The sequence below is a fragment of the Pholcus phalangioides genome, unplaced genomic scaffold, assembly GCF_987345545.1.
Source record: "Pholcus phalangioides strain wild (caught in Gottingen) unplaced genomic scaffold, Ppha-v1.0 ptg000041l_1, whole genome shotgun sequence".
NCBI lineage: Eukaryota > Metazoa > Arthropoda > Arachnida > Araneae > Pholcidae > Pholcus > Pholcus phalangioides.
The window spans coordinates 4,060,147-4,132,235 of NW_028301627.1; the positions used below are offsets into that span (position 1 = coordinate 4,060,147).

At 38.4% G+C, this 72,089-nt stretch overlaps 3 protein-coding genes across 3 annotated transcripts; 1 reads left to right on the forward strand and 2 right to left on the reverse strand.

Moving 5' to 3' along the window:
* Positions 1–7,984: 7,984 nt before the first annotated feature.
* LOC149065096 (uncharacterized) lies at positions 7,985–13,026 on the reverse strand. Its single transcript, XM_089254288.1, has 4 exons — positions 12,941–13,026; positions 8,723–9,469; positions 8,378–8,645; positions 7,985–7,990 (listed from the first exon to the last, which is right to left on the reverse strand). The coding sequence occupies exons 1-4, from the start codon at positions 13,024–13,026 to the stop codon at positions 7,985–7,987; spliced, it is 1,107 nt and encodes a 368-aa protein (XP_089110414.1).
* Positions 13,027–25,988: 12,962 nt separating this feature from the next.
* Positions 25,989–29,101, reverse strand: LOC149065097 (uncharacterized protein F54H12.2-like). Its single transcript, XM_089254289.1, has 2 exons — positions 28,618–29,101; positions 25,989–27,250 (listed from the first exon to the last, which is right to left on the reverse strand). Exons 1-2 carry the CDS (start codon positions 29,099–29,101, stop codon positions 25,989–25,991), a joined length of 1,746 nt encoding a protein of 581 aa, XP_089110415.1.
* A 5,994-nt stretch (positions 29,102–35,095) lies between these two features.
* Positions 35,096–36,232, forward strand: LOC149065098 (uncharacterized). Its single transcript, XM_089254290.1, has 3 exons — positions 35,096–35,174; positions 35,391–35,678; positions 35,769–36,232. Exons 1-3 carry the CDS (start codon positions 35,096–35,098, stop codon positions 36,230–36,232), a joined length of 831 nt encoding a protein of 276 aa, XP_089110416.1.
* The last annotated feature ends 35,857 nt before the right edge of the window (positions 36,233–72,089 follow it).

A 72,089-nucleotide genomic window follows, 5' to 3' on the forward strand; every position in this document is an offset into this window, starting at 1 on the left:
CCTGTGACCAAAGAATACATTCAAGTAGGTGTCACTTCATTCCATTTATTAAAGCCTTGTGGAGAAAGAACTGCAGTGTACGTCAATGTGGCAGCATATTCGGATTGGATCTACTCCCAAACCGAGAGTGCCTCCTGCACACCTTGTTTTATGGATGCAAATTGAAAGTGTCTGTCTGTCTGTGTGTGTGTGTGTGTGTGTTCTCTATACAAATGTACAAATTTAGATCGATCGTCACCAAATTTTGCATATATACCAAATGGGACCCGACTTGAACGATAGGCTAATTTAAAATTTCGTCAGAGCAGGGCAGATGTCCCAAATGGGCAAAACATCTGTCGGGCAACAATGACTTTGGGCCTCAACAATCACTTTCCGACCATTTACTTTGGTTACCGTGGTTCCCTAGCAATGCGTTTCAGACGTCTTTTATGCCTTTAAGCCGGGTTTTCCTAGGAGCAGGTTTCCTGTGCCTCGCGCAACGTGATTCGTCTAGCGCGACAAGCCGTCCACTCACCATCGCCGGTGTGAAGGACGACGTCGCCACTGCCATAGCTGGGGTGAAGGGGGACATCGCCGCTGTTGAAATTAGAGTGGATGGAATGGTCGACGCCGTGAAGAAGGAACTCTCCCAAGAAATGAATGCAGTTGACGAGAAGGAAGAAAAAAAAAAGCAACAATGGAAGTTTTAAGTGATGGACGTGTTTGCAAGATGCTCCGATTGAATTGCGGATTTCGGCGCGGCACCACATGGTACAGCGAGGACGTTAGCGACGCCTAATATATCTTTGTTCGAGCTATACGTGGATGTCAAGATCAAGATTGTATGACGTGTGGAAGCTGAATTATCATCGCTCTCTAGATCGCAAAATGTCCAATGTGACATGGTGGCCATCTTCAAGTTGGCCCATTGTGAACTTTTACGATTGTGCTTAGGCAATTACCGATTGGACTATAATTACTGTGGTTTTTATAGTGATCGTCGATCTACATTTTTTATATATATTTTTTGTGTATAATTATATTTACGCAAATTGCGTTGATTAATCTTATATCTGTGTGAAATTCTGCCATCATTCAAATTTCAATTTATTTGGTGCTAATCAGGGACTTCCTCGTCTTTGGAGCCATATTATTATTAATCAAAAGGCCTCCTCTTATTCTTCGCGTTCTAATTAATGGATTTCAAGGCTCGAGCTAGGAAACATCGAGTATTACTTACAGTCTCTTCACAGAAGTGCCTCAGCCTCGGAACAATTAACCAAGAATAAGATATCATTGAACATATCATATAAGAACTTCAGGGGGGGGGGAGGGGAAATCGAAATACTTGGCACCCATTGAAAAAGAAAAAATATATATATTCATTTCTACGTTTCTTTAAATCTAGATTTGTTTATTTCATGTGTCACGCAGTAAGTCGCCATTTTGGTTCAACTTGAACACGGTTTGTTTGTCCTTCAAAGAAAGAGGGAAGATATCACGTGATCCAAAAAGCTTCATTGAAGAAAACCCGGGCAACGCCGGGTATTATAACTAGCTATATATATAAAATTAATTTTCTGTGTGTGTGTATGTTCTCTATACAAATATACAATTTTCGATCGATTGCCGCCAAATTTTGCATATATACCAAATGGGACCCGACTTGAACGATAGGCTACTTTATAATTTCGTCAGAGCAGGGCAAATGCTCCAGATGGGCAAAAAACTGTCGGACAACAATGACTTTGGGCCTCAACAATCACTTCCCGAGCGTTTACTTTGGTTACCGTGGTTCCCTAGCAATGCGTTTTATACATGTAGCCTTTGCAATGGTTTGTCACTTCTTCAATGTTTACGTATTGTTACGAACTTTCGACGATAGATGGCGCGATTTGTTCGATAGAAATTTCGATGATACCGGTTTCGGTCTTAGCGCAGAGACATGTGATTGGCGGAGAACTGGCAGGGCGTGTAGAGAAAAATCTAGAAAGTCCCGCTCCTCCATACGGTAGCGCCGACGACTAGGAAACTGTGAAATAGAATTTTGTGGAATGTTCTTTTTCTCGAAGTTTCTATCCGGGTTATAAATACCGTGGCGATCACAAGATGGCAGACTCAGAGGCTAGACAGGCTAAAAGAGACTCGAATAGACAGACTCTATTGCTGAAGTCAGTTGCGTTTAAACTTTGTCAGAAAGTTGTTAGCTCTCTGATTACGTTGTAAATACGTGTAAATTGCTGTTCTGTAAATAAATCTGTGTAAATGTAATTTTGGGAAACCCCATATGACCAAAAAAAAAGTCAAGGAAAAAATTATTTTCTCCTATTTAAAAAAATATATATTTCTTTTGATGGTCAGGAAAAAAAAATTCAGATAGGAAATCGGGATGAAATTTCTGAAAATTTCATGTTTTAAAAACTATAAAAAATCAAATTTTAAAAAACATTATGAAGGTTCGTCTTAAGAGTATTATGGGCCCCCCGGGCCAAGTGGTTTTTAGGAGGCCCTACATGGTAAATCCTTTAAAATTTCAATCGGATCTCATTTTTGGGAGGCCCCTCTTCTCTTGAGGCACCCGGGCCGTGCTCGGGTGGGCCCATGCGTTAAGACGGCACTGGCTGATGCCCCGAACTCCGAGCCACACAGGAGCTCAAATGTTAACCTTTCATCTCTCCTTCAATATTAAAAGGGGGCGCCAAAATGCGTGCTTGCCCCGGCTGACCACGCATGTTGTTGTGGCCGTGTACATCAGTATGTATGTTGCAGGGTTTAAGGTACATACAGGGCCGCAGCTGGATACTTTTTTAACTGGAGCTAGCAAGCTTTTGGCGTCCCCGTATAAGGAAAGGTTAGAAGGAGTGGTGTTAAAGGGGCAATTCGGTGCCCCGTCTAGTTCAGCACTCGATACAGTGGACCCGCTCTCCCTAGTTGCGGCTTTGTAAACCTAGTTTCCCTAGTTGTTGCTTTACCGTCGAACCGCTTCTTGTTTTGCGACCCCGAAGTCTTGTGGAAAATTATCCGGAACAATTTGGTGTCAGAAGTGGGATAATTCAAGACTTGCATGAAGACAAGGAAGATGGACATGGACGAGATGCGAGAACAGCTGAATCAACCGATGTCTGTGATGGGCCAGATGAAAACAGGCATTGCAGAGAATACGAGCAGAGCCATGAGAGACGTCAACACATCCATTGCAGCCGTGAATCTCTCCATCACTGACGTCAGAGAGGATGTCACCGCCGTAAACACCTCCATCGCCGGTGTGAAGGACGACGTCGCCACTGCCATAGCTGGGGTGAAGGGGGACATAAACGCTGCCGTCACAGAGGTGAAAGAAGACATCGCCCGATTGAAGGGAGACATCGCCGCTGTTGAAATTAGAGTGGATGGAATGGTCAACGCCGTGAAGAAGGAACTCTCCCAAGAAATGAATGCAGTTGACGAGAAGGAAGAAAAAAAAAAGCAACAATGGAAGTTTTAAGTGATGGACGTGTTTGCAAGATGCTCCGATTGAATTGCGGATTTCGGCGCGGCACCACATGGTACAGCGAGGACGTTAGCGACGCCTAATATATCTTTGTTCGAGCTATACGTGGATGTCAAGATCAAGATTGTATGACGTGTGGAAGCTGAATTATCATCGCTCTCTAGATCGCAAAATGTCCAATGTGACATGGTGGCCATCTTCAAGTTGGCCCATTGTGAACTTTTACGATTGTGCTTAGGCAATTACCGATTGGACTATAATTACTGTGGTTTTTATAGTGATCGTCGATCTACATTTTTTATATATATTTTTTGTGTATAATTATATTTACGCAAATTGCGTTGATTAATCTTATATCTGTGTGAAATTCTGCCATCATTCAAATTTCAATTTATTTGGTGCTAATCAGGGACTTCCTCGTCTTTGGAGCCATATTATTATTAATCAAAAGGCCTCCTCTTATTCTTCGCGTTCTAATTAATGGATTTCAAGGCTCGAGCTAGGAAACACCGAGTATTACTTACAGTCTCTTCACAGAAGTGCCTCAGCCTCGGAACCATTAATCAAGAATAAGATATCATTGTATTGGCTTGATACGTAAGAGCCTATTGAAATATTGTTAATTATTGAATCGATTTTCTTAAATCAATGTCAACTCCGATCATATATTCAGAAATTTGCTGCAAGGGACCAGCGGAGTCAAATTAGTCATTTCAATATACAGTGCTGGACTAAAGTATTCGTGACATGTGTGTTACCAGTGATGCGTTTTAGAAAACTGCGTAAAATGATGCAAGGCAAAACGATTAGGACAGCATACAAAATATCAATTTATGATCTTAAACTATTTAAATAACATATTAAAAAACTATTTAAATAACATATTAAAAAACTATTTAAATAACATATTTTTGAAGTTTAAAAAAATTGGTCATGAATTAAGCACGTTTTTATTCGTAATTAAAGTGAATTTCCAATTAATTAAATTTCTAATTAATAGAAATTAAGCATAATAATTGTAATTTTGGGAAACCCCATATGACCAAAAAAAAGTCAAGGAAAAAATTATTTGTTTTTATGGTCAGGAAAAAAAATTCAGATAGGAAATCGGAATGAAATTTCTGAAAATTTCATGTTTTAAAACCTGTAAAAAATCAAATTTTAAAAAACATTATGATACTCATTAGACCTTTTAGTTCCCAAAAATGTTCATTTGGGGATTAGCGCATGAAAATCTGAAGCATTAAAATTACGCACTGGCAAAATGTATACTACATCTTTATACATTTTGAGGTAAAACTAATTTTCATGAATGCATAGGCTGGTGTAGCCACTGCAGTAGAATTATACGCCCTGCCAACTACGTTACCACCTTTGTAGTCAAAATAACTTTTTATATGGATTTCATATACAATCAAAGATACAGTTTTATCGGCTTCTCCCAAAGAGGCAACTTTTCTCTAATGTATCGCAGATAATGAAGCCCAAACACGTCCTTCCCAGGATTCAGTTCACCACAAACTTTTTCCATCGTGGAGGGGTGAGGCATGATAAAAAAAACAACAATGAGCTCGCATGAAACTTTAGGCCTTGAGATGGAATGTAAGCGACTAAAAAACACAAGATAATGTGATTTGTGTTTTTTTCGCCGCTGGCAGCAGAAAATTATTCATCTGATTAATGCGAAACGCCAGTATTTCTTTCTGATCAGAGTGAACTCTCGAATACAATAGCTCAATACAATCAATAATGTGAGAGAGTAATGTGTCATTAGTATCGGTATGTCCTTGCGCCAGTGATTCCAAACAGTCAACTATGTCGCAAAAGAATTTCAAACTTTTGCTCTTCGTTGGTCTGGAGCAGGGCCTCCAGACCAGACTTTTCATGGGCCCCTTTATAGTGAATTTATGGCGTGAAAAAACCAAAAAATTAGGAAAATCGTCCCGGACACTGTCAGCCTCCCCCTTGTGGGGGCCATGAAGGGGGCAGTTGGGCAAAAAAGTTCAGAAAACTAAGGCCTATACTAATACACAGTTTTTGTTTGTGAACCTAATGTCGTAGTCTACACCTTTATATTCTATCTAGATACCTAGGTCTGTACGGCAGCTGTACTCCGTACGAGAACCTTTCGCGGCCAAAAAGAATGGCTGTTGTGCGGGAGAAAATAAAACGGTGATTGTTTATTTATGTGATATGTCTCGGAAAACTACGTATTGCTGAAATAAGATGACACAGAAGATCGTTTACACAAATCGTGAATTGTGAGCGGTTCTATCTATCTACACAAATCGTTTATTACGCAAATGAGCGAAAAAAAAACATGGTATTCATATGGTGCAAATACAGTAATTATGGAAAGATTCATTTCCTCGTCATCTTTATGTGTCTGTATACGAGATCCATCTTCTATAAGGAAAAAAGTTTTTTATTATTATTATTATTTTTGGAATGAAAAGCTTGATTTTTGCATATTTCTCTAGTTGAGTTTTTAATTGAAACGTAACGTGTGTCCATCAACTAAATCGTAAACGCAGTGCTGTAATTTGGAAAGAAAATGCAGATTTTGTTTGTGGGGTAAACAACAAGAATTTATATAATCCATCGATAGATGGCGCTTTCGATCAACTCTTCAAAAGAGCGGCGGTTCCGAACCGTTTCTCCCATCTCTAGTTTAAACCACCACAGTTGGTTTAAATTAAAGACTTTAACCAGCGTCGCTAACAACTCACGAGTAATGGATCACGATAAAATTGTGTCCACTACATCCAAAAAACCTTCTACTTTAAAACACAACACAGACAAGGATTTTCCTTTAAAAAAATTGATCATACTTACTTGCCTTTCACAGATATCACCCGGCATATAACAATAAGGTAAATGATGAGCTTGAACGTATTTAATTATTAAATGTATATATCTTTTACATTACAAGTCCGTTGGAACAATGCTTGACAGTGAAATAAATACTATATCGTATTGTATAAAGATCTATGTCCACATAGTGGAAGGTTATAAAACTAATCAACAGATGACAGGAGTAAATAATTTTTTTTCGGATAATATGGATCGCCATCTATTGACACGAATACTGAGCAATCAAGGCTGCTCGTCTTTTGAGACACTTCCAAAACACTAAAAAAAGAACCTCTGATCACAGAAAGTAGGTATAGAAGCCTATACCTCTTCTAAGATCAGAATGAGTTGAAAATTTGCATGAAGATTCTTCAACTAGTTTTCAACGCATTACCCGCGTTTGTTGACGTGGCCCGCCGACAATTTTTAGAAAATAGCTACTTTGCAGAGAAAACGATTAAATTCCAAAAAAGCAATTCGTTAAACAGCTCTGTCCACTGGATTCTGTACTACCGTATTTAGAACTGTGAGATACTTTCCGGATTCAACAAAAACGCGTGCATTAACCTTTAACCGGTGCCGAAACTTTTTTTGAGGCCTACGATTTCATAAAGGCCAAAAGGTATATATACAGATACAGAATTTACAAGAATACTAAAACGAAAAGTTAATGAAAGAAATAATGGTCTAATGAAAAAATAATTACAAAATTACTGTTAGAAATACTTCCAAAATTATTGAGCGTAATTGTTATACACTTATGGAAAAAATTAAGATTTTTTTTAAATAAATAATTTCATAATTGATAAAAATTTTAAATTAATTTCCGAAAATATAATTTCAAAATTATCGGGCAAATTTCAGATTTAATGAAATAAGTGATTAATTAAGAAGATTTAATTAATGAAAGGAAGTTCTTTGAAAACAGATAAAAATTTAAATTTAATGAAAGAAATAAACTCACAGTAAATGAATTTTTCCATAATTTGCGGAATCCTGTAAAACCAAATTTCTTCCCACTTCCCAAAATTTTCATGCACAAGAGTAATAATGATATCTAGATATATAACATTGTAATCTAATTACATAGTGTAGTTCTGTTTAAAAAAATGTGATTACTTTCAGAATAAAGCCCATTGAGTCAAGTCCGTCTTGTCATATCTGCCCACTCGGACACAGCCAACACCCCCTATAGATAAGAAAGCCTCCACACTGATGTCGTGACGTCACGGAGTGGAGGCTGATCGCGAAAGTGACCGTTTTTCTTCCTTCGCAATATTTATGCCTTACAGTTCTATCGAACCTAATTTTTTTTTACAGATTTCTGAAGTTTATTTCGTAAACAATGAATTCGGTTGTTTCAGCGCTAAAATTCCTTTCATTAATTTATTTTGAAAATAGTATCTGCTCTTAATTTCAACTTATTACCTTATGAAAACAAATCGAGTTCAAAACTTTCGCATTTCACTGAAAATACAACCTTCTTCCTCTCTCGTTCCGAATGGTTCAGAAAAATATTCCATAAATATAAAAAAGTTTTTAAAAGTAGACAGAAATCAATTTTTTTTATCTGAATAAAGATGAAACATAAACACCTTTTCTATAGCTTTTAACAGTTGAACTTCTAATTTCGAAATAACACAAGGAAACGAAAAAAAGTCACAACTGCAAATAATAAACATTTTATACATTTATTCCAAAAAAAATTTAAAATTTTTACAGAAAAATTTTTTACTGCTTATTTTCTCAAAGTGTCAAGTTTTCTTCTCCTACTTTCATCTACTTTTTGCATAACCAAATCATCATTAACTTTTTTACAGTAATTTTCATAAAGAAGTTATTAGATGAACGAATTATCATTTTCATTACGTCATCTTGTGTGTGCCCATTGCCACAAACATCAAATTCAAGGCAATTTTCGGAAAGAATCAAATTATGAATAGTGATTTCAGAAACAACAGATCTCTGATTCATCACTTTAAGAAAAGTACTTTCATATTCATTTGACAACAATTTGCAAACAATTAGGTAATTATATTTTATAATAGTAACAATTTCTTCACGGGGATACTTCAAACCTCCCCGGTCCATACTTTTTATCAGAATGTGAGCATCAATGCATGGCATGTTATCATTCAATAACATATGGAATTTACAAAATTCACATTTAATACGTGTCAAAACTGAATGTGCACAATATCCTCCAATATACACTAAAATCGGCAATAATTTCTTTAGATCAGCTACCTCTTCATCTTTTACAACTATATGAAAATTATCAGATGCATTTTCAATAGGGATTTCATCAAAAATGTCAACACTATGCAATTCATCCAGCTTAATTTGCATACTTCCGTGTTTATTAGATTTTATTAGTAATGGGAGAAAGCTACGAACTTGAGTTTAGTTTCTGTCTCAAAAACTTGTGTCACTGAAATATTGTATTGCGAACCAGAAAGTTGTCTATAATGACCAAACCGATCTTCCAAAGAATCTGGTTGGAATTTTCCAGTTAAAATATATTCCATACCTAACTCATTTCTGCAATAAGAAACTATTTCGAGAATGACATGAGCAGAATGTGTCAGAGCAGCGTGTGTTTTTTTTGTGAGACGGCCAGTGTCAGAGTGAAATTTGTCCCACGTGTCCAACCAATTCAGAAAATTATTCAAGAATAAAACCTTCTCGTCCTCAGACGAATCAGTTAAGGGTTCTTGAAAAACCTTACGTTTTAACTTTCCTTTGAACACAGACCGAACATTGACTATATCCCACCACTTACATATGATATTGATAAATTCTGATGTTGTTCCATAGTTTAATAATCCATAAATTGGACCAGCAATGCTAAGCCCTTCAGTGACGACATGGTTGAAAATTTGTAAGACTAACTTAACATTCTGACGTTCCAAATTTGAAGGCCAAAGCGATTTTGCAGTTAGTGTATGACAATATTTAATAGTGTTGCTAGATTCTTCTCCAAACAATTTTCTCAATGTTGCAAATGAAGCACATTTTAGACTCCCTAATGCCCCCTTCTCAAAATATGAATAATATAAAGCAATTTCATCAGTTTTCTGATTGATCCAGTTATTTCGAATACATTTAAAAATGTGCACAACATCTACAATAAAAAACAATGGTCTGGAGATATCAATCCTATTATTAATTTATGAATGAATGAGTGAAGCAACTCTGCAGATATTTTTTTGAGGGGCAATACACGTACAACATCTTTATAAATAGAAGTGACACTTTGAACTATAAATACGTAAGCTGTAACAGAGCTACTACTTCTTTATTATGCGACATTCCCATAACATTTCCCCCTTTAAAGTCAAGATACGGTTTGAGATGAATTTCATCCATTAGCAGCACAACTTTTTTGCCTGCGTCATTCAAGTAATGAACTTTACTTTTCATATACAGGAGCAATTGGTCATCAGATTGCTCTACACCGAGACTGACAATATAATTAGAACTTAATCGTTGAATTGTTTGCGGATGAGCAACTACTAAAAATGAACTACTATATAGAAATCTGTATGCACGGGGAGATATCGAGTGCAAAAGTGAACACAAAATTATAAAATCTGTAGAATACCTACGACGATTTTTAGTACACTTGATCAAATTGATCTGTTCTTTAACAAAAGATATTATTTGTTTGTCTTTGACATACTCCTGCAGTTCATTCAAGATATCCTCGCACTCACTGAATAAGTGATTAAGTCTGTCACCATCAAAGTCGTTTATATTTATAGGGCATTTCAAAACATCTTCAAGCAGTAGTAGTCTAACTACTACTGAAAATTTTATACTGGGATAGGGCTCCTCAGCAACATAAATGAATATTATCAAATTATCCTTGGTGATTTGTGTCCATGTTGCTTCCATTTTTTTTTTATATTCCTTTTCAGATATCAAACTTTTTGCAATGACTGAAGATAGAATATGATTTTCGATCCTCATCTTTTTTGACGCAGGATCCTCTCGTTGGTTTGTCTCTGTTGACAGGTATTTTGGCAGCCCAGGAAATATATGCGGTATCGCTCCATCTTTCAAATTTGGATGAGGCAACTTGGCGACATTTTTGCGTCCTGTCTTTTCATCGTAAGCCTCAGTAGTATAGATTAACTCAATGGAATCAAAATGCAATTCACAAACCTGCAAAAAAAAAATTTAGCCTACTAGAAAAAACAATTTCTCATTGTTGTTCTCTGTACAATTCAAAGCATACAGCTTCCACTCACAGACACAATTCAACTTTTTTTTATTTTTTAAATTTCACAATTTAACTGACATCTTGACAGTTTTTTAAAAAAATTTATCATTCATGGAACACTTTTTTTGAAACACATTTTTCATATACGTCATGAAATGTCATTAATTTATTTAGATAAAAAACAGATTAGATTAAGCTGATTATTATATTAAATTATTAATTATTATTATAGATAAGTTATTATTACAGCTTAATTATTATTATAGTTTAATTATTATTAATTACCAAGCCTTGTACCAAAGCTTAGACGCTAATGAAAACTATGTGTAATAAGTACACCAGCCTTGTACCAAAAGCTTAGACGCTAATGAAAACTATGTGAAAATATTCAAACAAGCCAGCCAAAGATATGCGACTGATTATAAACATGAGATTAATGGTTATATTGTATCTATGCGACTGACCCATAGTCATCTTTCTTATTGGTGATTACATTGCCTTTGTCGGTGCTCATCCTGTGGGCATTATGACTTCATGGAATCGTCGTCATTCATAAGCACTGTACATTTCCATCCTTGATCTGCGCCCAACTCCCTTCGCTGTGAGAAATAGAAATCCCAACAAAAGCGGGAAGTGCGGCTTATACGGTGAAAATTGAATATTTATTTAATTGAATTATTAATTAATTAAATATTTCAGGTTCTTATGGAGATACTGTAATGGGGCAGATAAAAATTTACCGTTAAAGATAGGCTCACTGTAATTTGGGGAATATCATACAAACCGAAATTTTTCCACATGATGTTGAAATTTTATCACAGCAAAAATCAATTATTTAACATTTCAAATTTTTATAACCGAATTTTCAAATATAATTAAACTTTTATATGCAGTTAAATTTTTAAATGTAATTGATATTGTAATTTTAATTTCGAGTGTCATGTACATGAAGTTACATACAATGGGCCAATTAAGTCTGATTTCATTCTTTTCACTCGAGAGTTGTTACTTTAGAGTTGAAAAAAAATCAAAAATCGATTGACATTTGCAGTGGTGTCAGAGACAGAGATGCTGTTGGTGCCCAGGGTACTTTATGGAATGGGTATGAGCACCCAGAGAAATGATTCAGAAATCAATCAAAATTTCCTACTTCAAGATCAAGACAAGAACCCACAAGTTCCAAACACTTCCGGCATCCTTGGCTAGTCAAAGGTGCCGACATGAAGGAAACATTAAGGAGGTGGGGGGGGGGGCTGAAAATCGCCATTCATTCCGTTTAAGAGATACTAACCCCGGCCCGGCAAACATAGTTCGCCATACGGGGTTCCCCGAAGGGAGCATTTATTTTCTCCACAAAAAAAAAAAAAAAAAAAAAAAAATCAACTTTACATCTTGGCCCAGGGAGCAACCATTAACAACTCGCGAGCAGCAATTTAGTGTCCCTGGGGTTTATAATAATTGCTTCACTTAAGTATTATATTTTACATTGTAATTATCACACTGTAGATACACATTCACATATCACACATGAGTCCGACAATCACTTGATCTTCCAACATAAAAAAAGAGAAAAAGAAAGAAAGAAAAAAAAAAAAAAACCTATACACACATCAGATCAGCTGAAATACACGAAGCAAATCAGTCCGTCAATCAGCTAATTTTGCACGAGATCGAAGAACACTGTACTACAAGTTATATTTCAGTCGATTTTATGCATTGTAACCATGTATTAGATATTAACATATATTTTATGTGCACTGCTCCACACATGCTATCACGAACAAAAGTTTACATATTTTCGTAAAAAATCAGTATATGACATAAATTTAAAAAAAAAATTGTAGTACGTATAATTAAAATTTACAGTATAACTCAGCAACAAAAAAGATCAAAGTGAGAACCTTACATTGAAAAAATGGTATACGCTAATCCAGTCTAAATCAGAAAATCCTTTTCGTATTCATCAAAATTCATCCTTTTCGTATTCATCAAAATTCATCCTTTTCGTATTCATTCCGTTTGTAGTGCGTTCTTATCTGTATAGATGGCGCACCCTCCTCACGCTCCTGGTGATTGTAAAAAAAAGAAAAAATGTCAGTTGGAATTGTACCACCGATTTGTATACACGTGTCATCCTTCTCGTTATGTTTCTTTTGTATATTAAATCGTTAAGTTTTCATTACGTTTTATGTCGTCACTACAAGCATCGGATCACTGGTGACCTATAGGACGCATCTGATTTTGGACATTGAAGTTAATTTCTCCATCGTTTAAATTTCGGTTTCGCGCCTTGTGCTTTCCGTTCGTACGCTCTTCAAAGATGAAACTTCTAATCTAGTCTTTTGGATATATTATTTTTTTTTTTTCAAGCCAAGTCTACTCGTTTCTACCCAATATAGAGACGTTCCTGGAAATTCAAGGTGAGGAATAAACTTTCTACTCTCGATTTGCCGGTCTCCATACTCGCATTTGTCATGGCTCAACCTATTGCATCAGCTGAAATTTCACGTGTTGCCTTTCGAGCCCCTCCGTTCTGGGAAGCAAATCCAGAGATTTGGTTTCTTCAAATTGAGTCACAATTCAAAACGGCAGGCATAACCGCCGATGAAACTAAATTTCACGCCGTTGTAGGAGCTCTTGATTGCAAAGTTTTGAACTATGTTTCTAATATCGTTCGCAATCCTCCCCAACAGCACATGTACGAGACTCTCAAAACTCGCGTGCTGGAGCAGTTTCAACAATCAGAATCTTCCAAATTGCGAATGTTACTCCAGGAGCTTCAACTAGGCGACAAACGCCCGTCCCAGCTTTTGCACGAAATACAAACGTTAGCTGAGGGTAAAATGGAAAGTGACATTTTGAGAAATCTCTGGATGCAGAGATTACCTTTGCACTCCCAACAAATATTACAAGCTTCTAGTGAACCGTTAATTGGGTTAGCGAAAATAGCCGACAAAATATGTGAGGTTTCTAATGTGTCATCTAATACTTCAGCTGTGTCTCACACTTCAGAGTTTGATGATTTGAAAAACGAAATTGCTTCGCTACGACAATCATTTGAAAGGCTTTCGCGATCTCCTAGACCATCTCGCGGTTATCGCAAACGATCTCAATCTCGTAGCCGAAATAAATTCGGCGATGCTTTGAAAAACGGAAGGCTTTGCTGGTACCATGAGCAGTTTGGAGAAAAAGCTCATAAATGTATTCCTCCATGTCAGTTTCAGGAAAACTAGTGGGCTCGTCTGTTTCGGCGACAGCTGACGAAAGCCTTCTCCATAGTCGCCTATTTGTCATCGACGTTAATACGGGTTTCCGATTTCTAATTGACACTGGCGCATCAATCAGTTGTTTTCCGAAACGCCTGACTAACTTGACAAAACCTCACAAACTCTCACTGTATGCTGCAAATGGATCCGAAATCCACGTTTGGCAACAAAAATCTAGTTCTGAATCTTGGACTAAGGAGGGACTTTCCTTTCGTTTTCACTGTGGCAGATGTTTCACATCCCATTATTGGAGCCGACTTTTTGGAAAGATTTGGTTTGCTTATAGATGTTAAAAATTCTCGTTTGATCGATAACGAAACATCGCTATCAGTGAATGGTTTAGAATCCCAAAACGGCTCTTTTGGTTTAACGCCGATCTCTGGTGATTCTCCATACCACCGCATATTAGCCAAATTTCCTCAGCTTACCAGCTCAGTTCTAAATGCAGTTCCAAAGAAACACTCTGTCATGCACTTCATCGAAACTACGGGACCACCGGTTTTCGCAAAAGCTAGAAGATTGTCTTCTGAAAAACTTGCAGCTGTTAAAAAACAATTCAATGAACTGTTGCAACAAGGTATAATTCGGCCCTCAAAAAGCCCTTGGTCGAGTCCCATCCATCTTGTACCCAAAAAAAGCAACGAATGGAGAATTTGTGGGGACTTCCGCGGACTCAATGCAATAACCATCCCAGATAGATACCCGCTTCCAAATATACAGGATTTTTCCATCAACTTGAGTGGTAAAAAGATTTTTTCAAAAATCGATTTAATAAAAGCATATCACCAAATACCAATCAATCCTAAAGACATTCCCAAAACCGCCATAATTACGCCCATTGGGCTATACGAATATGTTTATATGTGCTTCGGCCTGAAAAATGCAGCTCAAACGTTTCAGCGTTTCATTGACGAAACATTTCGTGACTTGGATTGTTGTTACGCATATCTCGATGATTTGTTAAACGCTTCCATTGACGAAAAATCTCATGAAGCTGACTTAAAACGTGTTTTTCAAAGACTAAATGACTATGGTATCGTGATCAATCCATCTAAATGTGTATTCGGTCAACGTCAAATTAATTTTCTGGGTTTTCTTGTTTCTCCCGATGGGATTGCACCTTTACCAGATCGAGTACAAACATTGCTCGATTATCCATTGCCATCAACAGTGACTGAATTGAAGCGTTTTTTGGCAATTGTAAATTTCTATCACAGATTCCTTAAAGATGCCGCCAGGGTGCAAGCTCCTTTGCATGAATTAGCAAAAAGCAAGATAAAAAAAGATAAAACTGAAATAGTTTGGTCTGAGGAGGCCAAATCCGCTTTTTTGTCTTGCAAGCAATCAATTGCCAACGCCGCACTTCTGGCCCATCCTGTTCCGAATGCAAAATTGTTTTTGACTGCCGATGCTTCCGACACTTCATTGGGTGCAGTCCTTCAACAGCAAATAGGAAACGAAACCCAACCATTGTCATTTTTTTCACGCAAGCTCAGTTCGACTGAAAAAAAGTACAGTACATATGACAGAGAGCTCTTAGCAATATATTCAGCTGTTAAGCATTTCAAGCACATTTTGGAGGGACGCAACTTCATAATTTTCAGTGATCATCGTCCTCTCACGTATGCCTTCAAACAACGTAACGATAAATGTTCTCCCCGGCAACTTAGACATCTTGAATATATTAGTCAGTTTTCGACAGATTTACGATATTTGCCTGGGGATAGTAACGTCATAGCTGATGCTTTCTCAAGAATTTATGAAATCCACACTCCTTGTACAATCGATTATGCAGAATTGGCACGGGCGCAGGCAGATGATGATGAATTGCATACCTTGCTTCAAAGTGAAACTGGGCTTCAGCTAAAACGCTTCGATATCTCCGGTGTTAATATCTACTGCGATGTGTCTACTGACGATATACGCCCGTATGTACCCGTTTCAATGCGACGTCTAGCGTTCGACTCTGTGCATAATCTGTCCCATCCTGGGATAAAAGCCACTCTAGGTATGGTACGCAAACGATTTATTTGGAAATCGATTGCGAGAGACTGCAAAGATTGGTGTCGTACTTGCATCGCTTGCCAGAAATCGAAGGTTATCAAACATACCAAGTCTCCTTTAGGCTCTTTCCAGGTTCCTGATTCTCGTTTTGCACACGTTCATCTGGACATTGTCGGACCCTTGCCTCCCTCTAAAGGATACACGTATCTCTTGACATGCGTTGATCGGTACACACGGTGGCCCGAAGCGGTACCAATGTCTAACCAAACCGCTGAAACTACAGCTGAGACATTCTTTTCTACCTGGGTGTGTCGGTTTGGCGTTCCTGAAAAGTTGACCACAGATCAAGGTCGTCAGTTTGAGAGTGATCTATTTCGCTCTCTTGCACGGCTGTGCGGCATCGAAAAATCCCGCACCACTGCCTACAATCCAAAGTGTAACGGCCAGGTTGAGAGATTCCACCGCGATCTCAAAGCCTCTCTGATGTGTGTCCTCAAAGGTAACGAGCACTGGACAGACGTTCTACCTACAGTCCTGTTGGGGTTACGTTCCAGCATCAAAGAAGACCTCCAAGTATCAACCGCTGAGTTGGTATACGGCACAGCCCTACGCCTTCCTGGTGAACTCTTCCGGCACTCGGATGAGCGAGACGTCCTACCTCGATATGACTTCTTGCAGAGACTGAGAGACCATTTCTCCCGTGTGAGACCAGTACCAACCTCTCATCACAATTCGTCTAAGCCCTTCGTCTCGACAGACTTGCTAACTTCTCCATCAGTATTCGTCCGACAAGACTGTGTACGCAAACCTCTACAACAACCATATACCGGACCATTTGAAGTTATTTCAAGAACTGATAAGTATTTTATGTTGAACATTAATGGCAATCATAAAAATGTATCCATAGATCGCCTTAAGCCATGTTTTATGTTAAATAATAATTTATGTGACACGTTCAAAAATCAGTATATTTCCAGGTCTGGCCGAAGAGTGCGATTTCGTATTGACCCTTCGAAGTTAGCTATATGATTCGTAATTATGTATGGTATATATATATATATTGCAATTTTTTTTTATTATTTGTATGATTATTATTCAAATTTTCTTCTCTTAAATGTTTCGTCTTCGACTGGAGGGGGAGTGCTGTAGTGCGTTCTTATCTGTATAGATGGCGCACCCTCCTCACGCTCCTGGTGATTGTAAAAAAAAGAAAAAATGTCAGTTGGAATTGTACCACCGATTTGTATACACGTGTCATCCTTCTCGTTATGTTTCTTTCGTATATTAAATCGTTAAGTTTTCATTACGTTTTATGTCGTCACTACAAGCATCGGATCACGTTTATAAGGGACTCAAACCCGTACTCAGGGACTCAAATCCCGACAAAAAGTGGGAAATGCGGCTTATACGGTGGAAATTAAAATTTAAAAATTTATTTGATCTCAATTTTTTATTTGGGTTAGCTCTTCAACATCCCTCACTGCGAGAAATGGAAATCCCGACAGAAATGCGGCTTATATGGTAAAAATTAAATTTTAAAAATTTAATGACTTCAATGAATACTTTCCTTCATTTGTTAAAAATTAAAACAGGGATGGGAAGGGGGAACATTTCCAATAAATGAGAAAAAAAATTAGTTCCATTTTTTACGCCTAAAGCAACTACCCTATTTATAAGATCACAACAAACATATGAATTTTAAAGCAATTCAAATTTGTCGCGATGAAATGAGCTTGCGACAAATTTGTACTGCGACGAAATGAGCCTGCGACAAATTTGTACCGCGACGAAATGAGCCTGCGACAAATTTGTACCGCGACGAGTTTGTAGCACGACGAATTGACGCTGCGACAAATTGACTGCGACGAATTGTCCCGCGACAAGTTGAGCGCGACGAATTGACCTAGACCCAGTCGACTAATCTAATGTATATATGGATTGACATCATCATCGCGCCCCTCCCCCCAACACCTGCGTTCTTCCAATTTAAACATGATCAAGAAATGGTGTCTCTTCATAGCTCAATTCGTGGCTTTGTGTGCCAAAAAGAGCGCGCGTAGCTCTTCTCTGCAACCCCCTCCCCGCTCAAACAAAGTCTCTGTCCCTCTGTAGGTATGGTCTCCATAATTATGATAAAGATAATAAGGCTACCTGTTTCTCCAAGGAACGAAACTTCTGGCAACGGGCTTGAATTGGAAGTATGTATGAAATCAACAGTTGGAGATATCCGCGAGCAAACATTTTGCGAAAGAAGTTAAGGCTCAATTTTTTATGTTTATGTGGTAAAATGGTATTAGGAGATGGCGTTCAAAACAAGCTATCTCCATGTTTGTCCTGCCATCTCTGGAGTAAAATTGTGCACATTGAATTTTTATTCTTTTCTTTAAAGACAATTCATTTCTTCGACATGGGCACTGAAATACAATAAACTAAAAACGACTGTACGTATAAAATGAAATTAATGACTCACACAAGCAGCATTCTTTAGTTTTTGGTATGATTCAAGTTCGGTTGATTATTTCTTAAAGTAAAAGTGTATGAATAATAATATCAAGCTGAATTGTTAGTCTCGCCACAGAGAGCTACTTGTAAACTCGCTATAGGTTCTGCTGTAGTGGGTAAGTATGAAATAGGAGCCAGATATTGTAAGCAATTCCTGACCTTCACGATAACGTAGTGTAGGCTGGTTCGACTCTGGACCACCATCGACATTAGGGAAATATATTTCGCGTTTTGATATTCTATAAATTCTTCATCCGACTCCAATGTCGACGACTTTGTTTTCGAGTGAAGCAAGTAGACTCTCATCACAAGTTTGAGTACATTAAGTGCTAATGCCAAGAAGTATAATATTTTCTCTACATGAAGTTCATAGCGAAAGAAGATGATGTTAAATTTAAACATTCATCTATGGTTCTTTGTTATTGTTCACAATTTGTAAAACAACTCTATCATGATATTATAAGAATTGATAAAAGTATTCAAAAAATAATTTATACCTGCAATTATGTTTTATTCAAATGATGACTGCATTTTATCCAATAAAAAATTAATTGTTCTGTATTATTATTAGTTATAACATTTTATATATATTTCTTGAATACATATATTTATTATTATTTTATTATTAATATATATTTTTTACTTACCATTCGCCAAGAATAGTCAAAATCCATTAGCTTCGTAATCATGAGGATATGGAAAAGTCAATATGCATCACCAGGCTTACAAAATTGATTATAGTCACATTTTGCAAACTTAGTGACACAAATTTTTTTCCCTACAACTCCCATTTTCGAATTAGGCCTTCAAATGTATTTTATTTCAAATACAAACATGAAAAGCGCATACATTCAATCGTTTTTTTTTTCTTTTTGAGTGACACAATCGGTTGAAAAATTATCACAGGCTTTTCGTATACATAAAATCATAACAGAAAGTAATTTCAGATACAACTGATGTTAAAATACCAAAAATAGTAATATATTATATAAGAAAATGCAAGTTCCTGTGATTATATACCTCATTATTTTTATTTCATATACAGTTTTACGTAAGTTCTATGCAAGTTTCACATGCGTGCAATCGAAGTTTGTGAAAATCTTAAAAAATTACAAATTTCATGTCTAAACTGATTTTTTTGAAAATATCAAAATGTGAAAAATAGCAATGTGAATGATACTCCGTGATAAAAATCAAAATATAAAAAAGAACAGAGCAAAAATGACAGTCCATGATTATATACCTCTTCCTTTTCATTATTATATACAAAAATGTGTTAAGCAGAATGACAAATGTTCCAATAATGTATAATATGCATACAATATATATATATATAACTTTCTCATCAATTCATATATAAAAACTAAATCTCAGTGTGTTTGAACTCTATTATAATGTTTCATACTTTTCATTTAATTTTGCTGAAAAACATTTTATAAAATATTCAAATTAAAATATAAACGTCACTTTTGGACACATTTTTTCAGAAATTTAATCTATACATCAATGAGCATTTGCTACGCTATGAGCTGCATTCAAAAAAAAATATATCATTTGAAATTGTTTTTATCGCGGATCGCGCAATTCTTCGAAAACCCACACTGAACATAGTTGATTGGGAAACTTTTGTTATATTTAAATTGAATATGGTATTCAATACTTCTTCAAGTGATAATTTCGTTGACAACATTACTTCATAAGATTTAGTCAAATTGTTATCAAATATCAAAAAATGTTCAAATGATTTACAGGTTCTACATATTCTATCTACATTTTCCTTACATTCAAAAATGTACCAAGACATTTCAGAAGCGTTTCTCAAGATTGAATTTACTTCACGCTCACCCAATGGACCAGGGAAATTTAGTTCTTCGAGTGTGTAGCTATCATTGAACTGAGTGAGGTAGATGAATGCTGTCGTAAGAGATGAAGTTTGAAATTATTTATTTCGGAAATGTCCTAAAGAGCTGACATCGATACCATTGACATGTATATATTTTTTATCATAAAACCAACTCAGACTTAACTTATTTTGTTCTTGTGTAAAAACATTATGATTTTTGGAAATGATAGAATGCTGAATATCTCTTCGTATATTTTGATTCAAAAGAATCTGTTTGTAATCATTTATAGTGTATTTAGCAATTACTTCTTTCTTTATCCCTTTTGCACGTTTTTTGTCATTTTCACCAGGACAAGATAAACTGTACATTTTAGGCTTGAGCCCTACAAATTCGTCAATCGGTTTACCACAAGTCTCATCTTTTAGGAGACCCGGTTGGTTTTTTTTTGCTTCGTTGTGCAGAGAATTTGTTATTTCATAATTACTAAAATCAATTATATCTGAAAAATATGTTTTCAGATCTTTATATACATCAGCTGTATGGACCTCCAGTACAAATGAGTCAGTATCCGTGTATAAAAGTTTCACTTTATCTTTATAAAAATTCACAAATTTATCATAAAACAATGTATACATCCAAAGCTTACTAAGTTCTAAAACCGAGAAACCAACATGGATTGGTTTGTTCAGTAACAGCGTGTTTTTTCTAATTTTGAATAAGGCTAAGTTTTCATTCAGGCATAAAAAATTTTCAAGATTAGGGCTTCCCAAATATCTTTTGCATTCTTCGCTATTCGCACATTTATTTTTTTTCGAGGGTTTTCACAAGTTTTACCAAAAAAACTATTATTCATTAGTTTATATAAATTCTTTTCACATTCACTGCTAGCATTTCGACGATAGCGGTTATTCAGTTCAATGTAACTTTTTATCCAGGCTTCTTGTTTGAAAGATAATATTTTGTGGATTTTTTTTTATCACTAGACCATGGCATAAGTAAAATTTGAGATTCCTATAGTGTACTACATAGTTATTTTTGTCATAGAAATTAGGAATGAGTTTTGTTGTAGAGCTTAATTTTATATTACATTTTTTCATAAGATTAATCTGATAATCCGACATGTCTTCTGAAAGTTTCAAATGTTCCACTGCAAGTGGATATTCATTATGACAATCATGAAGCTTAGATGGATAATGTAGATCCACCTCTAATATATATCCTTCATCCGAATCGTCTGAGATATCCATCAGATTGAAATTCTCTATTTCATAATCAGAGAGAAAGCGAAAGTTCGATATCGGTAGTTTTTCCATCAATGCTTTACTATAAAGTCCATTTACATCTAACATAATTATGTAGACATTTGGTTTGTTTGAATCATAAGTGTTGGGAATATATTTATTGTTGGCCTTTACATATCTACGTCCGTTAAAACAAACACCACCTCGTATCCCTCGTTCTGTAAACGAATACATTTAATAGTCTGTAAAGAGTTCTAAATTAACTTTTGAATGCTTCAGTCCCGCTGTCCAGGAGAGTTGGGGGGATGATAGAAAGCTAACAACTTCGAGCTCGAATACGTCATAAACAGATTTCCTATAATTCTGAAATACTTCAGCTAAAAGGACAACATCAGTAATTTGGTATAATAACAAGTAGTCATAAAAACTTTTACAAGAGAATGACGTCCACACGAGTTTGGCGTGATCGTATTCATCGTTTGTGATAGTTTCTCCAGAAAGTATATTATAAAAACATTCTTTAGGAGGTAAGTTTTTCTCTTTTAATACCGACAGGTCAGAAAAATATGAGTATGGGAATATACCTTTCCTTTTTAAGAGCTCTTTCTTTTCAAAACTTCCGAAAACTTTGTTGAATATTTTAAATTTATGTCCATCGTTAATTAGATTTCTAGTTAGAGCATCCAATGAAGCGTTTGAAAATGAATAAGAATCTATAAACTTTACCTCATCCAAAGTAAAGGATGAAAATTTTTCAAATGTGCTAGGAATTATTGTGATATTTTTGAACAAGTTAGAGGGAATTTCTTTTAAGATGAAATGAGAGTCATAGTTTTTTAAATTATGGATTATTACTGGAATTGTGTAGTTGTTTGATAAGCAAGGTTACAGCTTTGATGGGCATAACCAATTATACCAAGAGGGAGAGTGTGATGGTGATTACGAACGCGAATGTCACTGTGTTGAAATTTTTTTTTACAAATATGACACATATTTTTATTAATGGCTTCACTTATTTTATCTTCAAGCGGTAGTATGATTTTCATTCTTTCTATTAGTTTTTTAGAAATGTTTCTTATTGTATGGATGAAGTTGCTCACTGCGTCAACATCACAATAAAACTTTTGGTAAATTATCTTATCATCGTTTTCTAGAACTAAAATAAAATATGATATTACTTGGTGAAACTCTAGAGGTGTATTGTAAGATTTTTCAGGTGAGGGGATAACCGTTTTAAGTTTCGTTGTTAAACTTTCGAAATCAGCATAAATTACAAACGGATGCTTCACCATTAACTTGAATTCTTTAAAATTTAACTGCGGATTGGCAGGAATTTTTATTGCTTGAAGTTTTTGGTTCATACAAAAAAATTCATGCCTGTCAAGGCTATGTTTTCGGTGAAATCCGAGAAGGCAGTTCCTACAGTAATGATGTACGCCTGGCTTTGAATATAAAAATCGATTTATGTTGAGAATTAAAAAGAAGTGATCTTTGAAAAGCAACAAATCTACAAACTTTTTAAATTTGTATTTGCATATATATAAAGGATAAACATTACTTTCAAATCCGAAAACATTTATAGAGATTTTGTTTAATTTTTGAAAGGTTGGGATGTTAGACATCGTCATAGGAAATTCAAGTTGTTTCATATTGAAATATTTCACATATTTTGTGTACTTTGTAACTCGTTGCTTGTGAGACCGGGAAGGAAAAAATTTTGCAATTACACAATAAATGAAACATAAATTATCACTACATTGAATATTTAGTACAGCTTTTTTGTTATTTAATTTCTCAGGTAGATTTGTATGACACCCACCTCTCCATTGATGATACACACCAATATGGATATTAATTTTTTCTTCTCTATATATTTTCCAACCGGAACCTTGAAATATATAAGATTCAATTGAGTTTAGAACCTTAGAAAATGCATCCTTCAATTTTGTATTTATTAGATTCACAGTTAGAACTATTTGCGTAGATGAATTGAAATATGCATACCTGAAGTTAGTGTCGGTATCTAAATTCTTAATGAAAATTATAGTCAGAATGATAAAAAATTTTATGCTTTGTTGCCTTAAATGAGACTTGATTATTTTCTTGATTTCGCTCTTATTGTCAATTAATGCCCCGAGCGGATCTACTGCATTTTGTAACAATTTTGTGTAGTTTACTATGTAGCCATTGAAGGATGATTTTTCGGTTGCAAACATTTTTTGGAAAGGGGACAGCTGTGACATGTAAATTCAAAATTTTACTTCCAAAAACTAGACTTTATAAGCTAGCAAATAAATGAATCGAGTATATAATAAAATCACACTACAAATCACAATTACAATAGTAAATATTATAACGTCCATACCATGTTTCCCATTAATAAGCATTACGTAAAAATAATGCCAAGTTCTATAATACACCACTCCCTGTAAATCAATATCAAATAGACATCATTCTATAAGCTCTCCCCGTCTAAATAACACAAATCATTCGTATAGTTTCACGAAGTCGGAGACACTTTGTAACCCCTTCATTAGGTTATCCAACATTTCCAGATTCACATTGAACCGATTTTTTATCAGGCCGTTTTCGAGTCTGTAGAAATTGAGATAATTTGCCTTTTTATACTCAGTAGTTTCGAGGCAAATTCCTTTCCCAACATAAATTTTATAGTTGGGGATGTCCTTTGGTTTGTTGACGAAATCGTTCAACAAAATTAGGTCAAAGTTCATCTCATTATTAGATTTTTTTTGCAGTAGATGATTCCCGATCGGAGGAGATGAGATATTCTCTTCAATGTCAAAATCTCTTCTCTTCTGTTTTTCCTTCAACAGAGAGCTAGCTAAGAAAATGAAATTTTTTGAATAAACAGGTCTGAAATATGATAAGAATCACCATTATTTTATATTTAAATTCCAAGATTAGTTAGAATTAAAATTCAAATTTTTTTCCACTTACTACTCAAGTTTTTATTTCTCCTTTTCAATTTCTTTTCGATTTGGGATATGGTATCTGAACCAGTCTCTAAAAATTTATTGAAAAATTAAATTTATTTTTAAATTCAAGATATATGTCTTTGTTTAAACCTAGAATATCAACTCTATGTACTCTGGTACGTATACCAAGAAGAATCGATAGTTTAAGTACCATGCAGTTTTTATTTTAGTTAGTATTCTAGGGTAAAAAAGTAATAATGAAAATAATAAATAGCCAATAAGTTAAGTACACTTACCCGATTCGCTCATGATGATGACTTGTAGATGCTTAAGATGCAGAGATCCAAGAGCTCTGAAGTGAATGTGAGTTAGCTCTGAGACTGGATGAGTTTAAATACTTTTTCAAGAAATGACCTATACTTTTTAAAGGTTATCTTAAACGTTTAACAACCCCTTGGTCTCACTTTGACAACGACCCTCATCATGAAAGTTTAATAACCCACAGCACTGGAGTGCATGTGTGTGTGTGTGTGTAGTCTCTTATCCCACATACCAGAAATTCCCAATTAAGCAAACAAGATGCTAAATAACCGAACGGAGACAGGAGATTGATTGTACGACTATTTTTATTTTTTCTATACATTTGCCTACATGGCTTACATATTAAAATCATGAAAGTTACAACATACTGGTACAAAAAGTTTCTTTCAGTTTTATCAGATGGTGATCAAACACTCGTTATCGTAGTCCATCATCTTCTTGCTTTGTTTGTTGAATTGAGGAGCACCAAGATTCAAATCTTTCACAATCTCAGAGTTGCTGAGAATTTTGAAATATCCTAGCATTAATGGTAGCGTTTCAGGAACGTCAATTGCACTCGTAGTTGCAGCTTGAATGCATTCTAGTATTGTAGAATACAACTTTTCACTGTAGAAATATGGTTTGTATTCCTTATCGCTTTCATTTGCTCTATACAAGAATATGAATCCGTATCGCTCCATCACTTGAGTTATTATGAAATCGACTTGGTTATTTTTTTTTCAATTTATAGAGAAAGCACCTGTCACAGACTTTGATTAGTTCAAACAGAATATATTATATACCAGAAAACCGGTTTCTTACCAATAAATTTATGGAATTTCATTCTTTGATAAAAAATCATGCTAGAGCATGTTTGACATATATCTGAGAGCGAATCAGCGCTAATTAACTCAAAATTATTTTTCACAAATTCTTCAACCACATTCTCACCGTATTCGGTGTTTCTAGATAATCCATGCAAAGGCTTTTTTCTAGCTATATGCCATAAAAAATACAAACAGAAATGTCCACAACTTTTTGAATACGGTCCTTGGTATGTGATTTCATTCCACTCTAAAAATCTAGCGTTGTCATAAATAAATTTGCGTATTTTCAAAATCTTAGGTCTCGTACCATAACTACAGAAATAATAACATTTTCCGTTTTCAAAATAAATAGCAACCCAATGACTTCCAGGTTCGCTAGCAGGGTCTAAATTCACAATGAATGCTTTGAAATGTTTAGTTTTTCCAGGGAGTCTATCACACGCATAAACTCCACCAAAAATGTCTTTCAGAACAGGATCGTTCAGAGCCAACGTCCATAGCGTTACAGTGTCCATTTTTTAATAATCAATATAAATGTTTCTAGCCTTGTCGATTTCAATAACGTTATGGAATTCTGCATACACTATCAAATTCACCGTTTCTGATAAGGGCTCAGCAAATTTGAGATCGATGCTTAGAGAAGAGTTGCTTACCGGCGAGCTATGGCTTTCGTCTGCATTATAATCCACGCTTAAATCGAAGGCGTATAAACATAGATTATCTTTGAAGTTTGTATAAGCTGTGTTTATGTCTTGATTGTGTAGATCGTTAAATAAGCTAATATAGCTTCTTGCATACAAGTTCAAATCATATTGAGGGGTGTATGGTTTTGAAGGTATCATCTGATTATCTTTTAGAATGCAGATGTAATTCACTCCATAGTTTTTAAAGTTGAATGGATTCTTTTTGAAATTACCATTGAATGCTGCATTCGATACCAATCCAACGATGATTCGAGTGGGATTAGGTCCTATATATACATTGTTAACAGTATTAGACTGAACACCAGAACCGAGCGTAAAACTTTTCACATCAACCCTCCTGATAAGTAACTTAACTACTGCGTGTTCCAAAGCCTTTTGTTGAGCTAGAAATATGCTAGGTGACACTGAAACTTTTAGAATGAGTAAAGCTGCATGTTGTATGAGGAGTTTATAATTTTCACTAGTCCCTATCAAAACAAATGCTTCTTTGCTGCGTTCAAATTTTAATCGAAGTGAGACATTTGGAATTATAAGTTTACTTTGATGAGTCAAATCTAAATGAAGAGGGGAGACTAGGTCAACTGTAGCGCTGTTTTTCGTAAACGCATATCGTTTAGCTAAACCAATGTTGAAAGGTCTTACTACTTTTGTGGGATCTGGCTCATCTGCAGAGCTTGGTGTATCATGAGAAAAAAGTCCTGCAGTAAGGTAGGTGTTTTGAGCTTTTTCGGGATAGAACAATAAGGCTTCCAAAATGCTTCGATAACCATAATTTGGATTAGATGATATTAATTTATCATTGAGGTACACAGACACTTGAGAAGCCCATGTATTACCGATATAATTAATCACACTAACTTTATCACTTGCTTCATCAGTATTTGATCCATCAGCTTTCACAACTTTGACTTGTAAATGTATCAGAGCATTAGATAAGTCAAGATAATGTTCACTTGATCCGGGTACAAAGAATTCAATAGGGGATTTATCACTTATACTTGACACTGGACGAACTTCAACAAGCGAAGAATTCTCTATAGCTAACTGCACAGGATTTTCCGAAAACAATTCTAGTTCTGATTTCAGACAGTAACATTTATTTTTCTGCATGTTTTATGAAAATATATCAATGTCTTTATTTCCTTTCCGTTTTTTGCTTCTCTTTGATGGTTTCTGTTTGGTTTTTCGCCTTTTTATAGCCCCTCCAGATTGTAATTTTCTCAAAACATCGTCTTTTATACTCCCTCAAGTTTCTTTTAATCGATCTTTCGCAGATTCTTCAAAATTTCTTCCGCCAATTACATCTTCTGCAACTCTGCTTCCTGTTTTAATTAGCTGACGGCCAAGATATTTTCCAGCCGAAAAAATCATTGGAATGGCGTAACGACCTAAATTTGACCAGAATCCATATCCTCTCTGATATCTAGAGCCTTGAAAATATGGGACATTTCCTCCGGCTTGATTACAATAATATTCAGTGCATTCAGAAACAGGTAACATGTTCAGGTTGCAGCTAGGCTACTTTGATTTTATACTTTTCGGGGTTGTTTTCTAAAACTAAGTACTAAGAACACTTTCCCTGAAGTAAAGGTTACGCGGGATCCGCTACTGTTTCGTATCTCTATTTCTATTGTATCGAAATATTTTTTTCTCACTGGAAAGTATAAAGGTGCTGAATAAGTTTGAACTATCTGTTCATTTTCATCTTTTAAAACAGGAATTATACGTAGAAGTGGAGCGCTGACATCACCCACTCTACTATATGATGTAATGTCGCAATAAACAAAAAGCTCGGACTGACCTGCCGTTAAATCTAGAGGGTATTCACTGGTATAGATTCCTTCTTCAAATGATGAATCGCTAAAACCTAGCATATATTTTAACTCATCGCAGAAGACAATTTCATGCTTTTTAGGAACTTCCATCTCCACTTTCTTACTGGGCAATATTCGCATAGAAACTTTTTTAAAGCTCGACAGAAACGTTTGTGGAATAGTATATAGACCAACAGGTATTTCTAAGTTATCAGATTTATGAACTTTTTCTTTCTGTTTGATCGGTTTTTCAATAATTTTAAAGTACTCCATATTTTCTAACACACTTTTGTTGATATCTTTTTCATTAAAATTAAAAAAAGTAATAGATTCTATTTCTTTCTCATTTTCATCTATACTAAAAATATTGCTAAGAATAGGAGCATGCCTCTTGCTAATTAACACAGCATAATTTGGCATGATATCCATAATGACAGTATTATCATCTCGATAAAACGTAACAACATTTCTTCCCACGATGGAATTGATGTTTTCATTCAGATTTTTGATTAAGTCGCCATCGAAAGTTATTGGAACGGTAAACGTAGGATTTTCAATTTTATTTCTGTTGATTACTTCAATATATTGTCCTGAAATATTAGAATATGTTGGTCTGAATCTAAATTCACCTGATTTATTGATGATTATATCTTCTTCAGCTAAGTATAACATATATAGCATCTTTGGTGCATGTTCTTTTGTGATACGAACTTCATAACCCTCAGGAATATTCAGATGAACGTTATCGTTTTCTAATCGAAACGATAGCTCTTCTTTTTTAAGATAATATGCAATGTTTTCATTAATAGTATCAAATATATTCTCATTTTTCTTGCCATCATGAGTTAAAAACATTGATATTTTATAAGTTCTCTCTTCACCCACTTCTATTTCGTCTTCATAAGATACTTTATATCTGTTGTTAACATCAGTGACATTCCACCAACTCCTGTTACAGATTATTTCAACAAGTCCAACTTCATAATCCATTTCCGTGAAATTAATAGGAGATGCTAATTTTGTTATGAAATGGGATTGAGTATTCGATTTGAACATAGTTGAACTGGCATTACTAGCCAATGTTACATAAAACTGAGAATTCATTTCAGCCATGATTGCTTTATCCACTGGTTGAATTTATCCGGAAATCCTCTAAACTTCACTAAAATCTCCTTATTCCGTCCAGATCCTCGAGATCGTAAAATCGTATCCACCTTCCAGTAATCGGTAAAATCTTTTTTAACTAATTGTAACTCTGGGGAATAGAAACGCCCGCTAATAATTTCTCCAGCAAGGTCTTTCAACTTATAAGTATGTGGAACGGTGTTGTATCTTCTATGAATCAAAAATATTTCATCACTCCATTGAGGTAAATATCCTTTCCGGAATGGTATTTTTCTTTTAGATATTCTCACTTGATCGTTTTCTCGAAACTTGAATCTTTTTGTTAAGACGCTTTCATCGAATACAACATATGATTTTGGTTTGTAATTTTTCTTATGCACTTTGATAGGTGAGATTCCTATGCTATTGTGGATCGTGTTGTTGTAGCACTTTATGATGTCGGGTAAAATATCAATATATTTATAGGAATTTCGATGTTCGAATATTCTGTATATTTTCGTTTTTATAGTTCTGATGAGTCTCTCTACTAACGAACACTTTTTTTCAGAATAAGACGAAAAATGGTGGATGCCTTGTTTTTTAAAAAAATTTCGTACTTTTGAGTTGTAAAACTCGCTACCTCTATCTGTTTGAAGTTTTTTAGGTTTATCAACTTTGAACAATTTTTTATACGCTTGTAAAACACTGTCCTGTGTTTTATTTTTTAATGGTATAACATATGCATATCGACTAAAACAATCAATGTTAATCAAGATATACTTAAAACCATTGTTAAATCGTGCATATTTGGAAAAATCAATAAGATCCCCTTGAAACTGAAAAGATTTCTCTTTCACCACCGTTTCAAGCCGTAAAAAAGAGTGCTTTGAAGGTTTATAAAGTGTGTAAACATCTTGAGAGGCCAACCACCTTCCAACATCTCTCGGTGCGATTCCTGAAGATTCTGCCAAGCGGGATACGCCTCCGAAACCACCTGGGTTGCGATAATCGTAATAAATTTTACTTAGTAAGGCTTCCATTTTTCTACAAGGTCACTTAGTTTTCTCCCTCTCACTGAGACTTGATAACGTTGCGGATCTTCTTCATCTCCGTATGTAGGTCTGAAATATGCAGAGGTTTCTGGACTCTGCTGTGAAGGCAATGGCTCTTCTGGAATCAATGACGTGAGGTATTTGTTAGCAATAAAAGACCTAGGTATATTTTGCGTCTTCAAACGTTCATAAAATTCATAGAACCCGAGGGGAGCAGTTTCTGTTTTCTTTGAACGTGATATAAATGAGAATATATCCGCAATATTTGATTTCAATATAGATGGTGAATTTTGAATTTTAATCTCACCTTTTTCATTGAAATTTATACCAGCTTTCTCCATTTTGTAAAGTATATCAGGAACAAACCTTTCGTAGCGTTTAGGAACTGCCAACATAATTTCATTATAAATATCTGCAGGAATATTTTTTGAAAATTCATCTCCTTTAATATCCTTCTCTTCTTTAGTATCCATGCTGACCCTAAGTGCTTCATAGGGGGTTTGAATCAAACGAGTATATCGAGTCAAAAGAGAACCTAATAATTTTACTTTTTGATCATCTGGAATTTTCCGTTCATTCATGAGTAAGGAAATTTCATCCTCGATTCTGTTTTCAGGTCTGCTTTGAAACTTTTGCGAATATATGAAGTTCTCAGGCACTAGAGCCATTTTGTTAGCCATTATTCAATTAATTTTCTAACGATCCCTCCGACCGTAGATAAAACTGCTGGAATCAAAAATGGAAGAAAGCCACCACTCTGTTTGATTAATATACTTTTTTTGACTTTATTCGAGAGTGATCTGGAAGCTAAATCACGTATTGCTTTTTTATACCTTCTCAGTTTATTGGCATTCACTGGCAAAACACCTCGCAACACATTATGACAGATTTCACAAAGACATTTCAACTGATCGGGAGACATTGTCTATAAAATAGCTTTTCTTTGACTTGGAGAAGAACTTTTCAATATGGAAAGGAAATCAACGTTTCTTTTTATGTTATTCATTTTGGAACGTACACCCAATGAATTCCTTTATCATCGGCAAAACAGGAGTCTCGTAATCTCAAAACTTCTACACTTTGAGGATGACAGTCCACGACTAAATAGCCATAATTCTTTGCAACCGCCTTCTTATAAGAATCCCAAAAATAATCAAAATTTCGAGGAAAAGCTTGCTTGCCAAAACTTACTATATTGCTGCAATCACGTTTATTTCGAAATAATATTATGTAATGACTATTCAAACTAATATCTCGCATTATTTTATTTTTTGGATACAAGTTTTGTAAAATCAAAATTACGCTAATCTTATGGTGATGAGAATTCACTGTAAATAACTGAGAAATTTTCTCATCAATTTTAGACATTAAATCATCGATTACAATCAAATCCCAATTTTCGAATGAATCTGGAATTCCTTTTTCAAATTTTATAGTTTTTTCTTCCAAAAACCAGGGTTGGAATTCTGAACAACACCATAATACATTTTTCAATTTATCACCAAATACATTTTTATGAATCATTGACTTTGCCAGAGTTGTTTTACCTGATTGTGAACAGCCGCAAAGAATAACCGTAGATGGGTGTTTAAATTTTACATCATCAACTTCCACGTTAGTTATGGACATCGCGTGAAGAGGGAAATATTATACTAATTGTGAAACTGAATATGGTCAAAGTCGTAACTAAGGAAAGAAAAACGAAATAATCTCCTTTGTAAACCTCAATTGCAAAAACTGGTTCTCCACTGAAACGATGAAGACGGTTCACAGACGTGCTGATGTGATAGTCTCTTCACTCGAAAACAAAGTCGTCGACATTGGAGTCGGATGAAGAATTTATAGAATATCAAAACGCGAAATATATTTCCCTAATGTCGATGGTGGTCCAGAGTCGAACCAGCCTATACTACTGAGCCCTCCCTCATGAAGCCGATTACGTACTGTTTGGCTGGATACCCTTCGTTCTGTTGCCAAGAGCAACCGTCTTTGCAGCTGCGTATCAATCTCTGTTCTGTTTCGACGGGCTGTTAACCGTATATAACGGTCATCAGTTGCTGTAGTGGCGCGTGGCCGACCTTGCCCTGGTCGACGTCTAACATTTCCTGTTTCTTGGAATCGATTCCACAGCCTTGCAACAACACTTCTGGCGACTCCAACAGCATCCGCGACACTATGTTGTGTTTGCCCGGATTCCAGTCAGCCTATAACACGCCATGCCATGGATTCCGGTAAATCACGTTGTTGAGACATCCTCAAGTCACCTTGTCTCAAAAAAAATACTGCGCAATCGAATTTCACAGTTACGGCAGTAAAACAGACCTTTCTGCAACATCCCGATTTCTGCCCTTATCTCCTTTTTCTGGTTTTTGACGTCATGAACTTTGATTTGCATATGAAGTTTTCTTCTTCCGTTTCCTGCTAGGCTTTAGATTATGGATGATTCATTTTATGTTACTTATCGGTATACATCTTTGCGTAATTTTGTTAAAACCATGTGCTTCCCCTAATTGTTTTGAGCAGTGTAGATGACATTTGCAGGGTAAAAATACTACACGATGTTGTTGTGGGATTCATATTAACAGTGTTTATACTCAGCCTAATGTGTCGATAAAAAAATGATGTTGCAAATGTTCACCGCTCGGCGCGGGTTAACAAATTTGCGATTTTTCAGACAAACAATAGTGTACATGTGTTTATTTCCTTTGCAATTACTTTTGCTCTGCCACCTCTAAATTCTGTGTCGAAACTAGAGGGGGGGGGGGCTGGGATGGACAACTGCCCCGGCCGGGCATCAAAATTTAGAAGGCGAAATAATGTTTGCCCCAGGGGTGACAAAAATCTTAGGTACGGCCCTGGCTCTAGTCACCTTGTCACATTTGTGTGCGTCAATCATTTCAATGAATAGGTAATTAAGATTCCCGTCTGACAATGACGCTTTCTTTCCGAATGAGTAAAGAAATATTGTTTTTTTTCTGGGAAAATTACAGAGTGAAGAAATCGTTTAGGGGCACCTGTTGAAATGATGACGATTGTCGTCGGAGACATTGTCACGAGCATATAAATTGCGTTACATTGATTCTTCAGTTATTCACTTACAGTGTTTGTTCTCACATCCATCAAGAGTCTGTGGAATTCTTTTACTCTCCAAGGAACTATTAATTACGTACGTTCAAAAATGGTGCTTACGTGGTCTCATTTCGTACTCGCAGTTCTGTTCCAAGCCTTGACATGTTTTGTTTCCGCATCGCAAGCAAAAAGTGTAAGTTTTTATTCATTATTATTAATCGTTATTTCCCTTTGTTTCGTTTCGTACATTTATTTTTGGCGTTTTTTACGTCATATATTCTATCTATTTATATTATTTTATTTTTCAACGTCAAGTTAAAAACGTTATTTCCCAAATAAAGTTGGCAGATTTTCATTTTTATTCGTTAGCGTTTAGGTATTTGAAAGGCTTGTTAAATGCTTGTTTTTGTTTAGAAATATGCTGTTGTTAAAAATGCTTGTTTCCGTTGTTTTCGGAGTATTTTTAAATATACAGTGTGTCCCATCAAGACCGCTCGAACTCTGCACAGACAGATTCCCCGCTTGGAATACTTGAAAAATTCCCAAAGGACTGTACGACCCATAGTTTTCGAGGAAAATGCAAAAGAAAAGTATATGACGTCAAATTCGGTGCAAAAAAAAACCTTTCCACATCATTCCACAGCACGCGCATGCATGCCTCGATGTGCGCGGTGGATATATTGAACATCTTAATATGTAAACATATGCAAATATACCGATGTACATGTTTCCAAGTTTTTATTTTCTGGCACCGGATATGACGTCATACTTTTTTTTAGCGTTTTTCTCAAAAACTATGGGTCGTACAGAGTCCTTTGGGTATTTTTTTATGTATGCCAAGCGGGGAATCTGTCTGTGCAGAGTTTCAGCGGTCTTGATGGGACACCCTGTATAGTTTATTTTTTTCCATTCCACATACCTTTATGAATATTTAGAAATATCATCTGAATAAATTTATGGAATAGGACGAACATATTTCCCAAGTTGAAATGTTAAAAAAAGAAGAAACATGGGGCGTGCGGGGGGGGGGGGTTAAATTTTCACCCATGAGAGTGTAACTAGGCTTAAAAGAGCAAGAAAACTGCATTTTTACTTTGTGGCATAGTGAAATGGATTTCCCAAGGTTTCTGGAATATATAAGGTTAGTTATTAGCAAACGCGCGCTTCAGAAAGAAGCTCGTTTTGACGTCACCCGATTCATCACGTGACCCACTTGAACAGGTGCATAATGTAAAATTGTTGGTTTTTAATGAATTTTTCCCGTATTGTCCATGCTCAAAACTTCATTTTTTTCTGTGCGGATGTCACAAAAACCATTTATTGTATAACTATGAAAATATATTTTTTCCCCCAACTCATGTATGCAATGTTAAGTCAATGGAAGCACAGCTTCTCTCTTCCACGGGAGGGAAATTCCAGAAACCTCGAGGAGAAATTATAAGAAACGCGTGTTTACGAGAAAAAACACAAGGGGAAAGTAAAGTAGAGATACGTACATTTAAGGCCGGGATTACACCATAAAAGTTTGATAAAAGTCCTTTTATAAAACATGAAAAATGTACAAATAAGATCATCGGTGTTTTTTCTAGAATGTAACCAATAATCTTATTGGTGAAATTTTTCAAGTTTTATCAAACTTTTATGGTGTAATCCGGCTTAAGAATGTTTAAGCATCAGCAACAGCTATGTGAAGATTATCAGAATATTGAGTTATGTGTTTAGATTCATACACAATTCGAGAAATCCTCAAGTTAGATGTCATGGTCCACTAACTGTTCAAGAGTTGAAGGCAAAAGAAATGTATCTTGTGAAAGAAGGAATTCTCGGAGGAACTGTCAGATCTAATTAAGGGTAGATCTGTATCTGTTAAGAGTAAGCTGAGATGCCTCACCCCTTTTTGCATGATACTGGTGTTATTCGTGTTGGAGGACGTCTCTGCAATGCTGAAACTGCCTTTGAGAGTAAACATCAAGCAGTGATTCCTGCAAGTCACAGGCTCTCTCATCTGATATTTGAGCATTACCATAACAAGAATTTTCATGTTGGTCCACAAGACTTGCTGAACCTTGTTCGCGCGGTCTTTTGGTCACTTGGTGGAAAAAATCTGACAAGAAAGGTTGTACATAATTGTGTGACTTGCTTCCGTGTTCATCCCAAAAATGAGTCTTAAATTATAGGTGAACTTCCAAAGGACAGAGTTACTCCGAACCCACCATTCAATATCTGTGGTCCTTTCCACGTTAAGATCTCTAATCAGAGAAAGAGAGCTGTGAAGAAAATTTATGTTGCTATCTTCATCTGCTTTGTGACAAAAGCTGCTCACATAGAGATAGTTGAAGATCTGATTTCTGAATCCTTCATTGCATGCTTGAAGCGGTTTTTCGTAAGAAGAGGAAAGAGTTCAGTAATATTTTCTGATAATACAACAAATTACGTCGGTGCTCAAAGGGAGTTGAAGAACCTCTGTCAGTTAGTTGCAGTTAGTATCATGACCTGACGAATGTGGCTGATTTTCTGTCGTCAGAATCTATAAACTGGAAGTTCATTCCTCCTAGTTCTCCAAATTTTGGAGGTAGGAGAGAAAGCATTCAAATACCACTTCAAGAGGTCAGTTGGCAGTGCAAATCTGACACTGGAAGAATTCCTGACAGTGTCAGCCCAGATTGAAGGAATGCTCAACTCTAGCCCTATTTCACCGATGTCATCTGATCCTGCAGATCTGGAGGCTCTAACACCGGGTCATTTTCTGGTCGGTTGTCCCATCAGAACTGTTCCAGAGCCAGACCTGATTGGTGTGAATGAAAATCGTCTGAATCGTTGGCAACGCACAACCAAGTTCGTGCAGAACATCTGGAAGAGATGGCATAGGGACTACTTGAACACACTGCAGCAGCGAAACAAGTGGTGCTTCGACAAAGACAATGTGAAACAAGGTGATGTTGTCCTTCTTAAGGAAGATCACTGCCCCCTTTGTAGTTGGCGACTGGGTCGCATTCAAGATGTGATCAAGGGGGTGTGATCAAAAGGTGCGAGTAGTGTTGGTCAAGACAAAGAATGATGTCATAAAGAGAAGCGTCTCTAAAATTTGTCCCCTTCCATTCCAAGAGCAATATCCTTGATGTAAAAAAAAACGCTTCTCTTGTTTGCATAATGTTCAGGATTCACTGATGTTGAATTTTTAAAATGCATAATGATGTGTACCTATCCTATTCATTTCATTTATGTGTTGTGATATTGATTGAAATTAATATTTCAACGCCGGGCGGGATGTTAGAGGCCTTTCACACGGAGCGGATGCGGGTCCGGAAGAAGTTTTAACAATTGCAATATACAGCGCCTTTCAGACGAGCCGAAATATCTCCGCACCTATAAAATGTTCATGCGGGTCCGGACGTCGTCCGCATGTGTCAAAACCTAAGTGCGGGCTCCACATCCGCACATAGAAGTTTTGACAATAGGTTTATTCGGAGCTATTCACACGATGCGGATGCGGAGCGAATTCGTCCGCATCTTTGGCTACTTTTTAAAGCTTATTTTGCACTGAATTTTTTTAATTATTTGCCATAAATACCCTTAAAAACACCATATGATGGTCCCTGCTCATTAATATAATGTACCTACATACGTCTATCCCTCCGTTTCCTTCTGAGATGAAGGAGATATAGCAACTTTAATGGCCTTTTGTCCATATTTCACAATTTTATACAATAAAACCTGCCAACAACGGCCACTGACTTATAAGCCGTTCTGTTCATTACGAATATTTAATTGACTAAATACTTTAATAACTTTTAAATTTAATTTAAAAATTTAATTTTTTTCTTTTTAAATTTTTTAAATTATTTAAAAAATATAAATAGCTGAAATATTTTAAATATTTATTATTTTTTTAAATTTTTAATCTTTTATTTTTTTTTAACTTTAAAAAAAATACTTTTATTAAACAACGTTATCCACGTACGGTGTTCACTCAGGGCTGGATTAAGACGTTTGAAGACCCTAGCACTTGAATATTTTTGGTGGTTCCCCCGATACCTACAAGTTTATTTCACTCGATATTCAGTCTATAAACTGAAAAAATGAAATTTTATATTTCAGAAGTGAGACTAATCTAAGGATGGGATTTTACTCTAAAAGGTTTATGAAAGTTATTTTATAAAACTTGAAAAAAAGCAACTAATAAATTGCAAATGCAACCGATAGATTTATTAGTTCCTTTTTTAAAAGAATTATTATAAAATTTTTATAGTGTAATCCGGACTTAAGGCCGGGATTGTACTATAAAGTTTTGTAAAAGATCTTTTATAAAAGTTGAAAAATTCAACCAATAGGCTCATCTGTTGCATTCAAGAAATGCAACCGGTGATCTTACTGGTTGAATTTTTCACGTTTTATCAAAGAGCTTTTACAAAACTTTTATAGTGTAATCCCGGCCGAAGGCCGATATTACACTATAAAAATTTGATAAAAATTATTTTATAAAACTTGAAAAATGCAACCATTAAACACATCTGTTACATTCGGGCGAACTTAACTGATCCACCTATTGGTTGCATTTTTCAAGTTTTATAAACGTACTTTTATAAAATTTTTATAGTTTAATCCCGGCCTAAAACAGAATTGTGATGTGAATATTTCTAAGCACAGACATTTTGAAAGTCTCCACCCCTCCCCTTTTCCTCTACTTGCAAATTCTTTGATATTTCCTGAATTTTTTTTTTTTTTTTTTGGAACATCGAATGTTTTTGATGTTTTTGGATTTGATTTTTCGAACATTGGATGTGTTTTTGGAATTTTTCTTCCATATTTTTTCCGAAAAGACAGATTTTTTTTCAAAATCTTTTGAATATATTTTAAGACATTTTCTCCCATCGACTACTTGTGAGGATCGGAATGAAGATATCTTTAGACCCATATTCTATGGGGCTCTAGACTAAACCACCAAAGAATGCCTCTAGGCTGCCTATGGGCACTGAATCAAGGGTGAAAGAGAAAAATAATTACAAAAATTGCGAAAAAATAGTTTTTATGTGCAAATTTCAAATTTCAGTGCTCGTGTGAAAGGGTATGCGGACCCGCGTCCGCATCCGCTCCGTGTGAAAGGGGCCTTAGAGCCCAGGGGATGTACCACCTTCTGATTCTTAATAAGAATCCGCTTCTTAACTATGGATTTGATCATTAGTTAAGAATCGAGTTAAGAATCGAGGCTGCCCACTTCTTAGCTTGATTCTTAGTAAACATTTTTTTTCTTCTATGCGAGATAACTTAAATTCTTTCTTTAATAGAAGTTTTCTATGATTCATATTTAAAAAAATGGAAAAAAAAATTAATAATGCATTTTTATTTCAAAATAAGGAATTCGTCAGACTTTTTAAGTTATCGAAAAGTTATCTGAAGGTTGTGTGGGAGAGTTGAAAACAGTGTTAGAGTCTATATACAGCACATATATGTTGATAATAGTGATAAAATATCGGATTATTTCAATAAAGTTTGATAAATTTTGCTACATTTATCACATTTACCAGTGATTATGCATAATTCTCAAATTTTCAATCCATAAATATCATGATCGATGAGTCGTAAACACAATTTTTTTTTCATATTATGGGAACTTAATATAACTCATATTATGGAATTATTAAATTCAAATCATATATGATTTGAAATTTTTTATTAGTTTAAAACTTGAGAGAAAATGGAATTTCGACCACAAAATATGTGAGATAAAGCTTTAATCGGCCGAAATACACTGCTGGCCACCCAAATTGCAACACCAAGAAAGACAAGAGATATCGCAACAATATTTATTTTGTAGATAACATGTTGACCAAGCATCAAATGATTAAATTTATAGACTTCTGTGAAGTGTGGTTCCTGCCAAAATCAGTAGCCAGAGTAGCCGCCATTGTTGGAGATCACCGCTGCCACACGCCTCGGCATTGATTCAAAGAGACAATCTGGCGATTGACGAAGAACCTTTGGACAATGCGTGCCACGTGTGGTCGCGCATTATCCTGTTGAAATATGGCTGTGGGCAAGCCCTGAAGGTAAGGAAGGACAACTGGCTCCAACACCTCGGAGATGTAGCGCTGGCTTTTTAAAGTACCGGCGATGCGTACTAGAGGAGTGCGAGATTGATATCCAATACCGCCCCATACCATAATACCCGGTGCAGGACCAGTGTGGCGGTGCATAACGCAGCTGTTCAGCATCCTCTCTCCACGGTGTCTCCAGACTCGAATCCGACCATCGTGGTGTTGCAGACAGAAGCGTGACTCGTCAGTAAAGACAATTTCATTCCATTGTGCCGTCCACATCCTTCTTTCATCGCACCATTGGCGGCGGAGACGTCTGTGGTTCTGCGTCAAGGGTAGACGAAGCAATGGACGTCTTGCGGACAGACCACTCTGCTGTAAACGGCGTCGAATGGTACGCGCAGACACTGGATGATGCGGTACAGACTGAATGTGCTGTGTATTGTTTGCGATGTGGCTGAACGATCCGTCACTGCCATACGCACAATACGCCTGTCATCACGTGAAGTGGTGCACTGAGGTGGATGCGATCGAACACGTCGGTCCGTCGTACCCTCCTGCATCCAACGATCACATATCCGCATTACAGTTGTTTGGTTTCGTCCAACACGACTACCGATTTCCCTGAAAGATAATCCACAATCTCGGTAGGCCACTATCCTTCCTCTGTCGAACTCGGATACTTGATCAAGAGATGATCGCTGTTTTCTACGAGGCATAATTGATCGTGTTTTTGAAAAAACCACAAGAAAAACACAATTGCCGTACTTCAAATCGTCGAAATCTCCAAGCCTTAAATAGCGCTTTGAAGTGGCGCCACAGGCGCGCGTGATGTGCGTCTGCGCTGAAATTCTAATCATTTGCATATCTCACCTCCGCTAATGATGTTGTAAATTTCATATTATTTGCATGCTTCCTTCAGGGTGTTGTATTTACGGTGGCCAACAGTGTATAATTGTACATAAATTAAAAATCATTATTAACCTGCTGCTGCGTTTGTTTTTTTTCACATACTTCGGTGTACGTGAAAAAGCCAACATTACAGAAGCGATGACCATTTTTAATATTGGTGTATTATCTGATCACTATATATTATTTTTATTTGGCCACGAAGCAGCTATGCAATACATGTACAGTACCACGTTCATTTCGCCATGACAATTAATTTAAAGAAACATGAAGCATATTATAAAAATTATTATTAGTCTTGTAATGTTAGCTTCACTTACATACATAATGTAAACACAACGATGATTCATTTATCGCATTAACCATGGTTTGACAATTACGCATAATGACCTACAAATGTGATAGATTCACGGTATATGAGCAAAATTTATCAAACTTACCGAAATGGCCGGTGATTATTTATATAATAACCGCAGCTCTTTATCACTTTCACCGTAACATATATAGCATAGCCCCTCTTCATGGAGGGTGGCAGGGATCCACCCCAGTGAACGTGGGATGAATCTTTGATTCGAATCATATCGGATGATTAAGTATGGATATGTTTGTTTTTTACTGTAACATGTTAAAAAAATATTATGTCATTTCTTCAAAACCGTATTCACATTTGCTGAAATAATCTCCGCCATTTTTTCAGGCTAGCGTCGCTCTAAAATTTCTTTTCCTCCTTATCTTGTCAACAACAAGCTGGTGTTAATTTTTAGCTGGGCGCTGATTGGCCAATGGTGAAATTCCCCGAAAGGGAAATTTATCGGCCTGTCCATCGTCACGTGACCTTAAGAATAACTTTTAACAATCACATCGTGGTTGCATTCGGAGCTCGATTCTTAACGTGATTCTTACGAACCGATTGTTACGTATGGATGATTGGTTATTAAGAATCAGAAGGTGGTACACCTCCAGGTTGCTCTTGTGTTTCATTTCATAGATGGCAGCATTTCCTTAGTATCGATGTAGTTGCTTATTCGTGTTTCCCCTTTTTTTTGCTTGTGCTCTTTAGTGTCTTTGTGTTTGAGGACAGGTGTGCACCTGTCTGTAGCGTTCCTCCGGGAACCGCGTTTCATATTAAGTTCTCTTTATAATTAAATATTGAATTTCTAAGTGAGCTTGTTCTGCTTTCATGAGCTGAAACCATTCAAATACAGTCCACTACTTATTGTGCGCCAACAGGCAGTATTGTTCTCCTTACTTCTTCTCTTAACTTGAGACTTGACGTTCTGTTTACCAGACCTTTCATTTTTTTTCTCACTCTTATATCTTTTGGGATTTTTATGCAAAATGGGATATTGTATTTCTGTTGACTTCTCTTGTAAGGGGAAAGTGGCTTTTATCAAGTTTCTCTTTCTTGAAGTCTAAAACGTCAAGAATTGTCTGAAGTTCCTTGTCGTTCCCTGTGCAATCGTTTCTCTCTGGTAGTGAATCCATATAACTGCCTTCATCCCATGATTCAATCGATGAGTCCATTATTTTCGAAGGAAAGTGATTGGGTTGTTGGACCTTCGATGTATTTAGTGAGAGAGAAGTTCCTTTCGAGTGAGATTCAGGGTCATAAGATATGTCAGTATTTAGTTTACCAAGTTGTTTGCGCCGGCAAGAAAGTGTTGTGTTTGAAAGACCCAACTGACTTTGGGAATCATTGTAATTGAGATCATCAGCAGAGAGGAGTGTCTTTGATTCACTGCCCTGTTCCCCGAAATTACCTGCCCTTTCTTCTACAGAGAAAATCTGTAGGTCATGTAGAGAGCTATTATTCAATACGATTGAGGTTTAAGTTTTCGTTTCCGTTGTTTCAAGATCTATGTTTTGTGTCTTTTCTGTCAATGGGATTTTCACTGTTACTTGACTTGTAAATGTCATCGGTTCATTAGAGGTATCAGTTGCTCGAAAGACTCTCCTCTGACATTCTGAATCTTCTATGCTGAGCTTGAGCAAGTCTTGCTTTTCTAGTTGATCATTATGCACAAATGAAGATGTTTTCTGTATGTTGAAAATACCAATTTTATGTTTCCGTTTTATCTGCTCTGTTTTATTCGAAATTGATGTTTGTGAGTTGCAGGAATTCAGTTTGTAGACAACGTCTGACGTTGACGACGAAGATGAGAAGGAGCTAAACGACGAGTTTGACGACGAGATTGAGACATCAGAGTTTTTCGATGTTACTAAACGGGAGCTAATATTGAAGGTTTCATTGAAAGACCCTGGAGCTAATATTGAAGGTTTCATTGAAAGACCCTGGAGCTAATATTGAAGGTTTCATTGAAAGACTTTGTGAATTTTGGAGGCTTTCTTGTTGAGATTCGATTATCTCTCTGGTCTTTTTTCTTTTTATCCCGTTCATTGTGCTCGCTTCTCTCATGATCTAGTGTTGGACTTGACGTGTTTGTGTCCGTATGGAATGGATGATCTGTGCAGTCTGGTTGATTTGAACTTCCCACAAGGGTTTCTTTTTTGTCCATGTTTTAATCAAAAGCGGGGGTCCCTATAGGTGTCTTATTTGTCTTATATATAGTCAGTACAAAACTATTAACGCCACTACCAATTTTGAAGAATATTAACACATTAGAAATGTATGCGTGACCTGACTGAATGATCACCAAATGAAATCCGTTCACAAAAAATTTTAGTAAAATGTTCAAAAATGTAAATTTAGTACAAAACTATTAATACCACTACGAATTATGAAGAACACCAATACATGAGAAACGTGTGTGACCCGACTCAATGGTCACTAAATGAAATTCGTTCACAAAAAATTATATTATAATATTTGTCAACTTTAACCATGGCAAAAGAAAATCAGTTAAAGAAACAATTCAGGACTTTAAATACCAAACATGATTGAACGCAGTCATCATGTAGAAAGTCCATTTACATGAATAATAAAACTTGTCACCTGGTTTACTGTTTAAGTTTTGGATCCGATACAAAGGCATGTATCGGTAAACATCTCTGACCGGAGTCGCTCTGATTCAATGCGTTCTTTCTAGGCGAATATAGAGTTGTTTTTATTTTATTGATATCATCGAGGGTGCAGTATGTCATAAAGATTGCCCCAGTCTTTATTCCGTCTAAATCGGTCGAGTAGAACCGAAGTTAAGAAGACTTCGCCCAGCAGCTGAATCATTCGAATGAGTGGCAAGATGGCGGTGACCGTATGTTGATAATCACGATTCTCGCACCAAGCAACTCTAGCATGCTGTCTGGTCCAGTGATTGTAATTTTCGGGAGAATAGATAAATTTTGTGATTTCGATTTGATTCCAGATTCAATAATATTATTTTAAAACCTTATCTTTTGTATGAAGAGACAATTGTTTAAGAAACCGAGCAATCCTTGGTTAAACCGGAGTGATAACGCACATCTGTGCAATGAAATTCAGCCGGTTTCGTCGTGTGCTGAGTGATGGTCAAATAAAAAGGAATGTCGACTCAACGAACGAAAAAAGAGATGATGGGTTCAGGGCTAGAGCGATCTTGATGGAGGCTCTGGATTTATCACTGCAATCTCAATTAAATCCCCCCCCCCCCAACAGACATCGTTTTCATAGAAGGGCATCAAAAATTCAGCGTCACTGTACAAGACCATATTGAAGAGGAACTTTCTCCGAACCATGGATTTAGCCCAACCCAGCGCAGAGAAAGAGGAATTCCTTTCCGTATTAAGATCTACATATTCAAGATCAAAAGGATATCTGATTTTAGATGGTACTGAAGCAGAAAATGAAGTAATGAAGCAACCATCTTCTGTGTCTGGCGCAGAACAAGGGGAAACCGGTAGTGAACAACAAGGTGGACCCTACGCGTTTGAGGCTGCTAAGACTATATGGACAATGTTGACAGATACGAAGAAAAACGGTAACGGCAAATCACGTAGTCGAATCCCGATGAGTGAAAGAAAGAAACTACAAGGTCTTCTAACAAGAACAATCGATGACATAAGAGACTTATGAGCGTTAATTAGCTTGACACACAAGAGCGTACGAGGGTGGAATCGTTACAGAGTTCCTCTTGATGAACAAGAAATAGTTCTACAGCAACTCCAGCTGCTTCTTGAAGAAATAGCGAAGTCATTAGTTGTTAAACAACTACCTTCTTGCCAAGCGATGATTGGTAAAGGCTTGACAAAATGTGATGAAGGACTGTCATCTATAGACTGCCACAAGCACAGCTCACGAGAAGCTTACAACTTCTACAGTGGATACACAAACTACAACCGACCGAGAGGTAACAGAGGTGCGGAACGAAACAAAGAGAACCTACGTCAACAGGGGATCACAAACGGAAAAAACGGATACAGCAAAGGTTCAGACATCTAGGAAGAAATTCCAGGCTCCAGTGGATAGACAAAATTCGGTAAATGTCAACATGAGCAAAAAGAATCGAAAGATATGTTTCAACCCAATAGTTTCATCGGGTCGTAAATCTCTATTAGACTTTTCTGATCTACCCACTGACGAAGGAAGTGACGTTGCAGCTGAAGTAGAATCTCGAGTGGAAGATCGATCGCCAAAACTACAGAAAACAGCTACTCAACTTGGAAATCACAAGTGTACCCTCACAACCGGAAATGATGAAGATGAGCGGCTGGATTGGTATGAACGATCCACGATGGGGCAAGCATGCGAAGTGGATGGACAAATGATAACTGAGAATAATCTTCAGAATAAAAACAATATGGACAACCCTAAAGATAGACAGTCCTCTGAAATCACTAGTTATAACCTATGTGAGGATAAAAACGCACACTCTGTGATATTGCCGGATGGTCATGCTAATTTAAACATTTCTGCAATAAGATCATCACAAATTTCAAATCTATCATTCTATGAGGAGGACAGTTGGAACGAAGATCAGCAAAAGCAACAAGACGTTTTGCAGTCAGCTCATAGTAACCTGGAAGGTGAAAACTGGAAGAAGGTATGCAGGAAAAATAAACGGCATCAGTCAACATCGGAAGACAGCAGTAGTAAAAAAGACAATGATTATATCTCAATAAAGCTGACGGATTTTGCAACTCTCGACACGTGGCCTCCGTTAACTAAGTCCAGTGACACCTCGATAAGGCTAAAACATAAGGTAGAAAATGACAAGGCAAATTACAATCGTAATGACCAAGAACTGCAAGGTACTCAGCAATCGTGGTCGCAGGTGGTAGGTGATAAGCCCTTAAAAAAGAAGAGATATGGTTATAAAGTGATGAGTGGTTCTAACAGACCACAAAATTCCATAAATGAATCTACAAACATCACTCGAAAGGATGTATGGTACTCTCGAATAGACAAAAATCGGAGGATAGGAGCGGTAAACAACCACATCGCAGATGAATGGCCACTACAGTCAACACGGACGATCATTGATTGGCAAGACGATCACAAGCAGAAAAGTGAACGTCAGCATCGGATTGGATTTTGAATTTTTTTGGCGCAAGGACCAATTTGGCCAAACTGCGCCAGAACATGGCACAAAAACAAGAAAAATGTCCTTTTGTCGTGTCAAAAAACTAAAACATATAAAAAGGAAAACAAACGTAAAACAATGACATGAATTGTAAAACTATAATTTGTTATAAAAACCAATGGCTTTGATGAATTTAAAAATGCGAGATGCATCGCTATTGTCATTTAAAATGTCATGATGTGAAAGATGACTCTGACCAAAAGCGGTCGTGAAATGATGACGATGATATGAACAAGTAAAAGCATGAGCAATGGTCAATGGACTTTGACAATGTGGGCACTGTGGCTGACTCTCTCGTAATAAAAGACATGATTGTGTGAGGCGACTGTGTCCTATGCGCAACCGGGCAAGCAGAACTTCTTCCTTTCGGTTAGTTCTGCAGCTCGAACGCCAATGGCCAAGTGTGGGCTTGATGGCATGCAATTTATTGTTAACTTCATTATTCCAGTGCTCCTGCCAGCGGCGATGCATCACTTCCCGGAGGATTGAGAAGTGGTCACTGGCAGGTACCAAAAGGCTATTATCAATGTTGGTTGTTGTTCGAGCTGCGGCGTCTGCTTTTTCGTTGCCCGGTATTCCTACATGACCTGGTACCCAGTAAAATTTTACTGTGGTACCATGATGAATGAGGTAATGCAGTTCATGAAAAATGGCATGAATGAATGGATGAGTGTGTAAAGTGAAGGAACACAGTGCTTGCAATGCGCTGAGAGAGTCGCTATAGATGATGCATCGTCGGTGGCGTTTGCGTCGTATATGACGTAGAGCCTGAAGGATTGCGTACAGTTCTGCCGAATAAATAGAGAATGTGTCGTGAAGTTTGAAAGATGTGTCCTCACAGCAGATGTAGGCACAACCGACATGCCCAGGGCTCTTGGAGCCGTCGGTATATATGGGGAAGTACCTGTTGTAACTACCCCTGTGCCTGAAGAAAATCTGTCGATATATGACATCTGCTGTGGTGGCTCTAGGGTATAATGATAATGAAAGAGAGACATCTGGCAGAGACTGCTCCCATGGTGCCAGTTGCCAAGCAACTGGGGCCACACGACTGATGTCTAATTCTAGTTCTTCCACAAGTGCCCTCATACGAAGACCGTAAGATGGAACACATGAAGGGCGAGCAGCAAAAAGTCTATGAAATGACGGAATGAAAATGACACGATGAAGTGGATGACCTGGTAAAGATTTCATTTTAATATAATATTTCAAAGAAAGCTGTTGGCGTCTTGTTGTAATAGATGGCTCGTTGCATTCAACATACAGACTCTCCATAGGGGAAGTCCGGAAAGCTCCAGAACAAATGCGGAGAGCAAGATGATGAACTGGATCGAGCACACTCAGATAGCTCCGAGGTGCTGACCCGTATACAATGGAACCGTAGTCGAGCTTTGATCTTATTAGAGCTTTATACAAGTGAATGAGTGACTTACGGTCTGTTCCCCATGATGTAGACGAGATGACCTTCAAGAGGTTCATCGTCTTCATGCAACGAGCTCTTAATTGCGCAATATGAGGTTTGAAAGTCAGTTTCTTATCGAATGTGATGCCGAGGAATTTTGTATTTTCTACTATTGGTATTTGACTATTGTTTAGAAACAATTGTGGATCATCATGTAGGTCTCGACGCCGACAAAAGTGCATAGCGACAGTTTTGTCAGCGGAGAATGAGAAGCCGTTATTATGTGCCCACTTGCTGATCTTGTTGAGTGCGGTTTGTAATTGTCTCTCGGCTGTCCTCATATTTACTGATTGATATGACATCAACAGATCATCCACGTAAAGTGCGCCAGTGACAGACAACGGGAGTTGGTTCAACACACCGTTGAGTCTTAAAATAAACAGTGTAACACTTAAAATACTACCTTGAGGCACACCTTGTTCTTGGATTTGGGGAGCTGATAATGTACTTCCGATCCGTACCTGGAAGATGCGGCGAGCGAGAAAGTTCTTAATGAAAATGGGCAAGTTGCCCCGCAAGCCGCAATTATAGAGGTCGGAAAGAATTCCGTGCCTCCAAGTACGGTCGTAGGCCTTTTCTATGTCAAAAAATATGGCTAGCATATGCTCCCTCTTCACAAATGCTTGTCTTATTGATGTCTCAAGGCGTAACAAATTGCATGTTGTTGACCTGAACCGTCTAAAGCCGCTTTGATGTTTCGATAAAATATTGTTAACCTCAAGGTAGTGCATAAGGCGATAGTTGACCATGCGTTCCATGAGCTTACACAAACAACTGGTCAAAGCAATAGGTCTGTAACTGTTCGGTTGTTCAGGATTTTTGCCAGGCTTCGGGAATGCAAGAACTATGGCTGCTCGCCAGGTGTCAGGAAATGAATGACTGACCCAGATCCGATTAAATAATATGAGTAAATGTGAGAGTGATTCTGGTGAGAGATGCCGAATCATGGAGTAATGAATGGCATCGGGCCCTACAGCTGAGTCAGGACTTCGTTGCAAGGCCGTCGTCAGTTCATGAAGGGTGAACAATGAATTGTACCCCTCCGGTGTAAAAGGCCGGAAGGTGTACGATGTACGTTCGGCTGATGATTTAATGGGATGAAACGATGGGGGATAGTTCGCATCGCTGGAAACAGCGGCGAAATGGGCGGCGATGGTGTCCGCAATATCCCTCACATCGCTGATGATAGTGCCATTGGTATTTAAAATGGTGATGGGATGAGACTGATAATGACCATTGATTTTTTGGATCCGGTCCCAAATGATTTTGGATGAAGTTGATGAATTGATTCCCGTCGTAAACTTTTGCCAGGACTCGCGTTGAGCCTGGCGCCTGGTTCTTCTCGCTATCGCCTTTGCTTTTAAAAATGCCAACTTGTTGTCATGGGTAGGATACCGCCGGAACCTACTCCATGCTTTCTTTTGTGCTTTAATCGTGAGATTACATTCGTGGTTCCACCAAGGTTTAGGAAATTTAGGAAGTTTCGAGGAGACTTTGGGTATTGTTTCATTGGCTGCTGAGATCATACAACTGGTCACAAGGTCGACACAATGGTCGACGTCGGGTTGCGAAACCATATCCTCCGTGATTTCTGCCTTGACCGTGAAGTCTGCCCATCGGGCGGCCACAAGCTTCCACCGAGGAGGACCCTCAGGTATGCTATGGCTTCGATCAAGGCACTTAACCACTAGAGGAAAATGATTGCTCCCGTGGAGGTCTGGATCAACCGACCAGGACCAGTTCGGCAAGAGTGAAGGTGAGCATAATGATAAATCTATTGCAGTGAAACTATTGTTTGGGGCATGGAAATGAGTGAAACTGCCATCATTCATGATGGTAAGGTCCATGTCATCTAACAGTCGTTCAACCATTTCCCCACGAGGGGTGTTGCTGTTAGAACCCCATATCATGTTATGAGCATTGAAGTCTCCAAGAAGAAAAAATGGTGGAGGTAATTGATCAATCAGATCTTCCAGATCTCTCTGTAAGATGGTGTCATTCGGTGGTAAATAAATGGAACAGATGGTAATTCTTAGGGCTGTAGAGATTTCCACCGCGATAGCTTGCAGGTTCGTGCGCAGCGTTAGAACGCGCGACGACACGTGATGTGGAACCAGCAGAGCAACACCGCGGCAGGCTCTACTCCCATCATCGTAGTCAATACGAAACAGGGAATGTCGCCTGATGTTCCATGTCTCCGAGGGCTTCGTGAAAGTTTCCTGGAGTGCCACGCAAACAGGATGATAACGACTGATCAAATCCTTGAGATCTTCATAATTGGATCTAAGACCACGAATGTTCCATTGAATTATGTTGGCCATAAATTAGGTAGAAGTAGACGGTTCGAGGTCTTTAAATTTATTCCGGTCTAGTTTCCGGCGAGTACCACCAGATTCTGATAGATTATCAAGATCCATGTCACCAATTGACTTGTCATCAATTAGTGACACATTCTTGAGGGTGGGACATTTTATTGCTCTCTGTATTGCTTTTCTTGAATATCCGGTCTTTTTAGATTTATTTCCAGAATTAATCTTGGGTTTAGTAACAATAGGTTTTTTGAATGTGTGCACTGTTGCTTTTCCTGCCTCTTCTTCGGAGGTAGTGGACTCCCTCCGTAATCCAGCAGAGCAACAGCAGCCACAACTATTACACGGTTGGTTAGATGATGATGTTTGAGTTGATGTATCAGCTATTGGTTCAGTCTGAGTTGTTACGGATGCTTTGGTGACATTGTTAGTCATATTAGCTGATGATGGATTTGTTACCATATTAGAATATGATCTATTACCTATTGGAGTTTGGTTAGAGGTTATACGACGGCGTGCTTCGATATATGAGATGTTATTGAGGACCTTGATCTTCTGGATCTCTTTTTCTTCATTCCATTTCGGACACTTTCTGTCAAATGCGGGGTGGTCGCCACCGCAATTGACGCACTTGAATGGTGAATTAGTGCAGTTGTCCGAAATGTGGTCCTTCTCACCGCATTTTGCGCAGGTGGGTTGGCTGCGGCACGCCGTTCGTGAGTGGCCGTATTTTTGGCAGTTAAAGCATCTAACAGGGTTAGGAATGTATGGCCGGATTTTGAGGTTATAATAACCTATTTTGATATCTTTCGGCAATGTTGGTGATGAGAATGTGAGAATTATGTTTCGTGTGGGAGCTGGATTGCCATCTTTGCGGCTCATAATATGTTTGGCAGATGTTACGCCTTGAGACGCCAGCTCTTGTGTTAGTTCTTCTTCATCCATGTTAATTAAGTTATTATCTGAAATGACACCACGTGAATAATTCAACGTGGGATGGATTTTGACTGTTATTGGAATGTCTCCGAGAGATGTGAGCTTTTGAATGAGTTCGGCTTGTTTGGATGTGTTAGTTTCGATGAGAAGGTCTCCTGAACGAAGGGCCTTCACCGATTTTAAGGTACCAACTGTACCATAGAGAGCTTTATCTATTACAAATGGTGATACTTTGGCCAGCGGTTTTTCAGCATCTGAAGAGTGCAGAAAGAAAAATGAGACAGTTGATGAATTTGAAGCAGTTACAGTGACATGTGTTTGGTTTGAAGCAGTTCTTTGACGTTTTGGTGCATTTTGATTTTTTCCCATATTTGAATGGGTATTGTTCCACTCCCACCCACCATGCCCACCATGGAGCCCTACGAGGGGACGCGCACACGTAACCGGTGAAAGTTAGTAGCAACGTCAGGTTAGGTGGGAGCTATACACCACCAAAGCAGGCGAGCAGACGCGTTCAAGATCCAAGATCGTCGTGAAGCAGCACCAACAAACCTCAACGACGTCCGGCAGGCCCGGCCCCTCTACCTGCCCACAGCCGATTGACCTGGACGGGGCTAATCCAAGCCTCCCGTTTCGGCTGAATCCGAGGCCAAAGCTAGCGCATCAGGCTAACCAGGATCCCCATCTCCAGCCTTACGGGTCTCCACGCACGGCAAACACGCAGGTAGACAGCGTCCCAGACAGAGCATACGCTAGAAGCAACGCCCCGTCTGGGAGGACCCCTCCCCGCCTAAGCGGGGTCCACAGTGAGGGGTTGGACACAAGACATAAACATGTACAGGACAAAACAAGACGCAAGACAAGTACTGTAAGTTGTGTAGAAAAACATGTAACCTTGGCTATTGAAAGTGAAGGATATGAGCACAAATAAGCGATGACAATGACGTGTGATAGATTTAGCATTACCCAGGGTGCACCACGAGGAAACGTCAGCATCAATATGATGGAGGGAAAAACTACAAGCATGTCAGGGTTCAGGCAAAAAGACCATTTGGCGGTAGAAGAAACAACAGAGAAGTGTCATCATTCAATGGATCAATTAAACAATGGTGGTGTAACATACCAGCAGTGCAAGACAATCGCTTCCAGAGGCATAGTGACGGAAGAGCTGGGATTAGATCAGGCTACGAACTCTCAGAGAGAGGAAGATGGTCATCACAGAGTCGTCATACACATGCGAAATGGACTGTTCCCAAGGAAATAACAAGGGGGGGGGTATTATCCCACATGCAAGGGAAGTATAGATATCAACAGGAATCACATACTGGGGACGGCTAGGTGTGATGATAGCGGAGACAGACGCGATAATGCAAGAAAGACGTCATGCTGTTATTCAAGATTTGGAAGAACACATACACAGTCATCTAGAGAAATAAACAAAGCAAAAAATAGGTGCATAGACTGCACTCTGATGAACTTGGCCCACGGTTCACAACTGAGAACAGATCATAGAACAGCCGGCAAAGAATGTACGAGCCATTTACTTGTACGGGGTCGCAGCTTGATACACTAGACCAAGAAGAGATGAGTGCTCAAATTGACGTAAACCTATTAGAAGGGGAGGCGCCCTTGCGTCTAATTCAGATTAACATGGACAGATCTAGGAACTGTACATTTCATTTGGTGACCTCTGCAATAGAACACAAGATTGATCTACTGTTGGTGCAGGAGCCGTGGGTTAATCGCGGTGATCTCCGTGGCTGGCCACAACAATGGACTATATGGAGTTCACAAGATTCTAAAAGTGCAATTATAGCTTCTTCTTCGCGGGTGCATCCAGCAACTTATCGTATAGGTAAACAACTTGTTGCCATACAGCTTAGCCTTCGACAGAGAGAAATAATCTTGGTGAGTGCCTATGCTTCTCCCTACGAGGGTTTAGACGGGGTACTACAAGAACTAGAAGAAATACAACTATCATCTACTGCTAAAGAGAAGATGTTTGCTACCGATATTAACTGTCATTCGTCATTGTGGGGCTACAAATCTACAGATGCCAGAGGCTGGAAATTACAAGAATTTCTCAGCGGTCACGGCATGTACGTATTTAACGCTGGCCAAACAAAACCTACTTACGAACTTTTTGGTACAAAAGAATGGCCGGATCTCACGTTTACCTCGTCTGAAGAATTATTTGCTCACACAGCCTGGTCAGTAGGAAACGAGGATTCGCACAGCTCGCATCGGTATATTCATTTGGACCTGCATATAGAATGTCAATCTCAACTGCAATGGCGTTATAGGACGACCACACGGAGATTAATCAGGCTCAAGACACACACCAGACCAATGTTAACCGATTTTGCACAGCAGCTGCGTATGGCACACACGGAAGAAGACCTCAATGCAACTGTGGACACCTTTATGGAAGTGTTGCAGTCTGCTTGCGTAAATATACTGGGACGTGCTCAAAAACCTAACGAAACACTTCCCAACTGGTGGACACAGGACTTAGCCATTCATAGAAAGAGGGTTCGAGCCTTGGAGAGAAAATTTCTCAAGGCTAAAGGTAAGTTCAAGGGTGAGACCCATACGATTTACAAAAAGGCTAGAGCAGAATATCTAAAGAAGGTTAAGAACTCGATACGATTTACCCAGATCCTACCGACACAATATCCTTGGTAAAACCAATTAGAACTGGTATCCCAGATGACGAGAAAATTACAGTGGAAGAGATCAGGAGTATTGTCACAAGATTGAAGAATAGAAGAGCACCTGGCTTTGATAACATTAGGGTTCCCATACTGAAGACATTATTCGAAGCCAATGCCGAATCGTTTACTGAAATTCTCAACAGGTTCCTGGAATTATCTCTCTTTCCTAAACATTTTAAAAAGGGGAAGCTCCTGCTATTCCTTAAGAAAGATAAAGACCCACAATTCCTACGGTCATATCGTCCGATTTGCCTACTACCCACTCTAGGTAAGGTCTACGAGAAAGTTATAGTGCAAAGACTTATGTATCAATTGGAGTGCATGAACTGGCTAAGTCCTCTACAATTTGGATTTCGTGCTGGAGGGTCAGCTGAGAAAGCTATAGATTCACTGTTGCAAGTAATTGTCGGTATGCATCAACAAGGCTATCAGACGGCGATAGTCATGATAGATATTCGTGGAGCCTTCGATTCGCTGCGCCATGAAATAATTATCAATCAACTTCGCCAACTGCCACTTCCTGGAAACCTGACGCGAGTTATTGAGAATATGCTTTCAGACAGATATATAATGATGTCCACAGACGGAGGAATAGCCATGAAAAAGCAGATGAAAGGGTGTCCACAGGGCTCATGCAGCGGCCCCTTGATGTGGTCACTTGTCCTCAACACGCTTTTACAGATTAACTGGGGCCCGCTGGTATATCTACAGGCATTTGCCGACGATCTGGTATGTGTTATATCCGGCGAAGACCATATAGCAATAACGGATGAAGCACAGACAGTGTTCGGAAAATTGAGCAATTGGCTGGCTAATAATAAACTTCAATTGGAAGTAAAAAAAACCCGCTTCTTGTGGCCGCACCCAAAGAAAAAGATGAAACCTAAGATCTACATTGAAGGTATACGAATTCGACCGTCTCAGATAATACGATACCTTGGTGTGTACTTTGATAGTAAATTGAACTTTATGGCGCACATCCAAAAACAGGTCGACAAAGTAAATGGCACACTGCAATTACTGCGCAGATTAGCCGGATCGAAATGGGGAATGCAGCGAGCCTTTCGCAACATCTTATATATGACTATTGTACAAAGGCAACTTTCATACGGATGCGCCACTTGGTATCAGCACCCAACTCAAAAACAAAAGAGAGCTCTGGATATCGCACAGCGTCCCTTTCTTCTATATGTTACAGGAGCATACGTTACAACCGCGAACGAAGTTCTGTATGTGGCTACAGGCAACCCAGCTTTGAGTATTTACATGGAGTACGAGGCTCTTAAGACCAGACTGCTACATCTTGAAAAGGACATAATATTGGACGAGCAGAGGATTTCGTCAAACCAATTTGAGCAGCGACATAAGCAATGTCTGTTTCACCCAAGCAGACATCTCACCAAGTCTCAAATAATGCCATTTGGTATTGATAATATAGATTCCTTGGGCTCTAAGAAAATATTCACTGATGGCTCTAAAACAGAAACGGCTACTGGCTGCGCGTATGTGGTACTAGCGGAAGATGGTTCAATAGAGGAGCAATGGAGTCGAAGGTTAGCTAAAGAGAATAGCGTATTACAAGCCGAGATTTTTGTGATACTCAATGCTGTTAAACGTGCGGAAGAGATGCTTTGTCCAGTAACAATCTTGACAGATAGCGCATCTGGCCTCCTAGCCATACAAGATCCTCGTTCACCTAACCCTGACGTACGAAGTATTCGTCTTATCCTACGCGCTCACGACAACATAAGGTTAGTCTGGGTCAAAGCGCACGTTGGTATTGCTGGAAATGAAAAAACGGATCAACTTGCCAAGGAAGCGACAACATTGAAAGACTTGGTTGTTCTACCTTGGCCGAGGAGTCATGCCCGCAATATCTTGAAAGACAGAATGCTTCATCTTTGGCAAGTTGAATGGAACAAGAACTCAACGAAAGACGCCTACAAGATACAACGTCGAGTGGCTTTGCGCAAGTGTGTATGGCCGCGAACAAAAACAATCCTTTTAACTGAGCGTGGTCCATTTCCGACATACCTGCAGCGCTTTGGACGATCATCTCACAATGCTTGTAAGTGTGGTGCTACGGGCTCGCTATGGCATTACGTCTGCCAATGTCCACACACATCAGCGTTTCATTTTGGTCAGATGTCACAAAGTCAGATGACGGCATTCAAAAGAAGAATACTAAAAAGTCCGATGAACTTCTCACACATTCAAAATTTGATTCAATTTTTAGACCGTAACCTATATTTGCTGCACGACAAGAAGGGTGGACTACGGAAGAAGCAGGTTGAATTTCAGCCTTCCAGACCAGTAATGGTGATACCATGGAGAGTCTACAACTTGCGGCCACGTAGGGGTACTGGAAATTCACGAAATTGATACGTCGTTGAACGGCGAACTTTATTGGAGAAACTATAAACACTTAACATGTTGACGTGGTGAATCAATGCCACCCATAATCCAGCTAGCCAGCCGATGTAGCTTCGGGAATGATGAAAATCTCCTAATTGCCAAGGAGAATTAAGACGTAGGATGCTTATGGAACAGGAATGTGTGCCTAGAATGAGCTAAAACATCTGGGTGTCCGAACATTGGCTGACTTGGACAAGGACATGTGACGCAAACATGACATCGATTCGTCGTTGTACGGCCTACACGCGACTAGTGACATCCAACGAACGCGGACGGACCGCCACCAACGGAATTTGATTATCGAGTCCGGACGTGCCCCAAGGACGCTATAATATCAATTTAGATTCCAATTCTTAGATCATGATTTATCATAATTATTTCGTTGATCTATGCTCCTGTAATTGGACTTGTTATTCTGTTATACAAATTTATATAGATATATATGCATATTTAATAAAATTCCGGATGCACCCATCTTTCGGAAACGCTTTGATATCTCCTTGAGATGGGAAGCGGGATGTGTCCGGTCCTTCAATGTTCAATGTTTAAGTTTTGAAAATGGCGAGTCATATACATAACATTGGATTGTTTAAAAAATCATATCTCACCAATTACAAGAGTTATGGCAACGATTAACAAGTTGAATGAGAGCAAATGTTTTGGCTAATGATCTCTGCTATCAAGTTTCAAAAATCACCCGCCCCCCATCATGTCCAGGTGGTTCTTAAATGCAATTCAGCTTGACCGCTTGAAAACCATTGAAGTTTATATCCGGAGTTTGTAATCATGCCATCCACTTCGAACTAATTGGAATGTTTGAATGATCTTCATACCGTTTTGAAGCTGACATTCCCGCGTACAAATCTGATGAAAAATTAACACCGATCATCACTGAAAAATTTCAGTCATTGATAGCGGAAGATGATAACCGTCGCCCGTTGATGAAGACTGCACCGATATAGCACGCGTGGCATTAACAATATCTCTAGAAGGAAGTACATTTTTTTAGAATATTACTATTGGTATAAGCAATTTTATCCACGTTTTTTTTAATATTCAATTGAAATACACCTATATTTTGAGAGTCAGCAAAATACACTGCTCAAAACAATTAGGGGAGCACATGGTTTTAACAAAATTACGCAAAGATGTATACCGATAAGTAACATAAAATGAATCATCCATAATTTAAAGCCTAGCAGGAAACGGAAGAAGAAAACTTCATATGCAAATGACGTCAAAAACCAGAAAAAGGAGATAAGGGCAGAAATCGGGATGTTGCAGAAACGTCTGTTTTACTGCCGTAACTGTGAAATTCGATGCGCAGTATTTTTTTTTTCGCGCCTCTACAGGTTACGTGGTTCAACTCTACCGGTTTCTCGAAGGGATCATTGGTCACCGACGAGACAGTACGGATATTCACTGACGGCTCTCGGATCGGGGAGATAACGGCATGTGCATACGTAGTCCTCGATTCATCGGATGTAGTTAAAGAGACTTGGAGTAGTCGTCTGACGCAGGGCGCAAGTGTATTCCAAGCGGAGGCGTATGCAATCTTGAATGCGGTCATCTGGGCCTCGCAACAAAGCTCCCCGGTGGTCATACAGTCAGATAGCGCTTCTTGTCTTCAAGCTATCTGCGATCCCCGCTCAACACATCAGGATATTCGTAGGATTCGACAGCTACTTTGCTCCCACCATTCGATCCGTATAATATGGGTTAAAGCTCACACAGGAATTACAGGTAATGAGATGGCTGATCGTCTGGCCAAGGATGCCACTAGTTCGACCACAGAGGAACAACACTTACTGCCACGCAGTTACGTCAAATACCAATTAAAGATTGAGCTGTTGAGAAAGTGGCAAGCACAGTGGGATCATAACGTCCCGAAAGACGCATACAGAATCCAACGGCATGTTCGCTGGCATCCTTTCATTTGGTCACGCGAAAAGATTATTATGGTTACAGAGCATGGGCCCGTTACCAGTATATTTAGAACGTTTTAAAAAGTCAAACAATGACAAGTGTCGTTGTGGTCAAGTCGGGACATTACAGCATTATCTGTGTTCCTGCCCGCACACTAAACAGTTCCATTTCGGCCACATTCCGGATAATGGAAAGCTTTGCTGGAAGCGACGCGTACTTCAGAGCCCCATCAATTTCGGCCGACTTCACCAGCTGATCCAATTCCTGGACAAAAATCTTCATCATATCCATACCAAATGGGATGGCACGAAGCGTAAACGAGGTGCTGATGATGACTATGTACCAGCTAGGTCCTTCCGCCCGGACCCTACTAGAATATACGATCTGCTGCCTCGTCGCTGAAACTCATCTACTGGGAGCCACGCGACGTTGCGCCTATCGACATTTTCTACTGACGAATGTCTAATCAAATTGTAAATTGAGATTATATTCCAGAGACAATCAATCTTAATTAGTCTTGGCGATACTACGATTTCAAATCAACTCTTTACTACAAGTATATAAGATGAGCGTGATCTAGCCGTTATACCTTTCGGAGTTCTTTAATTTCTTCCTCCGTATATTATGATACGTCCATTGACGAACATTGATTACAAGTGAATTTATATGTGCAATCTATATGTAATATTTTATTCATTATTCTGAGGATATTTAATAAAATTTCCAGACACACCCATCCTCCAGGAACGCTTCGATATCTCAATGAGATGGGAAGCGGGGTGTGTTTGGTTTTCAAAGGCCAAAAAGTATTTTTTTTTGAGACAAGGTGACTTGAGGATGTCTCAACAACGTGATTTACCGGAATCCATGGCATGGCGTATTATAGGCAGACTGGAATCCGGGCAAACACAACGTAGCGTCGCGGACGCTGTTGGAGTCGCCAGAAGTGTTGTTGCAAGGCTGTGGAATCGATTCTAAGAAACAGGAAATGTTAGACGTCGACCAGGGCAAGGTCGGCCACGCGCCACTACAGCAACTAATGACCGGTATGTACGGTTAACAGCCCGTCGAAACAGAACAGAGAATGCTACGCAGCTGCAAAGACGGTTGCTCTTGGCAACAGGACGAAGTGTGTCCAGCCAAACAGTACGTAATCGGCTTCATGAGGGAGGGCTCTATGCACGTAGGCCAATAGTCTGCATTCCGTTGACCCCTCGTCAGTCTGGAGTGTGACACCCGACGTGTTCTGGTATGGAGGGACAGGGGCACTCGAAATAACCCCGCATTCGTTCGTGAAAGGTCACAATACAGACGAGCTGGTTGGATGGTATGGGGTGGAATCAGCATAGGCGGACGTGCATATCATTCGGAATGGCAATTTGACGGCCCGAAGGTATGCAGACGAGATACTGCGACCTCATGTCATCCCTTACGCTGGAGCCATTGGAGATTCCTTTGTTTTCCAGGATGATAATGCCCGACCGCATAGAGCTCGTCTGGTGGAGAACATGCTTGAAGCTGAAACAATACAGCGTATGGAATGGCCAGCGTGCTCTCCTGACCTGACATGTCACAAACATGCTCGGACGACGCATTGCTGCGCGACTAAGGCCGCCTGTTACTGTCCGAGACTTGCAGATTGCACTTCTTGAGGAGCGGAACAGTATTCCCCAAAGTCTGATCGATAACCTCATCGCATCCATGGCAAACAGGTGTGCAGCAGTCGTAGCTGTTCGAGGAGACCACACGCCCTATTAAAACTCATGCATCATGTCTAAACAACACTTTTTTTTTATCGTTTACATGTAACCAAATTGTTGCCCTAAATCATCTTTTCATGTTTTTTCCATATTTTCAAAGAATTAAAGCTTAATTCCAAATTTTTTTTACGTCTTTTTTCTGTACTGCGCATTGATACGCGTGTACTATCCATTGTATGCCAATACGTGGCTGTCTCGCACGGTTTTATTCACTTTTTTGCTTGCTTCCCTAATTGTTTTGAGCAGTGTATATTGTAATGTATGGTATCAGCAAAGAAAAAAAATAAAAGATTTAAATCCCCCTTTTTTTATGGATGAGAAATGGATTCGAACCTTGGTCTTCAGTACCACAGTTAATACATACCACCTGCACTAATTTAACTGATGGGGAAGAGGCTAAAATTAAGGCGACTGCAATAAAGATATATCTAGTGGACATACTTAAAACTACATACTACTAGAAGCCAGTGCCGTCTTATGGCATGGGCCTACTCGGGCACGGCCCGGGGGCCTCACAAAAATGGGATCTGGTTGATATTTTCGAAAATTTGCCTGGTTTGTCTTTTTTGTCTTAACAAAAAAGACAAACCATTGTTTGGGAACCAAGGTAACAAAAGTAAACATTCGGAAAGTCATTGTTGCTGGACAGTTTTTTTGATCCCGTCGGGCACATACCCAACTCTGACGAACTTTTAAAGTTGCCTATCGTTTAAGTTGGGGCTGTTTGATGCACCTACGAAGTTTGCAAAGACTGGCAGGAAATAGAAGATTCGTATAAAGAACATGGGCACACATTACACTCAGGAGCTATTTTGTTCATAATAAACAGTTTCTATACTCATCCTAATGTGTCAGTAAGGTTCCGGGACAAATCGTCAGGGAAGCTGCTAAAGGAAGAAGCAAAAGACGGAAAAACTACCCTGAAAAAGATAGCGCGGGAGCCACAGAGAAGAGAAAGAAAAACGCTCCCCCTGGGGATTCTCTTTTTTTTTTCTGATTATTATTATTGTGTAGTGTGTGATGGGCTCGTTATGTAGCATTTCCATATCCTCCTTAATTAAATAAATATGATTATTATTTTGAAAGAGCAACGACTCGTCAATGAGTACGTGTGCATTTACTCGGCATGAAGAGGAGGATCGTTACTGTGTCAATAAAGAAATGTTGTTGCAAATTATCACCATGGCATGGCATTGCACCAATCGGTGCGAGTCTCCAAAATTGCGTTTTTTAGACCCGCAATAGTGTACATGTACATTACTTTTTGTGCAATTACTTTTGTTCTCCCCCCCCCCCCCACCTCCATTTAACTTATCACATTTGATCAGCGCATTTGTGTGCGCCAATAAATTCAATGAATAGGTGATTAGGATTTCCGTCTGACAATGGTGCTTTTTTCCCCGAATGATTCAAGAAATATTGCGGTTTTTCGGAGAAAATTACAGAGTGGAGAAATCGTTCAGACACCTGTTAAAAATGACGATAATAATTGTTAAAGAAATAATTGTCATTAGTACATACACTCATGTCCATAAATTAAGGATAATGCCAGCTCCGGCAAATAAAGTTTCAGAAACAAAACAAACGTTACTTATTCATAAAGCCCATTTATTAAACAAAAGATAAAGGACAAAAACGATGGTGTATGTATGATACCATTCATAAAAACTACGATTTTTGCTCCCTGGAGCAATTGTAAAAAATATCTCCTTTACAAAAACTTACTATTACATGGTTGGTATGATGGTTAATACATTGTATGTCTCCCATGCGATGAAATACAGTCCGTACAACGCCTAGGCATACTAAGTATCAAATTATCGACCTGATCTTGGGGAAGATCACTCCACTCAGCAAGCAATGCTCTCCGAAGTTCCGGTACACATGTAGGAGGTGGTTGACGGGCTGCAACTCGTCGGCCAAGCATGTCCCACACATGCTCTATCGGATTCAAGTCAGGTGAGGATGCTGGCCATTCCATACGGGTTATATCCTCAGATTCAAGACATTCGTTTACGATGTTTTCTCGGTGAGGACGGGCGTTGTCATCCATAAACACAAATTCTGCGCCCATGGTACCCCTAAACAAACGTACATGTTGTTCCAGAATGATGTCCCGATAAATTTGGGCTTTCATGGTTCCGGTTTGAACATACAGATCTGTTCTGGAACCCAGTATAATTCCACCCCAAACGAGCAACGCTGCACCACCGTAACGGTGTCGTTCAATGATGTTGTCTTGGTGGTAACGGGTACCTGGCGTTCTCCATATGAAAGTCCGACGTGAATCAGACTGCACGCTAAACCTGGACTCGTCGGAAAACATCACACAAGCCCACTGTGACGATGTCCACATTGCATGTTCTCTACTCCAGGCTGATCGCTGCCGACAGTGAGTTGCCGTGAGCGGAACACATCTGACAGGCCTGCGAGCATGTAGACCAATATCTCCCAAACGTCTGTACACGGTTTACCTTGAAACTGTGGTAACCGTGGCTGCAGATAGCTGACGGGACAGGTTGGATGCTGCGCTCCGTCTGCTTCTTTTGGCAGTTACTGCCAAATACCGGTCTTCATTCGGCGTTGTAACTCGGGGGCGACCGGTACTGTCACGTCTACTGACATTTCCGTTATCTTGGAATCGTTGCCAAAGCGTAGAGATGACACTTTGGGCAATTCCAAGTTCCTGGGATACTTCCATCTGAGTACGCCCACATTCCAGGCGGCCGATAATTCTACCAGGTAAATAATCATCCACATGCCTCCTCTGCGTCATAACTATTCGCTTATGGCACTGAGCACCTTACACCCCCCTCTTACACTCTCGTCATTGTGACGTACTATCGGCATCATCTGATGGCTTCCTGAAATTTGCGTATCGTTCTTGCAGATGTGTGTGATAATTCTACAGGTGAAATTTTTACTTGAGATTTCGATTTCCGTGTGATTCTAAATTATCCTTAATTTATGGACACGAGTGTATATTGCGTTACTGATCATTGATTCTTCTGTCATTCGCCAACCATGTTTGCTCTTCCATAAATTAGACTCTCTCTTGCTCACAAGAAGCAATATTTTCGTATATTCTACGTCGAAAATGGCGATAACATTAGCATACATGAAGCTCGGATCTACACTGCTGGCCACCGTAAATGCAACACCCTGAAGGAAGCATGCAAATAATATGAAATTTACAACATCATTAGCGGAGGTGAGATATGCAAATGATTAGAATTTCAGCGCAGACGCACATCACGCGCGCCTGTGGCGCCACTTCAAAGCGCTATTTAAGGCTTGGAGATTTCGACGATTTGAAGTACGGCAATTGTGTTTTTCTTGTGGTTTTTTCAAAAAAACGATCAATTATGCCTCGTAGAAAACAGCGATCATCTTTTGATCAAGTATCCGAGTTCGACAGAGGAAGGATAGTGGCCTACCGAGATTGTGGATTATCTTTCAGGGAAATCGGTAGTCGTGTTGGACGAAACCAAACAACTGTAATGCGGATATGTGATCGTTGGATGCAGGAGGGTACGACGGACCGACGTGTTCGATCGCATCCACCTCAGTGCACCACTTCACGTGATGACAGGCGTATTGTGCGTATGGCAGTGACGGATCGTTCAGCCACATCGCAAACAATACACAGCACATTCAGTCTGTACCGCATCATCCAGTGTCTGCGCGTACCATTCGACGCCGTTTACAGCAGAGTGGTCTGTCCGCAAGACGTCCATTGCTTCGTCTACCCTTGACGCAGAACCACAGACGTCTCCGCCGCCAATGGTGCGATGAAAGAAGGATGTGGACGGCACAATGGAATGAAATTGTCTTTACTGACGAGTCACGCTTCTGTCTGCAACACCACGATGGTCGGATTCGAGTCTGGAGACACCGTGGAGAGAGGATGCTGAACAGCTGCGTTATGCACCGCCACACTGGTCCTGCACCGGGTATTATGGTATGGGGCGGTATTGGATATCAATCTCGCACTCCTCTAGTACGCATCGCCGGTACTTTAAAAAGCCAGCGCTACATCTCCGAGGTGTTGGAGCCAGTTGTCCTTCCTTACCTTCAGGGCTTGCCCACAGCCATATTTCAACAGGATAATGCGCGACCACACGTGGCACGCATTGTCCAAAGGTTCTTCGTCAATCGCCAGATTGAATTGCTTCCCTGGCCAGCTCGCTCTCCGGATCTTTCGCCGATAGAAAACATGTGGTCCATGGTTGCTCAACGATTGACCCAGATTACATCCCCAGCTGCCACACCAGATCAACTTTGGCAACGCGTGGAAGCTGCTTGGTCTGCTGTACCCCAAGAACACATCCAAAGTCTCTTTGAATCAATGCCGAGGCGTGTGGCAGCGGTGATCTCCAACAATGGCGGCTACTCTGGCTACTGATTTTGGCAGGAACCACACTTCACAGAAGTCTATAAATTTAATCATTTGATGCTTGGTCAACATGTTATCTACAAAATAAATATTGTTGCGATATCTCTTGTCTTTCTTGGTGTTGCAATTTGGGTGGCCAGCAGTGTATATTCCAATTTTTCCTCTGCTTTATTTCCGTTTCGCAAGCCATAAAAGTAAATATCTATTCAATATTTATTCATCGTTATTTTTTTGTTTTGTTTTATTTATATTATATACGTATAAAAAAATAATAATAAGTAAATAAATATATATATATTATGAAAAGGCGAAAGATGAGAAATTATTGAAAAATTGTAAAAAGGAAAAATATGGATCAATGAGGAGGTCGTTCTCAAGGGGGAACCCCCCACATTTCTCCAAACTGCAAAAATGTTTCTAATGATGGTAAGCCTGATAGGCATAAAATTACCATCAGTTCCCCCGACATTTTTGCGATAAACAAGCTTTGGAAGTCAAACAGCAAAAATGAGAATACACAAATTAGAATCAAAATATGAAATAACAAATGAGTTAAGAACACAAAAATATATATACACAAAGTGTGTTAAAAATTGAAAAATGAGAAAACTTGAAGAAAAAACATACCAAGAGTAAGACTCTTTAAAAGCGTGCTGCCTAAATTGACTATAAGAAAAACATGGGTGAAATTTTGAAACCCAGAAAAGTTGATTGAAAACCGTTGCCACTCAAGATATTTAAAAATTCGGAATATGCTTCTGAAAAATCTTTAGCATTATTACAGGTTTTTTTTAATTCTTGAAAGTTGTCCAAAAAATATATTTTTCAAAATTCTAATACTAATATTAGAATTGAAATTACCGTATATACTCGTGTATAATGCTGAGTTTTTTTGTGGAAAAATTGGTTCCTCAAGTAGGGGGGTCGGCTTATACTCGGGTCAGTTTTTGATGAGAAAATATTGACCCCAGAAATCAGTAGTCATTTTTGTAGCAGAGTTCAAAAAACCGGCATTATTGCCAGGGGAATATGCTCAAACCCCACAGAACCGATAATTTAAATGCCGAGGCAAAGAAATCGAAAATACCAGGTGGGCTAACGTCCATTGTATAGCCTTTAGATGTGAGCCTCATCAACAAGCCTCTCAAAGGCTATTTGAGTTCCGATGATAAAGAAACTGCAAAGGTTGTACACCTGACATTGGCTTAATGTGCCAATGGGTACATGAGGTGTGGAATTCCGTTTCCGCTGAAATTATCATCTGATCCTTCAACAAGTGTTGCATCAGCAATGCGATGGACCGAACTGTAGATGATATCCTCTTTGAAAGTGGCAATGACAGTCCAGATGAGGATAAAAAAGATGCCGCACCCCCCCCCCTCCCTAGATAGTCTGATGGACTGCGAGATGAGCTTGCAGACTCAGAAGAAACGGAATAAAAAGTTTGAATCATTTTCTAATGTAAATTTCCGCAAGCTATTCATTTTTCATGAAAATATAAGAATTTTTTTCTCTGAAATGCAAGAAATGTTTTGGGGTCGGCTTATACACGGGTATTCAATTTATTGTGGTTTTGGTGGTCCTCGGGGAGGGGGGTCGGCTTATACACGAGTATATACAGTAGTCAGAAAATTGACTTTAAATTGAAATTCTTTCCTTTTGTCGAAAATACCGATAAAAGCTATGTTATTAGATAAGCAAATTTTAAGATCCAGGAAGTCCGTAGATAGGGGGTTGTGATTGGTTTTCTTGAGTGTCAAGTCCGTAGGGTAAATGTCACTGCTAAGATCAAGAAAATTCTCAAAATTGAAAATAATGAGATCATCGATATATCTAAAGCCCATGGTTTTATGTTCAGTGAAAATTTTAGTTTCGTGGAAATGTAGAAAAATGTTTGCAAAAGCACTAGAGAACCAAGTGCCCATGGGTATATCTTTGATCTGATTAAATATATCGATGCCATTATGTACATAAATAATTCTCGAAAATGCAAAACTTTACTAGATTATTCCAAGAGTTTTTTTCCAAGTTAATAATGTTTTTGTATTTCACAAATAAACTATCACAGATATTTATGATGTTTTTATGAGGAATATTAGTAAATAAGTTTTCAAAATCAAATGTTTCAATTCTCTCAATTTTTGCAATTTTTAATTATTTTTGATTATTTTTTATAATAAAAGTGTCTTCGTCCATCTCTATTTTAACTAAAATATTTTTTAGGATATTGAAAAAGGTTTTACCGCAATCAATCGCTATTATAGCAGTTGGTGCCACATGTGACAAATCGAAATTTAATAGGTTTTTTGTGAAACTTAATGGTGGGAAATAGATAAGTGTAACGGGATATGAAATTATTTATTTTAAGTTTTTTGAGAAAAGCACAATTTCTGTTGTTTATTTCTTTTAAAGGTCTTGCTATTTTTGTGTAACTACAGGTATTGTTATATTCATTAAGCAGTAAGTTCTTGTAATGTAACTTGCAAATAATAGCAAAGTTATTAGCTGCTTTATCAACCACTGTGATGACAAATTTATCTTGAATATTTTTAATTTCTTCAAATAACTTTTTAAAGTTGCTGAAAAATTTATTCTCGAATTCTGGCTGATAATGCAAGACACAAAGATTTCAATTTTGAGAATTTTCTTGATCTTAGCAGTGAAATTTACCCTACGGACTTGACACTCAAGAAAACCAATCACAGCCCCCCTATCTACGGACTTCCTGGATCTTAAAATTTGCTTATCTAATAACACAGCTTTTATCGGTATTTTTGACAAAAGGAAAGAATTTCAATTTAAAGTCAATTTTCTGACTAATTTCAATTCTAATATTAGTATTATAATTTTGAAAAATATATTTTTTGGACAACTTTCAAGAATTAAAAAAAACCTGTAATAATGCTAAAGATTTTTCAGAAGCATATTCCGAATTTTTAAATATCTTGAGTGGCAACGGTTTTCAATCAACTTTTCTGGGTTTCAAAATTTCACCCATGTTTTTCTTATAGTCAATTTAGACAGCACGCTTTTAAAGAGTCTTACTCTTGGTATGTTTTTTCTTCAAGTTTTCTCATTTTTCAATTTTTAACACACTTTGTGTATATATATTTTTGTGTTCTTAACTCATTTGTTATTTCATATTTTGATTCTAATTTGTGTATTCTCATTTTTGCTGTTTGACTTCCAAAGCTTGTTTATCGCAAAAATGTCGGGGGAACTGATGGTAATTTTATGCCTATCAGGCTTACCATCATTAGAAACATTTTTGCAGTTTGGAGAAATGTGGGGGGTTCCCCCTTGAGAATACAAATACAAATACAAATACAACGCCACAACAGGCAAAATGCCCAACGAGGTGGCTGGTAAAAAGATGCCCATAAAAATATGGTTGTCATATGTTTCAAAAATACAGCAACCCAATTAAAAATGCAATTAACACAAATTACAAACAATATATACACATGATAAAATATTATACAATGCCCATAAAGAATACTTATGGTTGTCTTATTCTAAGAATGGATAGCTTCTCGATTTACCCCAACATGTTTATCGTATTTCTTTTTAAACGTGTCAATTGTGTTACAATTTACTACCTCCGGGGGTAAGCTATTCCATTTATTAACAACCCTATTGGAGAAAAATTCCCTGCGACACCATAACCTTGCATTGTCCCTCACCAATCGATACTGGTGTCCCCTTGTAAAAGCAGTCGATTGGCGGTGTACTAAAAGTTCATGGTCCATCCTATCCATCCCATTGAAAATTTTGAACACTTCGATCATATCTCCTCGACACCTGCGTTCATCCAATGTAAACATATTCAAAAAATGAAGTCTTCCTTCATAACTCAAGCCCTGTGTGCCAATAAGGACACGCGTAGCTCTTCTCTGCACCCCTTCAACCAAGTCTATGTCCCTCTGTAGGTATGGTCTCCAAAACCTTACAGCATACTCCAGTCCAGGACGAACTAAGCCTCGAAAAAGCGGAAGAATGACTTTAGGAGAACGCGAAGAGACCTTTTTGAAAATGAGACCAAGCATTCTATTCGATTTTTTGACAACCGCTGAACAATGTTCAGAAAACTTAAGTCGCTCGTCAATGAGAATTCCCAAATCGGTGACTCTAGTTGCATCCGGGATAGTGACACCATTCAACTCGTAAGAGAACCGTGGGTTGTTCGAACCAAAATGAGCGACCATGCACTTATCTACGCTAAACGTCATGCTCCATTCATTTGCCCATGCTGCAATCTTGTTTAAGTTGGTCTGGAGCAACTCCCTATCGCTTTCATTTCCGATTACCCCCATTAGCTTCACATCATCTGCGAATTTGCTAGTAATTCCATCGATACCCTGATCGAGTTTGTCGATAAAAAGTGAAAAAAGTATGGGGCCAAGGACACTTCCCTGAGGAACTCCACTTGTGACGTCTGTCCAACCAGAGAATTCCCCGTTCACCATAACTCGTTGCGACCTATCTCTTAACCACGATTCTATCCAATTCAGCAAGTTGCCCCCTATTCCAATCTCGTGTAAACGCTTCAAGAGTTTGCCATGTTGGACCCGATCGAATGCCTTCTGGAAATCAAGGTAAACAACGTCGACATTTTTGCTCTTACCCAAAGCCTTAGTCACGTAATCATAGAAGCAAAGGAGGTTAGTTACACATGACTTCCCCTTCCTGAACCCATGCTGATTATCCGACAATACATTATTCTCGTCTATCCACTTCACAAACTGCCTTTTGATGATAATTTCCAAAATTTTCGAGAGGGAGCTCGTCAAACTCACTGGACGATAATTAGACACCACTTCTCTACTACCCTTCTTAAATATCGGAACAACGTTAGCCAGTTTCCAATCTCTCGGGACGATACCCTCAGCAACACTACTCCTGTATATCTGTGCGACTGGCCCCAACAATTCATTAGCACCTTCCCTGAGAACCCTGGGATAGATATCATCTGGTCCTGGTGCTTTGCTTGCACATACATTTCTTAGAAGATTTAGGACCTCCACGTCTTCCACTTGAATATCGTTGAGCGTTTTATTACCCCATGCAACACCCGTATATCGAATATCATTATCTCCATTAAAAACCGACGTGAAAAAGTCATTGAAAGCACTACACATGCCTACATTGCTCTCTACTTTTGCCACCTATTCAGATGATATTTCTACACGATCAAAAAAGTATGTGGAATAAAAAAAATTCTATAACTACAATTTCTCTAACTGTCAAAGCTACATATTCCGAAAACAACAATTTTTTACCCGAATAATAAAAAACGAACGAGCATTTAAAAAGCCCTTCAAATACATATTATTATTCTTAACTTTACGTTGAAAAATAACATAAAAGATAAATATATATGTAGGAAGGAAGACGTCCTATCTTTCACGGTAAGATACGAGCGCCCTCTGACGATGTATACGGAGTTGAGAGACGCAGACGTCGACGTGTACGTGGGTGAGACCAGACGTGGCCTCCCACACTGACGCTTTTGTTGTATTATTCTGTTTTTATTTAATCAGGATCAACATAATAAAGTACCTTAGTATCCCTTTTAGTTGTATTAAATGTGAGCATTCCCCACATATATATATATATTTTTTCTCTTTGATGCATACTATATATATAGTATGCATCAAAGCCTCGTCCATATTCCTCTGCGGAACCTCTAACGAATTGGTACATGCGGGAATGTGTGTGTTCGGGTAGTGAAACCTGACGTGAAGTTTGTTTCTGTGTAATGCTTGTTATGTGTAGTGCTGCCATCTGCCATCAGTTTTTCTAACTATCAGTGAAGTGAAATGATTGAATAATTAATCGTTGTAGGCCTGTTGCTCTCTGTGGCGAGACTTTTCAATGGGGAGATCGGCTCGCATTTGCGCCTCGAAGTTGGGAACCACAGGAAACCAGCTTCAGCCGGCCACCACTATGGCGACTGTGGGGTTCGAACTCGGATCCTCGCGATGCGAGTCCGTTATTATGACCACTCGACCACCACAGCGGCCGACACGTGGACTGCACTGTTGTGTATTAAGGAAGAAAATAAAGGTCTTCTGTGGTGTAATGGTTGTTGCTCTAGCCCTGAAGGCAAAACTGCGGTTCGATTCTCCGCGTAGGTATAATAAATTACTCGTAATTTATGTTTTTAGTAACTAAATAACTAGGGTAACTAGTAATCAATTCCTTGTATAAGCGATTGAAAATGACGTCCTTTCTCTGAGTAGAGTATGTTTGCTCGAAGCAGGTCTGGCATTTGGAGGGGGGGGGTCAGGAGGGGGGTCGTTGTCCCCCCCCGGCTTTTGAAAATACACTAAAAATGATATATATATATATATATATATATATAGTATGCATCAAAGAGAAAATTAACAAAACTATATTTCAATCAAAAATGTCAGTATCGCGCCACAAAAGGCTGCTTTATAAACATAACTCGAAATTAAATATTATGAAAAGGCGAAAGATGAGAAGTTATTGAAAAATTGTAGAAAGGAAAAATATGGATCAATGAGGTGGTCGTGTCTTCGCCGTCGTTGGGAACGGACGTGCTATTATCGCGCTCCGCTCACCGACACGCCAGTGCGCCATTTTGTGTCTTTCTTTGTGTTTTTCTTCGTTCTCGTGAGTTTTACTTAGCGTGTTGTTTATTTTTGGGTCATATTCTGCGGTGATTTTCTTTTTTTTTAGCGCACGTTGGATTGTGAGATAAGTGGGTTTTTTTTATTATATTGCTCTCATTTTTTTTTAATTTTCGTCGTGTAATTTCGATCGACTTAAATTTATTTTTCTCGTTCGCATTTCATTTTCGTTGTTTTTTCGCCAGGTTCACTCGCTTCTTTGATATAAGTCCGTAGGTGTTTGGACGTTAGTGTTAGCAAACAGTGTATACTTTTTCCCGGGTACTCTCAATAACTTTGTTTTCCTTCCATTTGGGCCTATTGTTGTAGTATTAGTGTTTTGAGATAGTTAGCTAATTCTAATAAGTATAAATTGTACTTCGTAGCTTAATACTTTTTTTAGAGGGTGTTGTATTCTTTATATACATATTTATTTTATTCTTCGTGATTTAGTGCTGAGCATTCTACTTTACGTAATTTTTTCGTATAGTCTCTTACGTATATTTTGCATAGTAATGTATTTTACATTATTTTAATTTCCAGTTAACGTTTCTCATTTTCGTATTGTTAAGTATTATTATTATTATCTAGCTTTAGCAATAGTGTTAGTATGCCTCGACCTCGACTAGTGTTGTGTAGAGCTTGCGACGGGAGGTTTCCCTGGTCTAGGGGTATAGTAGCTGATAGTTTCAATTGTAAAGGGTGCTTGGATAGAAAAAGGCTGGAACTCGAGGTCGAAGCTTTACGGGAAAAAGTTAGGGTGCTAGAGGGCCCGGTTATAACAGACCCTCTGGTCGTCGAGCCACCTGTTGATGAAGAAGCAATCTCCACGAACAACGACATTTTAGAGGGCGAATGGGTGGTCGTGGATGAGGTAGAGGGGGATAGTGATAGGGGTTTAATCATCGGCGATTCTATGGTTAGGGAACTTGGGAACCGAGTGTGTAGGGATTTTCGGGGTTTCGAGCGCTGTTGTCTTCCTGGGGGGAAGATTGGCAACGTTCGAGACGTTTTTCATCGCCGAAAGTTGCCCTTGCGGGTGATTCTGTGGGTGGGAACAAATCAGGTAGGAGCGAATATTAGTGAGTCTCTGTCAGAATACCGGGATTTACTTTTATCCGCTAGGGAGGGGGGTTCAGATGTGGCAGTGATTCCAGTGCTGCCAAGGGGTAGTAGGGGATATAGGAGTAGGATCCACCAATTCAATATAGGCCTGAAGGACATTTGCTCCTCACTTGGGGTCACGTTCTTGGAGCTTCCCGCATTTACCGATAGGTGGCTTCGTTCGGATGGGATCCATCTAAATAAGAGAGGGGTCTGGGAGGTTTACGATAGTCTTAGGTCAGGTTTTTTACTCCCAGACCACGTAGTCGGGAATGCGGGTTAGTTAATGATAATCACAACAGTACTGACGGGGAATCACCCACCTCTGACTTGGATGGCTTCTCGATTGACAACAAACCACCGGGCAAATTAAAATGTGTGTTAATAAATGCCAGGAGCTTGGGTAATAAGAAAGATTTTTTAGAAACTATGATAGTTGTGGAGGACTTGGATCTTATAGCCATTACAGAATCTTGGGCAAACGATGGGGATGAATCTTTCTTACACATCTCCGGATACGATACTTTTTTGAGAAATAGATCTGATAGGAAAGGGGGTGGAGTGTTGATATACGTGAAATCATGTTTGAAGGCTAGAGAGTGTAACGTGCAGAGAAGTGATATTGAAACCATATGGGTTGAGCTTGAGAACAAAAGACGTCATAAGCTTATTGTTGGGGTTTGTTACAATCCACCGAATAGGGATCAAAACTATATCGCCAAAATGCATGATGAAATTTCCTGCATGTGTAAGCGAAAG

Coding starts and splice junctions, on each gene's coding strand:
- LOC149065098 (XM_089254290.1), top strand. CDS start 35,096: ATGCCTCACCCCTTTTTGCATGATACTGGTGTTATTCGTGTTGGAGGA. Junction 35,175..35,390: donor TGCTGAAACTGCCTTTGAGA/GTAAACATCAAG, acceptor CTTAAATTATAG/GTGAACTTCCAAAGGACAGA. Junction 35,679..35,768: donor AAGGGAGTTGAAGAACCTCT/GTCAGTTAGTTG, acceptor CATTCCTCCTAG/TTCTCCAAATTTTGGAGGTA.
- LOC149065097 (XM_089254289.1), bottom strand. CDS start 29,101: ATGGCTGAAATGAATTCTCAGTTTTATGTAACATTGGCTAGTAATGCC. Junction 27,251..28,617: donor TATAATCATCAATAAATCAG/GTGAATTTAGAT, acceptor GTCTGAAATCAG/AACTAGAATTGTTTTCGGAA.
- LOC149065096 (XM_089254288.1), bottom strand. CDS start 13,026: ATGACAAATGCGAGTATGGAGACCGGCAAATCGAGAGTAGAAAGTTTA. Junction 9,470..12,940: donor CAGGAACGTCTCTATATTGG/GTAGAAACGAGT, acceptor TGATATCTCCAG/ACCATTGTTTTTTATTGTAG. Junction 8,646..8,722: donor GAGACAGAAACTAAACTCAA/GTTCGTAGCTTT, acceptor TGAATTGCATAG/TGTTGACATTTTTGATGAAA.